Below are 59887 nucleotides of genomic sequence, written 5' to 3' on the forward strand. Positions count from 1 at the left end.
ACACATGTTTATACGATCGACCGGCCAAAGTTTTGGCTTTTAACGGCCGATCGTCGGATATTCATTACATATATGAAATCTCCATCCCCACAATTCTTACTAATCTCTCACTAGATCTCTCTCTTTCTCTCTCTCTAGAACAAGAACATCGGATTAACATTTGTAACAATATAATGAGTGATCGAGCAACGTTGGCCAAGGCTAGAAGAGAGCTCGAAGAATTGTATCTTGGTGTCCCTGATGATTCTGTAAACCTAACTTTTCAAGATTTTGCACAAGTGTCACAGAATCATGTATCCACGGCAGCCGGCGGCAAAAAGAAACAAACCCCACCTCCACCGCCACCCACCAAAAAAATGGATTCAATATCTGAAGTATCCACCCCAAAACACGATCACTTTCCGCCGCAACATCTGGCCAAACTTCCCAGTCTTGATTTCAGTAGAGCCTTAGAAGCGTCCTCCACCGCTCCGCCACATCTCCATTCGCCGGCGCTTACAGTGCCGCCGGGGAGAAATTACAGGCACCACCACCGAGTGGAGGAGGTAGTACAACATGGGTATAGCCATGGTGATCATCATGATAATTATGCTGCTGGATCACACGGGCATCATGGGATGAAGAGTCATGGACATCATGGGCATGTTATGGAGAAAAGCATGGCGTATGATGACATGAGCATGATGAGTGGGATGAGCATGACATCCATGTATCAAGAAAAGAGCGCACGACGTCGTCCTGGAATCCCTCACTCCAATATTTGCACTGTCTGCAGTGTCTATATCTATATGTTTCGTAACCGTTGCCTTGTAAGCCAATTCTCTCTATCTCTTTCTTTAGCGACGGCTTTAAATTTGTCGTCACAAAAAAGTTAAATCTAGAGGGCCAATTTCGACCAACATAATGTTAAAACAGTTAATATGGTTGTGTTTGGTTTCTAATGGATATATACAACTAATCAATATAAAATAGAAAGAAAACAGATCAAACAAATTTAAATTGGTACGAATTGTACTTAATTGTTCATAACATGATAGATAGCTTTATCCAACAAACTTGAAAGTGAACATTCATTAAACTTTTATTCTATAATTTCATAATAAAATAATTATCTTACATAGAAATTGACTTGGTAATATATAACCCTTATTCGTATTTTCAAATAGAGTTTTTAATTTGATTAAACATAGATAGATTACTAATTAACATTGAAACTATGTGACAAAAATTGATTGAAAATACGTTTATTTTCCGAACAATTTGTTAATATATTTCATAATAACTTGAAGAAAATCAACTTATTTATGTGAAGCACAACAATTTAAAATTAAAATTTATTGATAACTAGTCAATTGGGAGAATTATACGGAAAAAGAGGCTAAAAGATAAGTGCAAATTATATTACGGTGTTTACAAAGTCCTAATATTACTTTATTCAAACACATAAATCAGTAGATTAGTATTTAATGTTACGATTATGACATTATAAATAAAATAAAATAATATTTGTTGGTCAACCTGAAGCAAGCCGTTTTTAGTTTTTACATGCCTTGAAAATTTATCCGTTTTGATTCAAACATATTCTTGTTTCTTCAACCCATTAAGCAGTTATTACCGAAATTTTAGTATCCTCAAACCAATCCTAAAAGTTCATATGTTTTGACATGTTTATTTTGCAGGTTTGTGGAAGAGTATATTGTAAACAATGTTTGAATATCGGAATGGGAGAGATGACTGAAGGAAGAAAGTGTGTTGATTGTGTTGGAAGAAAATTCAGTCAACGGTAAGTATAAGTCAAAAATTGGAAAGTCAAATGGTTTAAACAAAAACAAAAACTGGGTTATTGAAAAAATACAGTGATTTAAATAATATTGTTATGTTATTTATCGTATAAGTGTATATATGTGAGATTAAATTACTGGGTTTAACTATAATAATGGCTTTTTAATATAATGTAGGTATATACATAGGGCAGGGAATGTAGGGTGCTGGTCAAGCTGTTTCAATGGGTACCCAAATAGTGTGAAAATACAAGAGCTTAAATGGGCCGAAAGAGGGCCTAGAAGATCTGGACAAAATATGTATAACAAGAGTGCAATGATGTCCACTCAAAAAAGCCCATTGGGGACCCCAAGAACCCCAAATCGGGCTCATTTTACAAGCGGCCCACCTTCTTTTGTTACTACTCCTGAGTATTCTCCTTATGGCACCCCTTCACGTCATCACCTTCCTTTCTAAAAAAGATATAAAATTACTCATAAATTTGGAATATTTTTTTGTTTTTTTGATTTGGGTTAATCGTGTAAGATAACAACTTATTTTCATATTTTTACAGTTTATGAAAACTTATTCTTTTATCAATTGTAGCAGTGTATTTTGTAATTTGACCGTTTTATCATTATGTAAACTTCGAATAATTATGTGATAATATAACGTGAGTTTTGTGTTGTTTTCATAATACCATTAATTATTCATTCCATATCTCTTGTGAAACAAAAGAAAATATATATAATCGAAATGTTCCATTCTATCTTTTGTGCCTACATAAATTCTAAGGGTAATATTCTTCGATTTGTACACATTTGATCACAGAGTTTATTTTTTGTGTATATTTACCACCTTCAACTTGTTAAACTGTACACACTCAGTCCTTATGACCGGTTATTTCAGGTTAGCCGGTAAAAATGTTCTAATAGGATAATATATTTATCATTTTATACACATTTAGTCATTAATATTTTTGTACACATTTAGTCTCTAAATTTTTTTGTTGCAAAATAAATTTTTTTTCTTTATGTCACAACATCTTATGTGGAACAATCATTAACGAGGTATTTTAGGCTTTTGATGCTTATATCAATCGTGATCTCGACTATTTGGTTACTTTGGTCATGTGTTTTGAACGTCATAACTTTTTCATACTGTCTTGGATTTTAACAATCTTTATATCTATGCATTTGTATTTTAGTCTACTACAACTTTCGTTTACATTACTCCCGTTAAAAATTAATATATTTTTTACTTACAATCTTTATATCCATACGTTTTTTACGAATGCATGTATGGATGTGTTTTTATAAAATCGTAAGTAAAAACATATTATATTTTAACAGTAGTAATCTTAACGAAAGTTATAACAGACTTAAAAAACGAACACATAAATATAAAGATCGTTAAAATCAGATATTGTATGAAGAAGTTACAACGTTCGGAATACAAAACCTAAGCCAAACCACAAGACCGTGATGGATATAAGCATCAACAGCCCCAAAAACCTCATCAATGATAGTCTCACGTTAGATGTCGTGAGAAAAAACTAAATATATCATTCATAAGTACTGAATTTGTACAAAAACAAAAAGAGACTTATTTTGAAACAAAAAAATATTAAGGACTAAATGTGTACAAAATTATTAAGGACTAAATGTTTACATAATGAGAAATATATTACCCTAATAAATCGTTTTCCCTGCTAACCTTGAGTAACCGGTCATAAGGACTGGATGTGTACAGTTTAACAAGTTGAAGGGGTAAATGTGGACGAAAAAAAAAACTCAATGACCAAATGTGTACAAATCAAAAAAAATATTACATTTTTAAGTCATTGTCCCTAAATTCTACCTACTAATATCAATACATTTGTCACTATTTTTCCATGTCATTCAATTAAACTACATATCCCAATACTATCATTATTGAGTAAATTAATAATAAAAAAAAACATCACGTACGATGATGATCTGATGAACATGTGCGACTATGGCTTCCTTCTCAATCCCGATTCCTTTTCAAACCCTTCTTCTCGTCTACTGTTGCACACCGGAAATCGTTATCCCTAGCGCCAACAACAACAGCCATCATCAGAGGTAACTATTTTAATCAAGAACTTCGTTAATAATTAGTAATTTTCTCATTACTGTTTCTGTGTAATTTTTTATTCAATTTCTAGGGAATAACGACACTGTAACCATGTTCTACCACTACAACAACAACAAAATCAGTATTAAGGTAATGAAAATTATCTATCAAGCACTAATCATAAAACAAAATCACGTGTAAAGTGTTAAGATATTCTCCAGTAACATAAATTGAAATGCTTGGTCACATTTCTTTTACAGATAACAAGAAAGAATGAGATGAAATCCATACTTTCTTAACATAATTAGTTTTCTCATTCTTATAATCAGAATAACAAAGTTCCTCACTATTGTTTATGCTTCTTATTCTTAACGTAATTAGTATGGAGGCTGCAAATTCAATTGAAGAGGCTGCAATTTCAGCTGAAGAGGCTGTAAATTCAATTGAAGGGCATATAATTCTCAATCCTGAACATCAACACATTCCTAAAGATGGAATGAAGTTTGATTTAGAAGACGACCTTTACGACTACTTTAATGCATATGCATTCTAGATTGGTTTTGGTATACGGAAAAGTAGTACAAGAACAAAAAAAATGTGTGCTAAAACATATAATTCACTTAGATGTACCAAATGAGGTGTATATGTGTCTAAGACAAACAAACCATATCAAAAGTCTTCTAAAACAAATTATAAAGAATAAATTAGTGTAATTGCATATGGTGATGGAAGATGTGGTATCTCTAGTGTTTTTCTTGAACACAACTATGTTTTAGGTCCCCGAAACTCTCGTTTCCAACGATCACATAAGAAAATGGATTCATATGCTAAGAGAAGATTTGAGTTGAATGATTATGTTGGAATTCCATTAAACAAAAGCTTTCATTTGTTAGTTGTTGAAGTGATTGAAAGGTCTAGTATGCGCAAGAATCATATTAAAGTGATATTGCTAATTATTTATGTTATGTTCTAAATTTAAAGTCTTCAATTTGCCATATTTTCTAGTTTATGAAACTAATTTTGAACTAAAACCAAACAATTAAGATCAAGAGCCACCTTGCAAGTTTGATTAGATTTTTTGATTTTTGGAAATCTTAATTTTTGCAGAATATGGATAACTTGTTTTTATATAAAAATAAGTTCATACATATTTTATATGATAACTTTATAATTGTTATTTTTTTATGTGACAAAAGCTTTCATGCAACTTGTGTCATTTTAAGTTGTCTTAGAAAAATAAAGGTTGTTTTATGTATATGTTGATTTGTATAATGTGTCTAAACTAGCCAAGGACCATTATGATTATTGTGTTGTTGTGTTTGTTGTTTTTGTTATAAAAATGGCTATAATAATTTATTTATTCATATGGTATCTAAACATTAAATAGATTAGTTTTCTTAGTTATTTTTGTAAAGTAATAGATTGGTTTTTAGAAATAATATATTTGTACAAAGATGTAACAAAAATGAAGTTAGGGGCATTTTTTAAAGACAAAAGGGCAATCCAGTAGTTCAATACCTCATAATCTTCAAGGCCCAAATATAGCCCATATATGACCCAATTTTCTAAATTAGGCCCAATCCTATCCAATGGGCCTTATCCTATAGGCCAATCCAATACTCTAGTCCTTATACTTGTTCTTAGATGGTCCATCAATAGCCTAAAACATCTAGGCCAAACAGGAGGCCCAACTCTAACCCAACAAAATTAGGGTTTTCACATGAAATGATGATTAGGTTAAGTGTTCTCACTTAACCCATTAAGAACTTAACCCGCTAAGTCCATTATTCCACTAAGCCATCATATAATGGAGCTGATAGGAGTCATAACTTCAGTCCACTGGTCCAAGCGCGGGTCCTAACAGGCCTAAACCAATAACTCATAATTAGGGTTTTATAAACCCTAATTAGGGTTTTCAAGCCTAATCACTAACTAGCCAAGTCCAACATTAAGCTTTTAGGTCCATTAGGATTCTACTAGGCCGGGTACCACCCATTGCCACCTCGGGCAGTGGTGGTCGGAGGCAGCTCATGGTGGCAGGCGATGGCAACCACCATTTCTAATGGTGGTGATGATGATTCCTCCCTAAAATACATATTCAAATTCATATCAACAAAATACACACTCCCACAAACAAAAACACACACACAACCACCTTTCACGGTGGTTGGTAGCGACAGCCACCACCTTGAAGTGGTGGTGGTGGGTTCTCTGGCAATATATCACTCCTACAACTTCAAGACCACCATAAACAATTTATATATTGGAAGCCATAAGCATCCGGCCACCTTTCAGGTGGCTGACATCGCCAGGAATGACGAGATCAGTGGCCAAGGGCCACCGGTGGCGGTTACATTGTCGATCAGGTGAGAGGAAGGAAAAAGTGGCGTGTGGAGATACCTACCGAGAACCCTCAGGTCACGCATAACCCTCTCAGTGGAGAAAACGGCGACTGCCACCGATCTCGGTGGCTCTCCGAGCTGTCCACGACGTCTCCGACCGACAACAGCATCGTGATGGCATTCCAATGGCGAGGTGGCTTTGTCTAATCGGAAAACGAACGAGGAGGAGATGGCGGCTATGAGGCTCTTGTGAGGTAGCGGTGACTACAATAGAATAGTAGATTTAAGGTTTCATGACTCCAACATATCAGGAGAGAATAGCCACTAGGTTTAAGTCCCGCATCCATTCAAACTTTAATTCAATTGTCCAATATTAGTCCCTCCCCACCACATTGTTTTCAATTTAACTCCAAAACTTACACTTTAGACCTATCCTCCATAAAGTCTTTCATAATAAGTCCATAATTTACCAAATCCCTCCTAACTTCTGAAATCCTTTTCAAAATAGACCCTTAATTTATTAAACATCCCTCAACCTCCAAAATCTTTACAAATTAATCCGGAAGTTACATTTCAACCCCCAAAAACATCACCTTGCTAATTATTCCACATTTAGGGCCATTTATTCATTTAATAACTTTATCTATTTATTTATTAAATAAAGGGGATGTTACATTTTTTGTGAATGGAGGTTCACGATTAGTTATTTCATTTCCCTCATTTGATGTCTTTATTGATCCTCGTTTGCTGCCAAGGAATCTCTGAAGCAGTATCATCGGCTCATTGTTTATAATCATTCTTCCGGTTAGATCTCATAAGATCTTTGTTGTAGGATAAAGATGTGAGGATTGATTGGATGGGTATTATGAGTGTGTCTATATATATATATATATATATATATATATATATATATATATATATATATATATATATATATATATATATATATATATGTGTGTGTGTGTGTGTGTGTGTGTGTATGTGTGTATGTGTGTTGTTAATGACAGTTGGTTTTTGCAGGTTTATATATATTAAAATAATATGGGATTGAAAACCTTATGTATCTCACCAGGGTCCCCAACCCAACTCACTCAATTTATATGAAACATAACTACTGAAGACTTGATTAGGATGTTGAGTGATTGAAGAGAATACATGAAATAGTGTTTAGGACCGTTAGGTCTTTACGTTGTAACATATGTTGTATATCAATTATGACATCCATAGAGTTTTTATATTTCAAACAATCATTTGTATTCAAAATGCTTTAATATACTGGGATTTAACGCAAATAAAGATGTTATGAATTTTTAAAGCGTAAAGAATTTTTTTCGGTTCTGGAAAAAAAGGGGATGTCACAACAACCCACACTATCCTAAAATACAAGGATTATTTTACCAACATTACGCCTAAAGTAACTTCATTGACAACCACTTCGGGCCCGTCGAACCTAGTTTCTGTCTTTGGTAAAGCCCAGTTTATGCTGTCATTTAAGGGTACTGTTTTAACCATAAATGAAGCCTTATATTGTCTAAGTTCTAGTCGAAACTTGTTGAGTTTTAAGTATATTCAATAAAATGTGTTTCACCTCGAAACTGCTCGAGAGAATGGTATTGAATACATTTACATTACCTCCACCCAATATAACCAAAAGCGTATTTTGGAGAAGTTGGTGTGTTTATCGAATGGTTTGTATGTTACCACGATCCAAAAGATTGAAAGCGATTCTTTATTCTTCAAGCCCTCATTGATGAGGGAACTTATATGTTATGGCATGACCAGCTCGGACACACAGGTCAAAATATGATGCTTTGAACAATGAATGCATTTCATTAGCATATCCTCTCGAAGGAAAGAATTTCGTGATTAATCCGAAAATCCTATATCAATCATGCTCGATTAGAAAGACACATCTCAAACCTCTTCACATAAAACCTACAAAAATGGTTTCATGTTTTCTTGAGAGAATTCAAGGGGATATTTGTGGACCTATCCGACCAACATGCAGAGCATTTAAATATTTCATGGTATTGGTTAATGCTTCAACAAAACGATCACACGTTGCTTTGTTGTGACTTGTCCACAAGGAATGCAACGTTTCCTAAACTTCTAGCCCAAATCATTAAATTGAGGGCCCATCATATGTATTATCCGATAAAGTCAATTCAACTTGATAATGTTGTGGAGTTTACGTTGAAAACGTTTAGTAGCTATTGCATGACATTGGGTGTTGATCTTGAACACCCCGTTACATATGTTCATTCCCAAAATGGTCTTGCAGAAGCATTTATTAAATGGATAAAAATAATTATGATAACTTTGGTTATGCGCACCAAACTCCCATTTCTACATGGGATTATGCAATATTGCACGCGGTTGCATTGGTTCGTCTGAGGCCCATGGCCACCCCAACCACTTTCTGAGTACCAGTTGGTAGAGGAAGTTATGATTTTTCGAAGCCACGACGCAACAGTATGCATACAAAAATTGAATTTTGGATCGTTAAATTCTTTGGCAAAATAATCTAAACGATGATTGAAGATCTCTTTGATATGATTCCATCAATATAAAGTTAGTAAAAAACAGTGCTTGTACAAAGGAGTGATAAATTTTACACGGTTATTAAAAGTTTAATCTTCTTAAACTGTTAAATTTAAGATCTTTTGAGAATTTTTCACACATTATTGTACTCGCATCAAAGGCTTTTATTTAAGACTTCCGCTAAAACTCTTTTCATGTAATAAATGTATGACAATGCTTTTGTAATAAAATGGTTGTAAGATTTATTTTTTAAAATAAAAAAAAAAATTAAAAGTTTGCTATGAAATTAGGGACGTTACATGGGTTGTAACAACAAAAGTGACTGTAAGACTATGGTCGGATCATAGCATTCACATAGGTTGAAATATACCCCTAGGACAGGACCCACTGTTATGAATGATATGTCGTATCTTTGGGAACTCACTAAACTTTGTTTTTATAGTTTTAAGTTTAAATGTTGTAGTTTTTTGGCAGTATGGGAAGAGCACGACGTGATTACATCGCATCAGTTGTTATGTGTTCAAGATGTTTCGCATTATAATATTAACACTTTGATTTATGTTTCCAAAACAATTGAACATCTACTTTTATGAATAAATGATATGATTTCCTTTGATTTTAAATGAAAATTGTGGTTTGAAATTTGGGACGTTACATCTTCTGTCTCAGCAAGATTCTCATCATCACCTGTTGTTCCAATGCTCTTTTTCGAATGGAGTTTTGAATGTTGTTAAGGTGAAAATTGATTTTGGTATTGTCCCGCACTTAATTGTGGATGTTCAAACTTCATTGAATCTTATTAAAAAGCTTTCCTTTGCTTCTCAAGTAATTCTACTAACAAGGTGATTTTAGATATCTTTGAAGATGTTAGACTTAAACTCATTGGTCTTGAAGATGGATATGTAGGATTTGATAATGAAATCAGAAGGAAATGAAGTGGAAAATATACAATGGTATGATGGATAGTAAAATCTTTTGGTTTTTGTATGTTGTTTACAACTATAGATGGATTTGGTTGGTCTTAAATTGCTGGAGTGGACCGATAAAGTTCTTATGGGCTCATATACCTTTATTTACTTGGTTTTATAGAAAGCAAACCCAATTTAAAAATAAAAGAAACATGAACTGGTGGTTATTATTAGATATAAAGACATGAAGTGCTGCAAGTTGGTATTTTGGTTTTTTTTCTTTTAATTCTTAACATTTGGTGGTGGTTATTAGGTATAGAGAAAGACCAGATTATTTTAAAATTAGAGTAATAATGAGGGCAAGAGTAAAGAAGAAAATAGTGGGCATAATGGTCGATTTCAAAAAAATGTTGGCATTCGTTTGCTTATTGATCTGTGGAGTTGTGGATGGCGTTAGTTGGTAATATTGATGTTTGCTTCTTTCCTAAGAGCATTGGGTATGGGCAACACTCATAATGCAACCAGATCACCATCTTCTCTCTATAACGATATTAGGGGATGTTGTTCCATGTTATACTGCCGTTAAGGTGATGAAAAGAAGAAGCAAAGGAAGAAAGAAGAAGAAGACGTTGCTCTAGATCGTCATTACAACAAGAAGCCCCATAACGAGCAAGGGGGCGGTGTGCTTTTCGTTATAACGGCGTTATGGGCCCTCCACGTAGACAATAACGTCGTGGAGGCGACTCATACTCACTGCTCTAAAAAGTCTGGGTATTCCTAGAATTTATTCCTTGAATTGAGTTTATTTTATTTTATTTTATTTTTTTAAGAATATTGCACCGATTCTTTATCTAGGTTGTCATTAGTTTATTTTCTATGGATATTTTCATGGGCCAAAATCCAAGATAAACAAATAGTAATTTATCCGGCCTACATCTCACATTCTCACCAAGCAACCTCAACATCCACCGAATAAAATTTTGATTTTGACAATTTGAGTTTCAACCCCGAAGCCCGGCGAAATTCAATTTGGCCATGATGGTTATTATTTTGACAGAAAAGGTATCCAAATGTTTGAATATTGTTTTAAAGATTTTGAGTTCTAGAACAAAATTAGAAATGTTACTATTTATTCTATATTTACAAAAATAGTGGTTCCCTTGAAATATTTACCCAATATAGGATTGTAATTTTTTCTTCTCGTTAAGCCGCTCTGTTTTTGGAAAACTCACCCGATAATAACACTGTATTTTCATTTTAAAACTTTACCCAAACATAACATTGTATTTTTCATTTTTCATGTTATGTTTCTACAACTACAAGTTTTTTATGCACAATCTAAATGAGCAATAGTTATAACCATAGTTGCAGAAATCGGGATTAATCGGCGATTAATCGTGGATTAATCGTTTGGCGTTCTCCAACCGTCGATGATTAGTGCATTAATCGGAAATTTAGAATTAATCGGGTTTGGCGGGATTAATCGGCCAAGAAAAGTCAAGAAAAGTAAAAAAAGTCAAAAAAGTCGAAAAAAAAAGTCAAAGAAAAGGTCAAAAAAGTTTAAAATTTTTCAAAAAACCAACTTTCTTTTTTTACTCCAAAATTTTCAAATTTTCAAATTTTCAAATTTTCAAATATTATACCAAAATGTTCATATTTTCGTATTTCCAAATTTTCAAATTACAATTTTTCTTATTTTCTAATTTTCAAGTACTTGTTGTTTCTTAAGATATATTAATACTTAATTAATTTTAATATTTTATTAACAATTTATGGTCCCCGATTAATCACCGCCAAGACCAATTAATCCCTTAACACCAGTCGACCGTCGAACTACCATCAAACAATTTTTACAACCTTGGTTATAACTAAAACTTAAAACACAAGACAAATTGCAAGGATTACCAAGGCAAAAATACCATACATAAATCTAAATCTCATGGGTAGATAGAGCATAACCATATGATGTATTTTTCATACTAACAATAAACATACTAAACTCACTCTCAACAAACTAGCATTTTGTCTCAGTAAACACCCTATGTACATTTTATTCACTAGATATATGAAGACTCTTAATAGAAAGCAACACAATGACTTGCTTCTTCCACCTTATGTCCTTCTTGTCAAGTTTTTTTTTTATCTCTTGCATATCGTGTAACCTAATGATAACCATTACGGTTGTAAACGAACTGTATGTTCGGCGAATCGTTCGTGAACTGTTCGGCGGGAAATTCGTTTATGTTCGTTTATTTAATAAATGAACGAACATGAACAAAAATTGTCGTTCGTTTAGTTAAATGAACGAACATGAACAATGGTCTCGTTCGTTCATTTATGTTCGTGAACGTTCGTTTATGATGTTTGTTTACGTTCGTTTATGTTCATTCGTTTAAGTTTATTTATATTCATCTATATTCAATTATTTTTTATTATATTGCTATATTATATGTTCGTTTATGTTCATATATGTTTAATTGTGTTTTTTTATCTTTATTCGTTTATGTTTGTTCGTTTAGCATGTTCACGAACATAAATGAACGAACATGAACAAAGTAATTTGTTAAACGAACGAACATGAACAAGAAAATCTCATTCGTTTATCCATTCGTATTCGTTTGTTGTTCGGCTAACTTAAACGAACGAACATGAACAAGAAATTGTTCGTATTCGTTTGGTTCGTTTACAGCCCTAATAACAATACCAGAGTACCTAATTGATTAGATCATCATTATCTATGGAAAACAAGGTGATTAAAATTCTTAAAAGAGTTTCCTGTCAATAAATTCACGTTACATAATCATATAAATTAAGTTGTTTTAATGTATACAAATATAAACAACACAGAAAATCTATTCATAATTCTATCTCAACTGAAAATGTCAAAACTAACCTTCTTAGTTGGCCATTCCTCTTCATTATCATCAACATATGTATCACTTTTACAAGAAGTGATCACGGAACACACGTCACAAATAGGTCAAGGAGTCAAATACACACAAAACTTCAATATATAAAAAACATATGTTAAAGAAAAGGATATCTAAGATCATAATCATCTCTAATTTGGTATCCAGTGATGCAGACAATGCCATTACTCCAAGAATGAAATATTTCGAAGTCCTTGTGAATCGTCAAGAACAAATCTTGTTGGGGCCGGCTAAGAGGGTTCAGGTGTCCAATAACATGTTGTTTGCCTTCAACACTGATTTGCAAACAAACAGCCACGTCTATTTTCTCCGTATTGTCTAGGACACAAGCCTTTGAAAGACGCATAACGTGGCCTTCATCAACCTTTACATTTAATTTTTTACAACCATTAACCTCATAATCTATATCATCACCAAATATGTCGTCTGCCAAAATATATATATATACACAACTTAGAAAATGGTAACACTAGCTCCTAAACTCGGTGGTAAAGATAACTGATATAAAAACAAAAAACCATTTTTCACATTATGTTTTTAGGATGCATATATATATATATATATATATATATATATATATATATATATATATATATATATATATATATATATATATATATTATTAAACATATTGTCTATTTCTTGAAAATTAAAAGGTACACTTATTATAACACTGTTTACAAATCTATTAAGCCTAACGAAAACGTACCTTCTCCCGCCCCTATGTGTAAACGTAGAAAACCCTAATATCATCTATAAACCATCGTTTCTCCCAAATCTCTTCTATGTCTCTACTTGCTCTCTTGAATCTTCAGCAGGCCTCCGTTACCACCACCCTCATGACGTCGTCGCTACAACCCAGAAGTATGTCACCGGCCACCCTGTTCTTCTCTCTCAACTAGATGATCAACCCCCTAGAAGTCCACCATTTCCGCCACCGCCATTCACCACCCCGTGGAAGTCCACCTTTTCTGCCACCGCCCTTCACCACTTCGATATGGTACCATCTCCCTCTATATTTTACGATATTTCACAACCATCACCATCACTCCAAAACCCTAGATCTCATATGCAGTGTCACAATCGTCACCGTCATCCACAATCAACACCATAACCGTTGTACTGTTGTCCCTACATACGCCACCAACATTGCAGGCTTCTCTTCACGAATCATAAACCCTGAATTTGAACTTCTTCACCCCTGCATACCACCAAACATATATTCAACATCTCTTTCTCCCCTCTCTCTCTCTCTCTCGGTATTGTTGTTTCTTTTTCTCGATTTTAGGTACAACATCGATGTACCTGGTATGATTTTGTTTTCATTTGTGGGGTTATTGGATCACACTTTAAAGAGTTAGTATGTCTCTTATATATATATATATATATATATATATATATATATATATATATATATATATATATATATATATATATATATATATATATATTATCCATAAAATAAACGGAAATACAATGGCAGGTCTCTCTGTACTCATACACACAAACACGAACAAATAAAGGTTGATTTCTGGTTCTTTTTGTCAATAGTTATGGAACATGGGTCTCTCCAGAAACCCTTGTTGTCGACCTGGACAAATCAATTTAACTAAAGAGGAACTAATTTTGTGTTTTTCGTTTTTTCTGCAGCGAAACCCATATCTAAAAGGTGGGTTTTTTTAAAGGTCACTTTCATCCTCTTATTTCATTTGATTTGGGTTTTATTTTGGTTTTGTAATTTTCAATAGATGAGAAATCATTCTTTTTGCTATTAATGTGCCTTTAGCTGTTTAGCAGCCACATGTTTCTTGCAGATTTTGGTATGATTTGAAGACGGTAATCACAAAAAAGGAAGATGCTTGAGGTAAGTTTTTAAGGAGTTAGTAATCTTGATTATTCTTCTCTTTGTTTATTTATTTTGGCATTTTCAAGATTTTAATGCCATCTTTGGTACTCAGATTCTTTGCCAATTGAGGTATCTTTCTATATGTATATGTGTTTAATAATAAATCCATGAAAAAGAGCTTGATGTTCAATCTGGTCGACATCTAGGTTAAGCTATTTGACTTATTTTTCTGAATTTCCATCACCCCTTCTTCACGTTTCTCACTTAACTTTCTCTCTCCCATTTAACGCATATAGATCCGCAGAGGAACTATGATGGTCCTCTATCCTTCTTTACATTCATCAACAATCCACTCATGTCTCTGCTAACCAAGCCCTACCATGGATGCAACTAGCTCCCCCCTTCCCCTATGTTTCAGGTACATTGATTTATATTTTCTGATTTAGTTTTTAAATCGATTTTTTCCATTCTTGATTTTTGATTTACATGTGGTTTTTTATTCTGATTAAAATAAATACAATTTGTGGGTCTATGTTTAATTGTATGTGTGTGTTTAACTTTGTGTTTATAGGAACAATGTCTCAGGCCATAAAATGAAGCTACTTAAAGCAAAATGGGTAGGTGCGGTTAATTTCACCAGTTATGCGATCAGAGATACACATATTTGTTATGGATTTGTTTTGAATTTTTCAGGTTTTCGGTTTTGACTAACTGTTCAACAATTGTAATATATTTTTGACAAATTTTTGGTTCTTGATTTGTAGGTTTTAACTGATTCAAGTACCACAACAATATCAAAAGAAACCATCACCAATCTTCACTAGAACCTATTCGATCCATAACAATAACATTCCATGGGTAAGTATCCTACGTGAATTTGTGTAGTGTGCTGCTAAAAAACTCAATAATTTGTCTTTTTGTTTGATATTTTTGACATTTTTGTTTGGTAAGTCCCGATAAAGTATTTATTAGCTTATTAGATGTTATTTTGTTTTTAACCTATTGGAAGCTATCTATCTTGAGCTTTTTAGCAGCTTTTTTTTTTTTTTTTTTTTTTTTTTTTTTTGTAGTAAAAGGTTAAAGTTTGTAGGCAAAGAGTTAGCAAAGCAAGTATTATGGCTGACTTTCATGGTGACATTATGCATTTATTCTAATCACATATTAGTATTTTTCAAGAAATTTTTTTTTTAATTTTGACAAAAAAAAAAATCTATGTTTTAATTTGGTGGATTTATAAAAACATGCTTATTACACTTTTGATACAATATTAAACATATTTGGTTATGTTTGTATCAATGGATTAATTATAACCAAAAAATAATTATTCTTGACAGGATCATTTAATGATGTCCGAGCTAATCCTTGCTTCCTTGGTACTTCCAAGTATGATTCAATTCCCCCATATGTTAAGGTTTAATGCAAGAAATTACAGTATAGTTTTATTTTATTAAATATAATAATGCACTTTATTTTTTTGGGATTGATTTTCAAGAATATAATGTCTTATTCAAATGGAAGTGAATTTTTTGATAAGTGGAAGTAAGTTGTTTTATCTTGCCATTAGCAATTTTTGTACTTGATGCATTGCATTTAGCCATTTTTGGATCAAATGCCAGAAATAGCTACATTTTTTTTGTCAAATATAACAATATACTTTTATTTTTGTTTCTATAGATTTTCCAAAGTAGAATGCCTGAGGTAAATGAAAGTAGATTTCTTGAGTTGTGTGTGTTGTTGTTGCTATGTGTGTATGTGTAGTATATGAGAGCGTGTTTTGTGTGTGTATGTGGCTGTGTATGATTGATGTCGTAAACAGTCAAGTATGATGCCATTTTTTGTTTGCCTTTATCATCACTCGCAACGATTAAAGACTTTACATAATGTCATTTTATAGTATGGTAATATTAGAACGTGAGCCAAACAAGCAACATCGTCATTTTGATCGAAACAAAGACAAAATTACATTTTTTTATCCATATATTTTGTTTCCTTTATTTTTTAAAGATGAATAAAAAAATAGCAATTTACAACCATTTATCTGCATATGTCAATTACATGTTCTTTGTTTATTTTAGTTTGACAGTATTGTCATTTCTATTCTTTAACATCTTACATTCATTTTTTTTAAACATATGTTTTTTTTAGGCATTGTACTTTGAAACTTAAATTATATTTAACCTTGTAACATACAAAAGAACTAGAGACAAACTGACAATGCTTCAAAATTCTATCATAGGTTACTAAAGTTACTTTTGGCGACACTACGGATGTTTCTTTGCAAAATGTTTGAAGTTGGCGTGTACCTCAAGACAATCTTTATTTGAAGTTAGTGATTTATGTACGTCAAAGTAGATATTTGGTTTCACTTTCATGTTATGACGTTTCTAATTCAGAAATACCAATATGAGTATTAATGTAATTAAATATTATTGTCTTTTTTAGAGAAATATATTTGGTTCAACAATTCTATATATTATAAATTAAAGTACTTACAACTTTATGGGTTTTGAGCTTTGGTTTGAATGTAATTAGAAAAGATTTGTTATCAAACTAAATATTACAATCATATTAACTATATCGTTCCAAAAGAATAACCAAAAACATATAACTAGAAAACATTTTGTTATCAAACTAAATATTAAGTTTTAATCGTGAGTTTTACTTTCAAATGTTTATATATTGTAAATTATTATTTAATAAGAATTTAAATATTTTTCTTTGGAATTGGCAAGTAATTATATAATACAAAAATAATTTTCATTTTGTTCATCTATATTATTATAAATTAAATCAAGTTAAATGTTTTTTGATAAGTGAAATAATTGTTTACTATTCTTAATTTAAAAGTGGATGGGAAACTGATTTATTACATTTAATTTGGAAACCATTTATCAGTAGTTCATTATTTTTGCTTTAAAGACTGAATGTTATCATTTTATATAACATAAGATATTGATATGGTTTACTTATAAAAACCTCGCACAATTTAAATTAATCGGTATTTTCTGTTTAACAACTTTTTTTTGATTTTTTTATCTCTTACTGAAAAACAATGATTTCAAGCATCTAGAAATTGTTGTCTTGGTTGCAAAACGACTAATTTAAATAATTAAAGTAATGGAACCAATACTCATATAACTTAAGATGTTTTATCTAAAAAAATGAGTGTACAACTTTTGCGTAAACCCTAACCCTCACCACCACATCTTACTCTCATTTGCGTAAAAAAACTAATCTCTTCTGGAGAAATAATGCACACCCGTCGCTTAGCGCGGGTAAACAACTAGTATATATATATATATATATATATATATATATATATATATATATATATATATATATAAACACCCGCAATAAAGCTGCATTCAAGTTAATTTCCACGACGATAGAAAATCACATATAATAAAGCTACACGGAACCACACCCTTTGAACCCTTTGAATAATAATAATCTTGTGTTAAACCTTTGAGAAATAATATTTACAAGTTGACACGGGCGGATTTAAGGGGGTCACCGGTGGCACCGGCAAGCCCTCACTTTTCCGGTCGAAGTGGAAAAAATTTTGAAATTTTATAAAATTTTTATTTTTTCTATTATTGTGCAACCCCGAACTTTCCCGTGCAACTTCTACTGTAAAATTCTGCGTCGGTCTCTTATTTTACACTAAGGTCCCTCATAAACAAAATACTTTCGAAACTCGCTATACACTTTTATAAAATCGAACAAAAACGACAAAGTAAACTTTACAGACTCAATTAAACTTCATCTAGTTCAAACAAAAGCTGCCTACATACCGGACAAGATAATTGTGAAAGAAGCCATTTATCTATACATTTAACATGAAACCAATGTTTACACTTCGGCAAATTTCTAACTTTTTCACCTTCACTGAAGTCTCCGAGGCAAATCGGACAATCGGTGGTCGGAATTTTCATCTCCGACTGATAAACCACCACTGGAATGTCACTCAACCACCCTTGTTCCCGACCGTTTGATGATGTTCGTGCAGTGGGTTGTCTAGGATGCTCGAAAACAAAAGTTTGGCTACACCTTAAGAGGCAACGTACTACCGAATTAAGGCCGAGTGCACATATTAATGCACATAGCAAGACAGCAAGTATAATCATCATATTGTTGTCAAAGCTGTCATCACCAGCTGTGTAACCACCGTCTATTGAGCTTCCATTGGCTGCCGCCGGAGGAACCTGGATGTCGGTTTGCAGTAGCCGGCGGTACGCCGTGGCCAGAACCATCGATGATCTTGGAATGTTTCTTTTGAGAGAGAGAGAGAGAGAGAGAGGCTCTCCGCTGTGGTGAATTTGAATAGAATGAAAGATTGTTTTTGAATCTGAGGTGATATATGTTGGACATGTGGCTATTTTTGATTGGTCAACTCCAATAAGATTAAAAAAATATCTTAGGTATATTCTTTAATCTGTGTGCAATTAATTATTTTATTTTAGGGATGTACCTTAAAATCTATATATATTATAAAAGTTAAAAGACGTTTTAATAACTTAAAATAAAGATTGATATTGATAACGGTGCTTTTTGTATGGTAATGAATTCTTATGTATTTATAAAATATATTTCTTTTAATTGTCCTACTAATTTTATTAATTAAAAAAAGCATAATCATTTCTGTTCATTTTCACAAACAAAATATATAAAAATTTATCAGAGTCATGATAACAAGTTAATCTTTAAAAAACAAAATAGAAGTACCAAGTACGGTAAGAATCAATAAAGAATAAGTGTACTTGACAATTTTTCTTAAAGTCCATTCATTTATATAAATTATATTTCAATTTTTGTGTTTAGTATGAATACTCACTTAATTAAAAAAAACAAAAAGAAGTATTTAATCTTTTTTAACATGTTGATTGGAAATCTCTGGGTCCCAAATGAAAATTAATGTTTGATTTGATTTGCTTATTTGAGTAAACGAAATGAAATCCTGGGGAACCGGATATTGTTTCTTGTATCTCTTGCTTGATGGATTTCGTCGTCATTTTAAATGGCATGTCTAACTTATTTAAAACTCTACCATTCTTCTATGGATGAAGATATGGATATCATTCACCCATAGTGATGCACAAAAAAACCGGTTCAAGATCCGAACCGGTAAACTGGTTTACGTTGAACCGGTTCACAGTGAACCGAACCACCGGTTTATACCCGTTCGTGATTTTAGTTATTGAAACCGGTTTAGAATCGGTTTATATGAACCTGTTTGGAACTAGTACAGAACCGATCGAACCGGTTTAGATAGGTTCGACTAATTTTTTAAGTGAACCAGTTTTGATTGGCTAGGTAGTGAACCGAACCGGTTTAAAAAATGAACCGATTTGTGCACCACTACCCATATCACATACACTAATCGATAACCAAGATCAATGTAACCCAATGTGAAACCAAACCGAAGGATTGCTGACATTTGAGCCCATTGGATATATATATATATATATATATATATATATATATATATATATATATATATATATATATATATATATATATATATATATATATATATATATATATATAAACTCAAAAGCTATTTTACTTATAAAAAACTCATGGATCCATCACCAAAAAATTTAAAAATGTAGAATATAAATGTTTAAGCTGCAAAATATAAAATAACGTGATTTAGAAGTTCATTTAATTAAACGTAAAGTAGCAAGCTTTTCACATTAAGTGGGTGGTAGGACTTTTGGCTCCACAACATGTCAGCATACCTGTTGTGAAAGGGCGTAAGATAAGGAAGGTACCAAAATGGCTCAACATATGAGACAAGACAACGTTGTCTTTCCCACACCCCGCCAATTCAATCGCAGACAAATATTTGTCAATCAACCACAAATATTGAAATCAAATATCAAAAGAAAATGTATCTTTTTAATAGCTGAAAAGATCTGTGCATATATATTAAATTTTGAACTAAAGGTAAGAATTAACAACAATGTATATTTATTTATTTATTTGAACATCATAAGATCCTATTTTTATTTTTTATTTTTCTATTACCGTATTATACTTTTAACTTCTTTGTTAATACATACACGTTGTATTTTCTTCCGGTCGAATGGATGATTGAAACGATAAAAATAATGAGAATAATATCAGACATATTACTTTTTAGAAATACGATTTGAGTTTCAGAGATTGCTTATTTGTGGTTCAAACATTCTATCGATGTGATTTGAGATAAACAAGTGGGATAAGCTAAGGTGGGACTCGAAGTGCATGATTAAAACAAGTTAAAGGGTCGTTATCGACAACACCCTACTTTTCAGGTCCTCTCTTTGATATTTTCAGACACCATGACCCGCCTTATGATTTGATGTAGCTTTCGAACATTAAAAGAAACCTTCTATAATACGGCCATATTCACAAACAACCTCCTAGAGTTTTCCTAAGGTTCATTTTAAGCCTTATAGATATAAGAGTATCATGCATAACCCCTCAAAGTTACTCCAAAATCCATTATGGCCCTTATCGTATTTCCACTTTATATATGGATTAAATGAGTGATTTTCGAAATCTAATTCATGTTAGTCTAAAGTCCATCCAACTTTCAAAATTGAGTATCACATAATCACTTTTCAAATGCGCATCCAAACACCCCCTTAACTAATTATTCCTTTCTTTTTGTGCCAATTAATGTTTATCATACTCGATAAACATAAACATATATAAAAGGGAATGTTAGCTACACTGTTTATATACACATAAGGAAGGCATCGTCATAAAACCCAAAAACAGGATACACAAAAACACATACCAATGGATGAACTTACATAGCCAGAAAATGAAGCTACAAAAATATCAACAAAAATCCCATTTAATTTGCCTTCACTTGTTTCAAAACAATTTATGTTTACCAGCGAGTCAGATTCCTCCATTTGTCCTTCAAATCAACCTGAAAACCATCAATCAATTTTCTGCACTTAATACAAATACTAAGATACATTATTAACTATTAACAAAAAATATAAAATGATGCATCCATTACCTCTGTTCTATCTTCAAAGATGTCACGGTATATATTTAAAATTACCTTCCAATTTCCTTTGCCATACCTTCACAAACAAACATAAACTTATATCAAAATTATATTTATTTATGCATATTGCAGAAAATAACAACCTACTTTACTCTTTCTTTATCCATAATACCAATGTGCTAACTACTTACACATAACATTAAATGTTCTTACATTTTTTTTATTCGTGATATGAAAAATGGTAAAACTTTAAGGTAAGAGAATGCTTAAGAATTATAACAGACTTTTGAACACCAGTCCTCAGAGTGTCCTCCTCTAATGTGGTCCATCTCTTTTTTCGTCTGTGTTTTACAAGTTTTGCCATTTTGTATACACTTAAAGGTGAGACTGCTCTCTTTTTAGGGCTTGGTAAGTGAGGTCTTGTTGGTGACCCTTCAATGGAGTCACTCCACTACACAAAGAAAAAACAAATGTAATCATATTTGCCAAAAGATAAGGATTACATAAAACAAAAAATTATAATATGGAAATGCACAAAAGCAAGAAGGTGTTACCTCAAGAGTATGAGCAGTGCTATTTCGTTCAAATAGGTTGGGCTTATGTTTATCCCTTTGATCCCTACAAACACTATCATTTTCCTTGGCTTCTAGATTTTTACCTTTTCTATCATGTGAGGGACTAGGAGCTTCAACATCCTCCACCCTACTTTCATTATTTTCCCCTGTTGTGTTGGCTTTTAAAGACTCAGCAATGCGTAATGCTTTCTCAAGAGGGTCCTTCACTATTGCATGAAGTTCAAAAGAACTGGTCTTAAGGGCTTCTCGTACTTTATTCACTTCAGGGGTAGAAAGGTGATCATACGCATTGGTCTCAATTGGATCAACAATCTTGGCGCCTCTGTGAGTTCCACCATGTCCTGGTTTTCTGAAACATCTTGGGCCACCATGCTTGTCTCTTGGTAGTACACGTGTCCGCAATGCTTCTTCATCAAGAGTAGCATCAACCATTAATCTCAAAATGCAAAATTCATCATTATGATAACCAGAGGCAAAAATTGCATGTATACTAGATCCTAAAGCAACATCAATGAAAGGATGAAAAAGACAACTGAATACAGAACACATATACATTTACAAGAAGCAACTCAACATTGAAATGGGATCGGATGCAACAAGTTAAAAAGGTCTCGTCTCAAACATGATGTTCTTTAACACCATAGATCAGATATCAATTTCAAATTTAGAAAAATTTGAAGTTTTGGCGAGTGCCTGTGATAGGGAAAACTAACTTCAAGAGAAACATAATTGGGAGAAAATAACTTAAAAACTAATACAGTTTGAGCTGGAGAGATTTCATGTAGTGAAACACTAACAGTGATTTTGAAGTTGAACGTACCATTACCCTTGCTATTGGGATCCGCATTCACATCTTGACTAACAACCGGAGCAACAGTTGGTGTATTGTCTTTAATCTGATTATTGAGTTCTGAAACTTCATTCAAACCCATGATTTTGCTCAATGCATCATCACTCAAAATTGTCTCGCATGCCAATTCAATAAAGGAAGGACCCATCTTTTCTTTTGCCTCATTTACATACCGACGAAGGACTTCCAATACATCCAATCCTTTAAACCTTGCCAAAACATTTTTAAAAACATCTAAATCCAAAACCCCAGCCTCGATATCATTCATCCAACGCAACAAGTCATCTTCAACCAATCCCACTATCTTCGCCACATCAGATATCTCAATATCACGAATCCGACCACTCCAAATCCTACTCACAGCAGTAGTATACTTCTCTTTCATATCACCAGCGCCCTCTTCTATAGATTTTGCAGTACAATACATCGCAACCGTGCAATAAGCTGCCTTCATGGCTTCTGAAACTTCAACGGATCCTTCTCTGAGCTCCAACTCTTCAATTTGTTCGAGAAACTCGATTGTACGGTCGGAGATTGTACCTTTCTCTATATCCGACTCGATTTTTCGCAGGATTAGGCTCTTTTTAAGTCTCAGATTGTTGTCAGGAATTGGGAGAACGCGGATTAGATCATTTAACGTACCATTGTCAAGTGACCTTTGACGGAGAAGGAACTCAAGAATCCATCCAGATACGTCGATGTCCATCAATTACAAATTTGCAAAGTGATTGGGATTTTGAAATTAGGGTTTGAAGTTAAAGATGGCGGAAAGACCTTTTCCGTTTGAACTTTGAAGTATTAGACATAGAGGTCGCAATGGGCGACTTTTGGTTCAGCTCATTTAAAAGCTGATTATTTAAAACTTCAAACCAACCTTGTTAACCTATTTAAAATCAATTAAATAAATATTATATCACTTCATTACAAAACGTAAATAAAACTTCATTACAAAAATACAATCCTAATTCATCTATACAAATAAATTGTTTAAATAACATTAAAAATGTTTAATTTTACAGTGATTTTAAAGAATGATCGGTATTATCGACACTAAAAAAAAGGATGAAAATTAGTATTGAATTTTATTAAACATAGATAATAATAATGCAACATTACAATTAACAAATTAATACTTCGATTAAAACATGATAATATTCAAATAATTATTAAATTATATATATATATATATATATATATATATATATATATATATATATATATATATATATATATATATATAAAGTTATATAGGTTGATGGGTTAATAAATTTTATCCAATCCAACCTATTTAATTAAATGGGTTAAACGAATTGACCCATTTAAGTTAAACGGGTTGAAAATTTCAATCCAACCCGCTAATTTTGAGTTGGATTCGGATTTGGGTTGACAGGTCGGATCGATTTTTGTCAGCTCTAATTAGACAAGATAAATTACAAATATATACTCTTTCTTTTTTTTCATTACAATCATATCATGATTTATGTTATCATAAAAATCTAACAAAATAAAATGTTAATATATAATAAACTAGGTATAAGATCCATGATTACATGAGTTAATTAAAAAAATTAAATATGAAGGTCTAAATAGCTAAGAACTTTGGATTTATAAGAAAATAATAAATTATTAAAATTGAATTTTATATCTTTTAAATTAAAATAAATAAACAAAATAAAGTAATGAAAAATAATTTGAGAATTTTGAAATAATAAGTTAAATCCATTAATGAAATTAATATGCATTTATTACTACACTAGTTTATAAGATGTGGGAACCACGGTTATAAAATTAATTAAACTTTTATGATAAAAACTCAAAATTATTCATCAATTATTTTAACTAAATTATTAATTAAGGGATATTTTTATTAGTCACGTGAAATTATAATCGTTGATTCAAATATACATGTAAAAATTAATTTTTAATATATATTAGACATTTTTTATTTGTGAATTAATGAAAACAATAATATATAATTTAAAATTTTAATTTAAAATAAAGAATAAATACATTGACAAATAGCATCACATTAATGAGAATGTATAATAAATTTAAAATGGATAACTAATAGATTAACAAGTGTCAACACATTAACTAAGAGGATTAATATGGTGACACATTGCAAAAGAACTACTTTTTTATTAGTATATGGATTTATTGTAATTATTACATTAAAGTATTATGTGGATTTTATTAAAATAGAAAAACCTATAAAATGACATGTGGAAAAGAAATTAATTCAAACTAACCACAAAATGGCATTTGGCAAATTAAATGAACAGTATGACATGTGGCAAAACAAATCATTTATTATAGTAGATTTGAACTAGTTATTAATTTATTAACAATAATTACTAACTAAATAAAATTATATTACACTTACAAAATAAATAGTATACATATATCTTTTAGAAATACTACACATACATTTGAAAAAAAAATACTACATATGTTTGCATTGGAATAAGTTTCTTATAAACAATCAACTAACGGATTTCATATATCAGATCGAAAAAAATCAAAACCGACCCTGGACAAAACCGAAGGTACCTATAACCTTGTCGGTTCCTGTTGTGACATGTTCACAGGTGGTTTAGGTATTGAAGGATAAATCTGACCTGAGTGCTTCCTTGAGAACACAAATACAAAAGAATCGTTAAAGGACGACCGGATGTTCTCCTGGGACGTCGCTCCGACGATCAAGTTAGTTTTGTTAGAGAGAGAGAGAGATTTTAGGGTGATCTTCATAAGAGAGAATATAGATCCCTTCCTTGAGACGGAAGAGTTCCTTTTCTACCTGTTACTAACGAATTGTGGGGACCCTGCCTCGTGTGCGTGAAACGTGGCTTCCTCTTACTATGAGAGTTATTCATACTAACTAACCGCCAGGTGATGTCAATTATGGGCGTCACTTGGGCTATTCGTTGCTTTCTCATTAGTTGTGAGTGAATGAGGAGATCACATGAAATGTTCTTCCCTTATGATGAGAAATGAGTTGCCGCTCCGACTTTGGCTATCTTAGAACAAGATCGGGTCTTAGCCAAGGCAGTAACATCTCTGTTACATTTAACATGGCCGTTAGGTAACGTTAACAAGTCCCTTAAACCAGTAGGCCTTTGCGTTCGTGATGTAGCAGAGTTGTTCTGGTCTACTCACAGATACGTAACGAGTTGCAATTGATAGCCTATGATGATGCCAGAGTGAAATCCCCGTTGTTCGGTTGTTTCATCATGTGTAACATCCACAAAAATTCAATCCAATTTAAAAAATTTTAAATCATTTAAAACCATTAACTTATTACAGTTTGTTTTCAAAATAGTTTAAGCATCAGAGTATCCCCATAATCAAATCATGAAAAATATAAGGAGGTGCACGATCACACATTCGCCTTCCCACGATCATCAGAAGTACCTAAAACATATACAACAATTGTTAAGCCCAAAGCTTAGTGAGTTCTCCTAATTCGTCAAAAGTCCAACTAGTCCAAATGCGGCCCAATCCCGAAGCCCAATTCGTCAAAAGCCCAACAGAGGGCGTACGTGGGGCGTACTTCTGTTTTCCGTTGACCACCATCGGGGTGGTTGACTCGGTACACTGGGCGTATAGAAATTACGTGGGAAGTACGCGAGTTTCACCAAAACTCTAATAAGTGCTTAATGACTTAAGCACTTAAGCCTAAATTTCAGATCCATCGACCAAATGTGTCTTTGAACCATCATGTCTCGAACTTTAAGACTTTGGACATCCGGAAAGTTCTTAATACATGGTCTTAACCCATTAAGACCTTCCTACTATATGGATGGGACATTTTAAGCCATTTGGGACATCATTTTTATCACTTACGACCTTTTCTAGGGTCTGAAAGGATAACTTATTGTGGCCCACATAGGCGTGGGTCCTTGAAATGCAGGACGGGGGTTCAGGTTTGGGTTTTGAGCAGCTGGAGGTAGGTTGTTGACTTTAGGCTCCGAGTCAGAACTATCAGAAAAGCCCTCAACATGGTGATCATCCAAAGGGATTAGGTGATCATCTTCTGGTTCTTCTTCTAGCCATCCAGCGTTGCCTTGGTTTGGGAAGTACGGGTCGTCGTTGTGAAATCTCGCCATGATAACTACGCGAGAAAAGGGATATAAGAAATAACTAACTAGAGGAACTAACTAAGATAATTACAGTAAGATCAAATACCCCTTATGATATTTCTTTGTGGTTGTGTTGGTAAGTTTTTAGACTTGTTGCCACATCACAACCATTATTGGGCATATGTTAATCACTCCTTGGACCAACATAGTTGATCAGGCTATGTCACTCCCAAGACTGACCATATATCCCCAGGCTTACTTGTGATATTCAACAATCCTAATACTTTTGTTCTTGTCGTTGTGACACCGATTTTAGTATGAATGCAGGCACGTATACTTACTTGAATATTTTATTATTTAAAAGTATAAACTCTTAGTCAGAGTGTTTTAATCCCAATGTATTTATAGTTAGTATATCTTTTATGGGTTGATATACTATATTCACTATAAACAATGCTTTGATACCAATCTGTCACACCCCAAAACCAAGAACGGTGGAAACGTTCAGGGGTGGAGGACGTCATGTACAGTATCATAACAAATTAACAATGCAAAGTAGTAAACAAGCAACAACATCATCCATTGCATTAAAAGTGAATATTTAATACATGTGTGTTCTTTAATAGTAATAAGACACCAAGATATGAAATCAAAATAAAAGACGAGTCTTGTCTGTGCTCCGTCTTCTCAAAACCTGACCATCGTACTTGTCTACTGGTGACCTAAGAATACAAGTTATTTTGAAAGCGAGTATCAGCATAAAGCTGGTGAATTCATAAGTATTTAAGTGTCATTGTCTTGTTTTGGAAAGTTATTATGAATGCCATGTAAATCTTTGAATGAACAATTGATATAAGTATGAATACCCTATAAAATCTCATATTTCCTATTAGTATAAGAGTAGTCTTCTACCAAGACCTGTATGTTTGAAAGTAGTCTTCTACCAAGACCTGTATACTAGAAAGTAGTCTTCTACCAAGACCTGTATGTTTTAAAGTAACAAAGATGGTTTTCCCCTTTATGACTATTATTAACAATATATAGTCTACCTCCTTGTTTATGTGAATGTATCACAAAATAAAAGTAATAGGGAAAATATAACCATAAAGGTATTATCCTTTTGCATTAGGATAAACACGACATCCCGACTACCGAAATGTATAACCTTGAACATCCGTAGATTGTTCATTTTCCTCTTTAGCTAGCAACAGGTTTAAGGAATGGTTAGTCCCATAAAGGTACTCCTAATATAAGTATTAATCGTAGGCATCTGTAGATGTTCATTACCTCTGTTGCTAACAGGTGGGTTCCGGAATGGTTAGTCCCGTCAAGTTATCCTTGTAAACTAGGATAGGCAGAACAATTTACACGTATAATATGTACTAGTAACTCATCATATTGAATCTAGGTACAAGTATCCATGTAACTGTATATAAATAAATGTATATATGTAAATGTATTCATTTAAGCGTATCGATGTAGACGTATTCATGTAACATGTAATGTATAGTATAGACTCATGAGTGAACCGACTCTGGTGTAATTCCTTGTAATAGGAATAATGTTATGTATCTCCTAACTATCCCTATAATAGTTAACTGGAAGGTAATTGATTTTCGAAGTAGGTATATACACTCTTGCTACACAAGAGTGTGAGAAATTGAATGAAGGATGAAAGCTATCATATCAATACATATATAAGAACATAAGTGTGTGTGTGTGTGTGTATATATATATATATATATATATATTTGTTCAAGAAGATGAAAATGGTTTTGTAAGACATTTAAGAGTTTTGAACAATAATTAACAATGACTTGATGCCATTTTAATTAAACATTTCAAAAGTAATACATTTGATAACAAAGTATTTTTAAGATAGAAAACCATTTCATACATCACATTTTGAAGCATGTGAAATCGGTTGGATGAAAACACAGTTATAAATCACATGTGATTGATTCTATAGCATGATGTTTTCTACTTGTATCCCCCCCCCCCCCCCCCCAACCATTTAAAGCATTTAAAATCATTTAAAACATTGATTAATGGGTATGAACTCACCTGTAGATGGTGGTTTGAATGAACTGAACGGTGTAGGATTGCTAAGTGTCAAGTGAATACTTGTACACACCCAAAGATCCTAGTTAACATATAATCACACATATATATATATATATATATATATATATATATATATATATATATATATATATATATATATGCACCCAATTAGTATTAAACTACTAATTGAAAATATTAAGACATCCTAGAGCATGATAAACACTTTGTATAAGTGTTATAAACCCTAAGGAATGCATCTAAGTTGTTGTAGGACAAGGCTAGTGGGTTTATGGTTCCAAAGGACCCCATTCTTCAGTTTACTCTCCAATACCATAACACTAATGAGTTTATGGTCGTAAACCCTTGAGTTTACGGCTGTAAGCTCCTAAGCCTTAGTTTATTTGGTGTTTTGAAGTCTTACATGTCCTTTAGAAGCATTGTTACTTGATGGTTTAGTCCTTGGAAGAGATTAGGGCACCTTTCAACTCCTCTGAGGAGTTTACGGCCCTGGGACCAATTGCCTTAGATGTTACGGCCATAATCTCTCATGGGTATGGTGTTTTTGGTGATTTCAAGTCCCTAACTCAACTAGGAATGAATCTAGGCTAGTTTCCAAGGCTTATGAAGAGTTTAAGGCACACTTTGGCCCTTTTGTTTGGGGTTCATGGTCCAAGAACTTCTTGGGCCGTGAACACCTTAATCTTGGTGTTCTTGGGGTGTTTCTAGTCCTACATACATTAGGATACGAGTCTAGGCCAGTTTCATTGCAAAAGGAAGGGACTAGGGCACTCATTTGTCCCTTAAAGAAGGGTTTATGGTCCAAGATGTTCTTGGGCCGTAAACTCTTTGATCTTTTGGTTTTGATACGATTTCTAGTTTATTAGACACATATCAAGCCCTAGTACTCACAATTTGGGAAGAAATGTCGAAGATCTGTGAGAGAGAATTTGGCTTTTCTCTAGTTGGAAATGGAACAAATGAATAAATATGGCTAAGGACCATATATATACCCCTAGGGTTTTGGACCGCAAACTCCATGTTCGGGTCGTCTAATTCCAATTTCTTGGAGTATGAAATATCATTGTTACACAATAACCCTAATCACATCCCCTCTCCTGGCATCTCCTAAAGTGTAAATCATAAAATGTTCAAACTTATCCCAAATCATTTGAAAGTTACCAGTAACTGCCCTGACTTCTATTGACTTGATATGTAGTACATAATGGAAATTTCGGGTTGTCACACTATTGAACAAACCAATGTCTTCTTGAACTCATAATCTATTGTTTCTAATTCAGTTACTTCTAACCAACCTGTTGTTGGTAATTACAGGCCGCCAAAACAAGCAAATCAGAGTGCCTGTTGCAAGTGTGCTTGTGGGAACAACCATAAACGAGGCAAGGGTACGCCACCAGGGGCAGGAAGAAATGACTTCCTAGTGAAGAAAAAGACATGTTTTCACTGTGGAACACCTGAACACATTGCCATAAATTATCCAAATCGTGCATATGTTCCCTACTATGCACAAGGGTGGCAGAACGCGCCAAGAGGGAGATTTTCCGATGGAAAGTCCTCAAGGTCACGTTTAGGGGTGTTAATTTATGACACGACACGGCAAAAATACACGAAACGAAACGAAATCGGGACGAAATCAAAATTTGAATTTGTGTTCGTATCGTGTTCGTGTCAAGATAAAAAACACGATGTCGTGCCGTGTGGTGTTCGTGTTCATAAATCGACATGAAATTGACACGATTAAGCATGTGGTTGTTGGGTTTTCGTGTTTGTCATTTTTATCGTGTTATATATCTTTAAGTATGAATGAAATACACTAATGGTTATGTAATATTATCTTTGTCGTGTCGTGTCGTGTTGTCGTGTTTTAATTGGTTCGTTTTCGTGTTAATGAAAAAAACACGACATCGTGTCGTGTCGTGTTCGTGTTATATAAAACCTTGTCGTGTCATGTTGTGTCAGACAAAAACATGACACAACTGTCCGATTTGACAGCCCTAGTCACGTTCATACAATGGCAACTGGAATGCTACGAAGGGCAAGAGTTCAACTCCCAAGGCCAAGAAATCAACTCCCAAGGGCAAGAAGGGAATGTCGGCCCAAAAGTCAAGTTCAAGAGATGCTCCTGTGAAGCCAAGAACGGCTAGGTCAAAGTCATCTCAACGGCCGACATCAAGCTCAAAATCAAGTGTCGAGGCACCCATCGGATCGAACAAGAAATAGGTTAAACCCGACTATAGATGGGTACCAAATGTTTAATTTCCCAAACCACCTAATGACTATAATATTTCTTCATATTCTGTTTGTGATAAGACAGGATATGTCATAGGACAGAGTATCGTGCAAGGATGACAAAGGTCAACCCAGTTTCAAAATGGATTGGGTTCCAAAGATCAACTGATCCCACTCCGTGTAGAATTAGCTATGGAGGCATATCATCAGACTTCGTTTATTGATAGTGGTTGTTCCAGGCACATGATAGGGGACATCTCTCAACTGTGCAACACTCAGAACTTTAAGTAAGAGTATGTGTCCTTTACGGGAAATGAAGAAAAGAAGGGATCACGCATGGGGTTAGTGCTTAATGTCATGAAGAATTTTCAGATATGTTCTGAGACTATGTATGCTGTTCTCAAACCTTCTGGATGCAAATTTAATCGGTGACTTACGGTTTGAGTTTTCTTTTCTATAATCCTGAGTTTATTTTACAATGATTCGTTTTGAAGACAAATTTTTTCCTTATATTTCTTTATTTAGTAGGTATGTTTGGGAAGTAATATCAAGAAAGTGATAATAGACAGTCTAAAACATGTGTAAGGGATTGAATCTGAATTGTCTGAACTCTGTGTTCAATGTGCTGGTAGGCACGAAGGATTTGACAGTGTGGATTTAGATAGGATTGTTTGGACTGACCATATGATGCTCGGGTAGATTGAGCAACGAGATAAACACGGGAACCCTTAGGATACACTAAATTAATACGCATCCAGAACAGTGGTTCAACTTTTCCTTGATGTACGGACTTATGTCCTTAATTCTGGTTCTGATAGGGCGACTGGGGGATTCTGATAAAGTAGGTTGGTAGAAAATTATTTTCTTGCTTTCCATTTGTCAGTCATATGTTGCTTCCTCTGTGTGATTGGAAGAGATCCGACCTGGATTGCAACATATGCAACTCTAATTCTACGCACCTTCTTATCTATGAAATTCTTTCTATCTGTTAGCCATATGTTGTCCCTTCTACGTGATCGGAAGATCCGACCTGGGACGCATCATATGCAACATTCTACCTCTCAATCCCTCTATCTCTGTTAGTCATATGTTATCCCCTCTGCGTGATTGAAAGAGATCTGACCTAGGACACAACATATGCATCTATCTCTAAATATGTCATCCTCCTTAATAATTGTTTACTCACCTAAAGTAAGGAGCTCTTTGGAAGTTCTTGATAATCAGAGTATATCGGGAAGTGGGGAACATGTTCTAATGTAACTAAAATTGAACCATTTAGAGGTTGTCTATAGATCTCGTTGCTTAATTTAAGTGGAGAACAATACACATGGTCGTCGTTAGCTAAATGGTTTATTTAGAAAAGTTTGTCAATATTCTTTGTGTTTAAGTGTACCACAATATTGGCAATTAACCAAATCTATTCATGAATCTGAAGGTACTGATAAACAAAGTTAAGGCTGTCTCACAACTTTGATCCCATATATATATATATATATATATATATATATATATATATATATATATATATATATATATATATATATTTATATTGTCAAATTTGTTCATAGTTTTCCTCTATGCACAAGTTTAGGGGAGAATTAAAAATATAAAAAAAAATCAGAAAAATAAAAAATTAAACAAAAATTAGAAAATTAAAAATCTAAAAATATGCTTGTTTCTGTTTTATTTTTCAGAAAATTTGAAAATCCAAAAATATTTTTGTTTATGTTTTATTTGTCCAGAAAATATGAAAAATCCAAAAATATTGTGTGTTAAGTTCTCTTTTAGTTTTGTTTTGTCTTGAAAAGTGAACTCAGGTGTAGATGAGACTCATGAAGACTGTATCAAGAATTTCTAAGCCAAGGCTTCATCCGTGATCATCGATGAATTCTCATTCTAAGGAGCAAGAAATGAAGATTATTCTTTCAATATTCAATCTGTCAACTCTAGAAGCAAGGTGAAGCTGTTCTCGAATATTATGTGACGGATTGTACTGAAGCCTCCTCAATCAGTTTGCTGCTATCTATGAACCTGCTGAAGTGATCCAGAAGATCGTTTTTTATGAAGATTCTCAATTCGAATGCACTATCTTTCAAGAATCGGTACAATAAGCCTCCTCACTCAGTGTGTGTTCGATGTCAAATTCTGAAGAAAATCCTATGTGACATCCCCAAAATCACGGCCAGAAAAGACCGGTTTTTGTTTATACTTTATTTCAAAATCAGAGTAACCTTTTAATAAAAGAGTTGCGGAATTTGTCCCAAAACAATAATACAATAAAGAGTTATCAAAAGCATTTCCTTAGAAATGTGTTTCATTAAAAGACTCGGGATGTCATGTTCGATACAATACATAAGTATAAACAATACAATATAAGCATTACTACATTATTTCATATCTACATGCTTATATTTGTAATCTCTCATCCCAACACATCACAACTATGCTCGAGCGCCACTATCTATAATACATAAAACTAAGTGGGTCAGGCTTGCAAGCCTGGTGAGCACATAGGGTTTTCAACCCACAATAAATAAGTTTATTAATTTCATCGACCAACAATAGTCCGATTACCCGTTCCCGTTATCCTCACATTACGTCCCTAAACACCTATCATAAGGGACCTATCCTAAGGATCATCATTGGGATGGACACTACTGCAAAGGGGGTTCCTCAACAATAAATGTCCTAAAGGCAACCATGAGGGGGATGGAGTACACCGGTGAACACATCGTTCACAAACACCTACAGGTTGTGAGCCTGCCAGCGTTTGTCACACCCCAAAACCAAGAACGGCGGAAACGTTTCGGGGTGGATGACGTCATGTGAAGTATCATAACAATGTAAAGTAGTAAACAAGCAACAACATCATCCATTTCATTAAAAGCAAAGTTTTAATACATGTGTGTTCTTTCATAATGTACAACAATAAAATGAATAATCAAAACAAGGCGAGTCTTGTCTGAGCTCCATCTTCTCAAAAACCTAGCCATCGCACCTGTCTAACTGATGACCTGAGAATACAAGTTATTTTGAAAGCGAGTATCAACTTTAAAGCTGGTGAATTCATAAGTATTTAGGTGTTATTGTCCTGTTTTGGAATGCTGTTAAGAATGGCGTATGAATCTTTAAATAGAATAGTTGATATAAGTATGAAATGTGGTATTCTACTAAGACCCGAATGCTCTGTAAGTAAAATTGTAGTTTTTCCTTTCTAATGCCTAGTACTAAAAGTACGTAGTCTAACTCATCGTTTATGTGAATATATCACAAAATAAAGTAAAATAGGAAAATAATATGATAGTCTTCTACCAATACCTAATTGTTCTGTAAGTAAAATGATAGTTTTTCCTTTCTATTGACTAGTACTAAAAGTATGTAGTCTACTCCTCGTTTATGTGAATATATCACAAAATAAAGTAAAATAGGAAAATAATATGATAGTCTTCTACCAAGACCTAAATGTTATGTAAGTAAAATGATAGTTTTTCCTTTCTATTGAGTAGTACTAAAGTACTTAGTCTAACTCATCGTTTATGTGAAAGTATCACAAAATAAAGTAAACAGGAAAAGCACTTTCTAAGTCACATAGTGAGTTCTTTTAGAACACCTATGAAACAGACTATGACAAGTCCCTTAATGATCTTATCTATTTTCTAAGATCAACTTCCTGAAACTTTATGGACATTGACAATGGTGACACTAGAAATACAGAAAAAGCATTCTCTTCCCAATGGAAAGGGATCGGCCATAGTCAACTCGGTTGACCAAATGGTAAAGAGAAAAACTAAGTCTGTGATAGTCCCGTGTACCATTATCAAAGAGACCATATGTTTATATTGCCAAAGGAAGGGTCATTAGTTGCGAAGCTGCCAAATTTACCTAAGTATGTTAAAGTCAATAAGGTTGACTCTACTTCAGGTAAAGTCCACCAATCTAACTCTGTTAAGTTTCTATTATGAGATTCCTGATACATGATGTGACTGGGTCACATGGTAATGTTTTAAGAATCAAAGAAAAGTGAAGGAACTTAAAGAAAGAATATGCTGAATCTGATCGCATAGATGGATTTCTATCGCGTAGTTTGAAGATCGGATTCTTGAGCTACTTCTTAGGAGTTATGAGATGTTGCTTAGGAATAGATAACAACAAGTTTTTCATATGGATTGTAAGGATAAGTTTTTTCCGCATAGTTTTAAAATAAATGAAAATTTTGATTTTATTTATTTTAAAATACCCTTACAATGGTATTTGAAGAAAAATTGTTGCTTATATGATTCCATTAATAGCAAGAGTGGAAATATGAAATTGATTCCTTCATTTGTGGTAATGTCTAAATTTACCAATTGGACCGGAACTTGGACCGGAACTTGGAATCATGCAAGTTGTATAGCATGATGAATGAGAACTTTCAAGTATTGGAAAATTAAGACTGATTACTTGTTCACATGAATGTGTGAGTCAAGTAATGGAATAAGGGATCGAGTACATAGTCATGTGCACTGATTAAGTCCACCACAAAAGATTGATAAGACTATTCGTCATAGTTTACTAAAGCTCAGTAAATATGATTATACTTACAAGCTTAAGTGTAACTCTGAGACATTGGAAAAGGTTCCAGCGTATGGCAGAGCGAATAAGAAGAATCAACTTAGGCAAAAAGATAAAAGTTTCTCAAATCTGAAAAGATGGGAGAGTACTTTAGTATCAGTTTTGTGATCATCTTAATGATTAAGAAACCATATCAAAATTAGTTCTCTAAGGAAATAAGAGGAACTTGAATTGTTGAAGTGGTTAAATCAAGAAGATGAGTCATACTTCGTTCCAATACAAGTCTTAGAGTTATATTCCAAGATTGTAATTTGAGTGACATGTCTTAGAGAAGGTTTAAAAAACACCAGTCAAATGTAAGAGTAAAAGTTATCTACTCTTGTACATTTGAAATTGGTAAGTTGTGATGTTTTGGATAAAACAAAGACCAACTTAGGCCAATTGTGTGAAGTGTTTGTCTTGGTTAGAATCCACACTATCTCTTGGATGTTTGACAAGGGAGTCTTATAGGTCAAGAGGACAGTGTGAGTCTTAAAGGTCTTGAAAGTCTTAAGAACTAATCAAGAATAAAACCTGAAGTTCTTCACTAGCACACGACTTGAGGTTTATAACCTATCGTGTTGACATATTCTGTGCCCATTCCAATTAAAGTTGGCTTTGCATATGAGTTCTTAGAGTTCTCAATTGGTTGCACAACAACTTGGAAGCAATGGCAGGCCCTTGGGCTGCTAGGTGGCAAGAAGTTAAGATTGAGTTCAGTCCATATGAGTTTGGATTTGTCATTATCCTTGTCTTGTGACTATGGTTTTGACAATTCACGTGGATAAAAACACATACACTATTAAATCTAAGTGTCATAAGGTTTCTCTCCGATTCATGAAAATGATGGTGAGGAAACACTTTCACTAAGTAGATTTTAGCTAGATAGCAATTATGATATTTGCATTCTCAAAGTCGTTAGTGGAGCGTGTGTGGTTTACCGGCACACTAACCTGGACTTGTGAGAAGTGGCAAAAAGGTCTAACCATTATGATTACGGCATCCCTCTTCCTAATTGTTTAAACATACAAGTGTGCTATCTAAGGGAAGGTGTATGATTTTGATAAAGTCTTATCAAAACAATCTAGTATCAGAAATCTGAAATTTGGTAAGAAAGTCAACTGATTTCTGAGAACATGTCAAAGCTAGTGGGAGCATAAGTGTTATGCTAATAATCATCATGTTAGTAGGAGCATGATAATTATGATAAGTATTGCAAGCTAGCAATGTTAATTATAGAAAATAAAAGTTTCAATTGGGAAAGAGTTGTTTTCTTATAATTAAGGGAGAGGAAATTATACTTCATCTCAAATCTATAAGCTTAGATCGTGAGGCTTTAATCATTTAGTCAAGGAAATATATATGAATTTCATGTTGGAGTGGCTCAACATAAGGAAATTCTGTATATGGGTCCATTATTTGCGTTCTAAAATTCGATTATGATTACGGCATCCCTTTTCATAATCTGAATTATGAGAACTTGGCAAATAGAAATGGAAGTGTTATAGCAAAAGACTGGTTTAGTCTTTATGTGAGACATCATGAATCGTGTCCCATATGCTTCGAATATAGGATCGATTACATGTGCTATATTCATCCGTTCTAAAATTTTCAAAATTCTTGGGGCATTAAGAAGGGAAAAGGTTTAGAACTGGATATGACTAAAAGGATTAAACAATTGTCGAGGACAATCTAAGGCTTACCAAAGATTGGTTGCTCAAGGACAGTTGGAAGTATAGTGATAATTCTGGAAGGACCATATTGACATAATCTGTAAGGAGGCAACTCTTGTTCAGAAGTGATAGTCAAAATGAATCTGGAAATGTTTCAAAGTTAGAGATTTCAATCTGTGTAAGATTAAGGAAACTTAATGCAAGGAGGATGTTTCCAAGGTGTTGATCTCCTTTGGAATGGTCTGTAATGGTTGTTGTCAAGTCCTTATGACTTTGTGCATAATCATTAAAAGAGGACCAATGCATATAAGTTTAGAATCTAACAAATTTCAGTAAATGGCATGAATTTGGAATTCTTTCATTTGCAGTAAGGATTTAGGAGTGTGAAAAGAGAATCATTGAAGTTATGTTCAATTGATCTAGTTCACAAAGTAAAGATCATAGACAAACATAGTATGCATACTTGGTGTATGGCATGACTAGTGTTTAGAAAACATAGTGTACATGCTTGGAGCATGGGACAACTATTGTTTTAAATTCAAGAATAAAGTTGATAGCTGAAACAGTATACAATGAATAATGTGTAATCATATGGTGATAAATAAAAGGTGTTTTATTTATGTTCATAGGTTTTGATACCATATTGGATTCAATTATTATTGTGTTTCATTTTGCATGTTTTGACTTCCCGAATAAACTAGGTTATTCTTCCGGAATGACTAAGTTATTCAAACCATCCACAGTCGGTCATATGTTGGAAGTAGATATGAATTAAGACTGTCATGGGTTGCCTTGTAGAGGTCTAAGGTGTTGGACAAAGGGCTACAACACTCATGAGTGCTCATAAGTTCTGAGTATTGGATTCAACCCGCGCTCATTGGAATCACTTCATGGATTTTATCACGAGTGATCATGAGATGATAATATCTTATATTCTTCAAACCTAGAGATATGAGTTGTTACTATGAGTTGATAGTACATTGATTGCACGAAAATGCATTGGTAACTCGATGTTATAAAACGTGTCTTTGTGTATGATTCAACAAGTAGTAGAACAAGCCATATGAGTCGAAGTTTATCCATTCCTTTTACCTTCGGGATAAAAGCGATATCTGTGGGCCCCTCGATGATTTGATGATGACAAATGGAAGTGCTCGGCCGGGCCAGGACTGATTTGATTTGTTCAATTAGTCAGTCGTCATAAATCGGAAATCGGGAAACAACAAATGGACAGAGAGAATGATTATAATCCATGTCTCAGTCCATATGATATCTAGAATGGAGGAATATATGATCCCTTATCTAATGGACAAGTCATTGACAAAGGTCAGAGTTCATCTACAAGGTCAAAGTTCGACAGAAGCTTTTGAAAGCTACGATTTCCAGTTGGTTCCTGAAGTCATACGCAATAATAGTTTTAGACTTATCCAAGTGGGAGACTGTTGGATTAATGTCTAAGTCTATAATTATAATTGGTAACACTTGACCCGACCCGACATGGTCCATTTGGGTTGCATGGCATCATGCACTTGGATAGACTATAATGAGAGAAATAAGACACTTATGGTTATTAATATATTATAAGTTCTAGTATATTAATAATAAGAATAATGAGATTATTTAATTAGTATTGATCAAGAATTAGTCTAGGATTAATTAAGTGATCAAAAGAAGACTAATTAAATATATGGGTTGATTGTGTAAATCATCCATACTTGTATAGTGGGCTAATGCTCCATGGATAATCAAGTTGGGCTAAAACCCATAGGATGGTCCATGGATGCTCCATGGTGTATTTGAACCCATGGATCCAAGGAAATGGAAAGTCATGACAATTAGGGTTTACCCTAATTGCAACACTATATAAAGATCTTATTCTTGACAAAATCGGCACTAGTATCATACTAGAGAGGGCTAGCCGATTTCATGAAGTGTAGAATTCTCTCAAGTTATTCCAAGTGTATTTGGTGTTGTGTGAACCATTTGAGGTGTCACACTTGGGGCACTAGGCACTCAAGCTTCATGAAGACAAGCATTAACAAAAGGTATGTTATTCTAACTTGTGTTATTCAAAGTTTAGTATGCTAGAATAGAACAATACCTTGGAAAGTTGATATTTGCATGTATAATAGAGAAAAACATAGATCCAAGGTATTTAGGGTTGTATGTACACTTAGGAGTGTTAGAATGCTCATAACCCAACACATAGCAGGTTGGATAATCTCAGAGGGAAGGGTTTTACCCTGCTGTGCAGCTCTCATCTAAGTCTAACCGTTGCATGGATGAATCTTTTACTCGAAGGATTATCCGAACCATTCGTTGGGAGGGGTGATTAACACTAAGTTATAGCAGTGAAAAGTGTCCGGTGGAGATTGGCGGTAACGACCCGTACTGGAATAAGCGGGAGTAATGGATTTGGTGAAGGATAGGACCTTCACAGTGATAAGGAAAGTAGTTGGTTATGGAAAGTTGCCTTGGGGAGGCCAGAAAACGCACAAGGAAAAAGAGGCGAACCCCCTAGGGTGTCCAACATAAGTACTTGGGGAGTACCATAAGGTTTGTCAGTCGAGTAAGTTATGTTTCTAGGATGGTCAGGGTTAGGGTTAACCCGAGAATATTATCCGCAAGGATTAATGTTAGTCAGAATGATTGGGCGGAAGGCCAAAGAAGGTAGTCAACGGGTGTTGGGTTTCCTAAACAGAGTGTTGGAGGCAGGTCAGAGGTCAGTTGGCCATAGCGAACTTCGAGGATGAAGTTTAGTTTAAGTGGGGGAGAGTTGTAACAATCAAAATCAAAAAGGCCACGAAAGGAAAGAAAACCCTAAGTCAAAGGGTCAACTCGTCGAGTCCAGGAAGGAACTCGACGAGTCGGAGCGGCATTCATGGGATCGATTAAGTAACCGACTTGGCGAGTCGGCAAAGAGGACTCGGCGAGTCCGGTCTGAAGAGGGAAACCCTAAATCTGGGACTTTGTGCACTATTTAAGCATCTCATTCTCTCCTTTAGGGTTCCTTATAGCCTCTATTATCCAAAATACGAAACCCTAAGCCTTCATTGTTGCACATTCAAGCTTTCTTGCCATTTTGGGTGATTTGAAGGAAGAAGGTAGAAGGGAACCATTGGGAATTCAAGGAGTGGTAGTAGATCCAGAGTTTGTGGGATTTTTCAGAGCATTTGAAGGTAATAAGTCGCTACTTTCACTCTTTTGCATATAGATAAACCTTTAACATGAGATTTGGGGCTTTAAGGGCAAGTTTAAGAACCATTTCGAGTTAGAAGCCCAAATATGAAGTTGCTACTTCAGATCTAAGTGTATCTTGGCCTAGAGAATCATAAAGCATCAGTCTATAGTGTTTTGAGCCTAGATCTCCTTAGCTACACGTAAAGTTTGCCACTTTACGCGAGGAATAGGCTTTAGAAGAGTGGATCTGCAGTTTGGAGTCCATGCATGACTCAAAAGCCTCTAAATGTTTGAAGGACTGAATAGACTCCGCAAGTCCTTTGAATGGACTCGGCGAGTAGTATGAAAATGGAGATGAACTCGACGAGATGGATGAACAACTCGGCGAGTCTATTGAGGATTGCCTTAGACTCGTCGAGTCTGTTCTTGGACTCGGCGAGTCAAGTCGCGAAACCACAAACCCTTTGAGTTGAGACTCAGATCAGTGAGTTGAGTGGGGACTCGATGAGTTGGACAGGTCAGGACTCGGAAATCGGTAGACTCGGCGAGTCAGGGGCTGACTCGGCGAGTCAAGTCGCGAATGAAAGGATTCTGAGCGTATGAAATCGGCGAGTCAGTAGGCAGAATCAGCGAATAGGGTTGACCCGGAAGGTTGACTTTGACCATAGTGGACTTAGTTGGCTTCAGAGAACAGTTAGACTAAGTGCTATATTGATATTGGTAGCTCGGGGAGCCAGTGGAGCAGCGGTTCAGAGAGATTTATCAGACAGCAGCCCAAGGGATTACCAGCAAGTTCAGCAGTACCAGGTGAGTTTCCCTTTGTGTGAATGGGTCTAAGGCCACATTGTCGACCCATATAGGTATGAGTAGGAAGACCCAGGGGTTAGACCTAGGCACTGTATGTCAGTATGATATTTAGGACCAAGGTCCATTGATAGCGGGCGGGTGCCCAATGAATGGTTTGCATGATAGAGTATACTTGTTGTCTGTGTGATACTTGTATGTGCCTGGTAGGGAGGTGAGTGTGGGCGAGGTCCCGTATCTCACCAATAGCAGAGTGTGGATGGTGTTCCACATCTCATTAGTAGTAGAACAGGGGCGAGGCCCAAGTTAGGGAAATAGTGAGTGTGGGCTGGGCCCGTATCTCACTATCAGTAGGAGTGTCGACGGGGTTCCATGACTCATCAGTAGCAGGTCAAGGGCGAGGCCCAAGATAGGCGAGGCCTTAGGGCAGGATCCATTAGTATATGTTTAACTTATGTGTTGTGATATGTTTATGTGCTATTATATGTTAGCGGGCGAGGCCTAGTGACAGGCGAGGCCTAAGTGAAACAGATCTGTACCTGAGCGGGGCTCGAAGCCAGGTGGGGCCTGGAGCGGTGAGGTCGTTGTAGCGGGCGAGGCCCGAAATAGCAGGCGTGACCCAGTATGTGCTGTATGTGTTTTTGCAGGGTATGTGGTAGGTTGGGGAACTCACTAAGCTTCATGCTTACGATTTTCAGTTTTGGTTTCAGGTACTTCCGGTAGCGGAGGGAAGAGCTCGGGGTGATCGCATGACACACACCATTGATTAGTCAGCCTGGGATGTTTTACTCTGATAATGAAAATATGTTTTTGGAAATGATACTCTGAATTCATGTCATGACTTATGTTTTATGAATATGGCTTTGGTAATGATTCAAAGAAAATTTTTTGGTGCAAATTTTTGGGACGTTACATCTTCTCTTATTTTTCAATCCAAGAAAGCTCCAGAAGGGTCAAGAATCAAGCAATGGATGAAGACTAGGGTTTTTTATGAGGTGAGAGGGGCTTGGATGTTCATAATGAACCCTAAAATAAGTTTAAAGGGGGTTTAAATATGAAGAGAACCCTAAAAGAGTCATGGGCTTGGGCCCGATCAGTTGCCACGTCGTGGTCCTCCTTGGCCACATCGTGGTGGTTCCAAAAATAACGCGACCAATTAAACCGTTGCCATATCGTGGCCCTCCTTGGCCATGTCGTGGCACAAAGTTTTCTTCAAGATTTCCCATCTTAGGTCCTTAATACAAGCATATTAGCCAAACTGGAACACGAGTGTTACAAATACATAACAGGATATTAAAAATATTAAATATTACATTTAATTTGTAACATCTTGTGTCTTGTCATTTTTTATTTCAGTATCGTGGCCCGGAAGTCTATTGTGTAACGACTTTGGGCCTTAATGGGGGTAATGTTTGGACATTTTGGAAGGAGACAATTATGGTTATGAGATCTAAACATTTGAATTGTGTTTTGAGCCAAAGGGTAAAACGGGAAAAGTCATAGGTCAAGTTCTTACATTAAATATGGATTTTTATTCAATAATTTTTTAGTCCAATATATTTAGATAATACTATAGAGCTCTCAAATACCTTTTCGTGGATATAAAGAGTATCAAAAACGGAGTTGGAACGAATAAGTTATGACCGTTTGAAGGTGGGACGATTTTTGGGTCATCCTCGTACGTTGGGCGTACGAGGAGTACGCTGACCGTTTGAAGGTTGGTTTTGTAACTCAAACATGTTTGATTTGATTATCAAGGTTCATGTAATTGGTATGAACCAATAAGGTTTTATTGTCATTTGATTTTGTAGCTGAAGTGGATCTATTTATAAGTATTAAATTGGAAGTAACAATAGATCCTTTTTTTAGATGGAAAATTTGATTTCTCCATTGTATGTGAATTGTGTGCCTTTGAAAACATTTTTTGATGGTAATTAAAAGGGTTTAATTTTTAGAGATGACAATGTACTAAACCAAAACTAAAGAAAGTATGTTGCTAAAGTACATTGTTGCTCAAGAAACCGTTTCCTATGATAAAGGGTTTGATGTAAGCGACAAATTAAAGTAAGATGTTTCTAGCAGGTAGCAATAAGTAACTATGTAATTTTAGTACATTGCTATTCTTTGCAATATATGTTATGTTTTGGCGGTTTACCAAAAAAACCAATTAAAGTAAGTTGTTTTCTTTTGGCAATTAACCTCAAAAAGTAAATGATTGTACGGTATTATAATTGGATAATATTTTCAATGTTATAATTATTATACAATTCTATAAGTGAGTTTGAAAAAGATTCAAGGCTTCAATATATTTCTATGCTACAAAAAGAATTTATCAATACTTAAAAACTATCACTTATTTCTACATGTCTTTTTATCTACTTATCTTTTAGTTTGATTTTGTATTTTTGATGTGCTCATTGTTTTTGTTATGACCTATTTTTCTATCACATTTTTTTTAATATTTTGGTTATCAAAGATTTGATAGTATATATATTTATTTAAATAATTTTAATGCATTATCTATGTAGTATACAAGTTTTAATGATTGATAAATATAAATATTTACATAAATTCGATTGCTATATTTTCTTAAATGATTCGAAAAAATATATATAAGATTAAATAATATTGTATATCTTAAAAGAGTTTTTTTTTGTAAATACCCCTCCTCATTTTCTAATCTCACCCCCTTATGTGATTTTTTGTCTTTTGTTGTTTTTTGTTTGTTTTCTCCCTATTTTTTTGGTTGTCTTTAATTGTTTTATTATTATTATTATTATTATTATTATTATTATTATTATTATTATTTTCGATAACCATAAAAAATTCGAACATCATTTTAAAATTCAGATTATATTTTAAAATTTGGACGACATTATAAATTTAGGCGACATAATAAAATTCAAACGACTATATAAAACGGAACAAAAATAAAGTTTATCTTTATTTATTATAAATATATAAATTTGGACGGCATAATAAAATTCAAACGACTATTCAAACGACATTATAAATTTGGACGACATTACTTTTGTTCCATTTTATATAGTCGTTCGAATTTGATAATGTCGTCCGAATTTATAATGTTGTAGGAATTTTAAAATGTTGTCCAAATTTATATGGTTATTTAATAATAATAATAATAATAATAATAATAATAATAATAATAATAAAAGAAAAAACAACAAATAAGAAAAAGGAAAAAAAAAGAAAAAGAAAAAGAATAATGTCAAACCAAAAGTAAAAATGTTGATTTGATTAATGTTAGAGGAAGTAAAATTGGATAAAAGGGTACTTATAGCCATAGGCGGATCGAAGGGGTATCCCGGGATACCCCTCAAAAAAATTTCGGTAATGTAATTTTTTTAGAAAATTTTCGTTTTTTTAGTGTATATATATGCATCACTTCACTTATAAACACAAACATATAGCTAGTCTATTGGGTAAGGTGTTGGGTTATTGAAACAAAGGTCTTAAGATCAATTCTTGTTCCCTACAAATCCTTTGTTTATATTTCTTTTATTTTTCCAGCTATTCTATTCTCTTTTAATTTCTAAGCTATTCTATCCCACATCGCAAAACACATGTAAACTCAGTTGTTTTCATCTATTATAAAATCTTATCATCATGATTCATTTTATATCAACTTTGAGTCTCACATTGATTCAAGTATCAAAAAATTTGTTTTCATCTATTATAAAATCTTATCATCATGATTCATTTTATATCAACTTTGAGTCTCACATTGATTCAAGTATCAAAAAATACTTCAACTTTATGTTTATATAACAAGACTTAAAGTTAGCTAACGATTCTATTAAGGTTTGAGTTTAATACCAAAACCAAACGAGGAAACTCATGTACAAACTGAAAACCATAACATCAAATTGATGGGTTTGAGTTTTGTTTGGTTTTAAAAGTTTCAAAACCGTCGCTATCAGATTTGGGTTTGATTTTAGGTCAAAACTGATCCGACCCGCCCCATGCTCAGCCGTTGCGGTGATACCTGGAAAAAAAAATTAGGATACCCCTTTGCTTTGAGTCTGGCTCCGCCACTGCTTATAGCACAACCCATCTTAAAATTATTATGTTGTATTTACTTAACTATACTTTAAAATATCATTTTAATTTTAAAATGTCATTTTATATAAAATGTCATTAAACATGTTGTTCATTATAAATTTAAATTTTATTAAATATTTTAAAGAATAAACCTTTAACTATATATCAAAAGAATGTCCTAAACTGTTCACTAGTTTTTTATAGGTTCAAACAATATTACGGAGTGTATTAACGCTCGAGAGAGGAGAAAAATTAAAAAATTATATTTGGATAATAGAAAATCCAAAATAATTTGTAACACATCAACCCCGTAAAATTCATGTATCACACATGTTTATAAAATGCCGAAGGTATTTATATTAATATTGATATTTATAGATTAATAAATATTTTTTTCTTATCATTAGTGAATCATTATCTTATGATTTATGTGTATTTTTTTTCTTTCTCTTTTTTATGGTTTATAACTTAACATAAAATATAAAAATAAGGACATTTCACAAACCTTATTGACGTATTATGTCAAAAATTATATAAAAAATTCAAAAGTTATATCAAAAACCATATTGACGAATTATATCAAAAATTCAAAAGTCACATCTCACAAACCATATTGCAATATTAAAAACCATATTGACGAATTATATAAAAAATTCAAAAGTTAATCTAAAAGGACATATTGGTACAAACTACAAACCACATGGACCGAAATTTAAATTTACTCTGTAATAAAATAAATAAAAGGACCGAATCTGTAAATCTAGTAGGGCACGTTAGAGGCGTTTCCGCCACTTGCAAGCTACGAACATCGAACCAAATTTGCTTTGTTTACTTCCGGTTCAGGCCGACGCCCTAGAGATAGACCCGATTCCAAAGCACACAGTAAACGGCTGCAGTCTGTACTATTGTACATCGATCAATGGCGGTTGGCGGTAGTACTTATTCGTCGGACGATATCGTAGTGAAGTCGCCGAACGATAGGCGGTTATACAGATACATACAGCTGCCGAACGGTCTCTGTGCTTTGCTTGTGCATGATCCTGATATTTATATGGACGGGCCACCGGAAAGTGCCAGGCCTGATGAAATCATCGATGATGATGCCGATGAAGAAGATGACGAAGACGTTGAGGATGAAAGCGGAGAAGAAGAAGATGAAGGAGAAGACGAAGACGAAGACGAAGACGATGATGAAGGCAATGAAGGAAAAAAATCAGCTAAGAGCAATACCCCTCAGACTAAAAAGGTTTAGTTATCAATCTTCAGCTATTGGATCGAAAATTGAGGGATACTTCCACATTCATATGGCATAATGGAAACATCAACATGTTTAAATCGATGAGCGTCGTAAAATTGGTTTGAGCATTTTAAAAATGGAACTACTTCGTTTTGATGATTCTACGATGTTATAATTTCTATGGCAGCTTCTCATGTGGAATTCTAGTTTTGAATTATCTGCTTGCTGTTCTTTCACGGTGGACTATGTTTTTGGAACTGAGTCAGACTCTATGGTTTTTATTGGAGTGAAGATTTATTTTGTTACTCTGCTGTGCCTTTGGTTTTACTAAGTTGTAACTTTTTCTTTCTTAATTTCGTATTTAGGTTTTATCATTTTACTTATAAATTTTTAAGATCATTTAGTATATAATGAGGAAAGTTAAAGGTTAACTAAGGACTTTGGAGCTATTTACGTTTGAATCTGATTAGATTTATAGACTGAAATTGTTATTATTTTTCAGGCTGCAGCAGCAATGTGTGTAGGGATGGGTAGCTTTTGTGATCCTTTAGAGGCACAGGGTCTTGCACATTTTCTTGGTTTGTTTCTCTTCTCTTATGACTGTATCTCATTTAATACCCCATCTTCTGTAAATTTGTAAAGACATGCATCTTTATAGACTCAGATAAACATATGATTGTAATTACCAAACATCTATTGCTTTCTTAATCATATATTTTTGGGTTCATGATATCTAAGCAGTTGATATTTGGTGGTGGAAGCTTCATTATGAAGCACTAAACAAGGGTTTACCAGAACTTCTGTTTAATGCATATAATCATATCCATTGACAAAGTTGCAAGAAATGAGAATGATACTTAGTGACATTTTCTGTTTAATGGTTTAATGCTGCTTATTACTTGATTTATTGCAGAACACATGCTTTTCATGGGGAGTGCAGAATTTCCAGATGAAAATGAGGTTTTCTTTTTCCTGCTATTTACTATTTCATTGGTACTTTTACTTAGGAAGAAACTTATTCAAAATTTGTAAATCAGTTTTAAAGAGTACCCAAAAATTATTAGTGGATCTTGTGTTCTATTTTTGTACCTGTTTGACTTTTCTGTGTGCTAGTATGACAGTTACTTGTCCAAGCATGGGGGCTCCTCAAATGCATACACAGAAGTGGAGCATACTTGTTACCATTTTGAAGTTAAACCAGAATTTCTCCAGGGTGCTTTGAGAAGGTAACCCTACAATCTTTTCAAGTATATTGCATGGATATATCTTTCATGCTATTAGATTGAAACATACTTATCCATATCCTTTCAATTTCTCAGATTTTCCCAGTTTTTTATTTCGCCACTTGTGAAGAACGAAGCAATGGATCGAGAAGTACAGGCTGTAGATTCAGGTATGTTTACATCACTTCATCTTTTTGTTGATTCCATGCTTTAAAGATAATCAAGAGAGTGGAAAGGATAAATGAATCACATACTGATTAGTCTCGATATTTCGTTGACTCAAAAAATGACAGAATTTAATCAGGCTCTGCAAAGTGATTCTTGTCGACTTCAACAATTACAATGCCACACAGCAGCACCTGGTCATGCTTTCAACCAATTTTTTTGGGGTAAAATTGACTAAAGCCTAGTTTCTTTTTCCCTTTAATGTTCATTCAACATGCAAATTATTCATGTTTTTCTTCTTTTTCTTGTATTAAAGGGAACAAGAAAAGTTTAGTTGATGCAATGGAGAAAGGAATCAACCTAAGGGATCGAATCTTGAAATGTTACAATGACTTTTACCATGGTGGATCAATGAAGTTAGTTATCATTGGGGGAGGTAAGTTCCCTGTTGTTACAAATTCAAAAAAGAACCATTCTGAATAAATCTTTTTATTCCACTGAACTATATAAAATCGTCATGTGTATTTTGCTTAGAATGTTGTAAAGTTAACTGAATTATGTTATGGTTCATGGAAAAGTTGTGGGTAAGAATCATGAAGTCATTTTTTTGTGGTGCAGAAACTCTTGATGTTCTTGAAAGTTGGGTTCTTGAGCTATTTAGCAAAGTCAAAAGCAGCAATGCTTTAAAGTCAGAAGTCAAATCAGGACTCCCCATTTGGAGTCCAGGAAAAATTTATCATTTAGAAGCTGTTAAAGATGTCCATATTCTTGATCTATCATGGACATTGCCATGTCTTAGAAAAGACTACACAAAGAAAGCAGAAGACTATTTGGCACATCTCATCGGGCATGGTAAACCACTATATTATTATTTCCTTAGGATAATAATTTTACTTTTAGTTAATAAAAATGTGAATCTAGTCATCTACTAACAGCAAATTTGTATTTACAGAGGGCAGAGGAAGCTTGCTTTTCTTTTTAAAAGCAAAAGGGTGGGCAACTTCTATATCTGCTGGTGTTGCTGATGATGGAATGCATCGATCTTCAATAGCATATGTTTTTGGCATGTCTATTTACCTCACTGACTCTGGTCTTGAAAAGGTAACAATTAAAATCACAGTCTTTTCTAATCATGTAATTAATCGTCATCTCTTTTTGATTTATTAAAAATCTTGTTTGAAAAAATTGCAGATCAATGAGATCATTGGTTTTGTATATCAATACCTAAAGTTACTGCAACAAAACTCTCCCCAAGAATGGATATATAAAGAACTTCAAGACATTGCAAATATGGATTTTACATTTGCTGAAGAACAACCCCAAGATGAATACGCTGCAGAGCTTTCAGGTATCTCTTTCTGTTATCTTTTTTTTATATATACATCCTCGTTTTGTTATCTCAGATAATATATTTAATAAACTGTTATTGGTATTTCAGAAAATCTGCTTATTTATCCACCAGAGCATATTATATTCGGGGATTATGCATACAAAGTGTGGGATCCAGAACTGATCAAACATGTTTTGAGTTTCTTCACACCAGACAACATGAGGATTGACATAGTATCAAAGTCCTTCAATAAGTCACAAGGTAAAAAAAAAAAGATCTCAAGAAACTATGACTCTAAAAGTAAGTTGCCATGATAGATTTATGAAACATGTTTCATTTGTTGTTTCAGATGTCCAAAGTGAACCATGGTTTAATTCACAGTATAAAGAGGAAAGTATTCCTCTATCCATGATGGAATCATGGAAGAATCCTCCAGAAATAGATGTTGCATTACATCTACCTGCAAAGAACGAATTCATTCCAAAAGACTTCTCCATTCGTGCAAATGGTGTAATGTGTGATTCCGGAGATGCATCTCCTCCGGAATGCATAATTGATGAGCCATTGATGAAGTTCTGGTACAAGCTTGATACGTCATTCCGATTCCCACGTGCTAATACTTATTTCCGTGTTACACTTAATGGTGCTTATTCTGGCTTAAAGAATGTCCTCTTGACTGAGCTTTTTCTTAACCTTCTAAAGGACAAATTAAATGACATTGTATATCAGGCAAGTAGTTTTTTTTTTTTTTTTTTTTCTTTTTTATTTTTACATTTTATATATTTGAAACCTAAGGATTTTTTTTTGGTAATAATTAACCAAGTTCCTTTTCTTTCAGGCAAGTGTGGCTAAGCTGGAAACATCTATATCACTTTTTAGTGACAAATTAGAGCTAAAGGTCTATGGCTTTAATGACAAGCTTCCAGTTCTTCTTTCCAAAGTTCTGGAAACTGCCAAAACGTTTTTGCCTACTGAAGATCGCTTTGTGGTATGTACAAATTGAAGGGCTAATTTATTTATTTTCTCAGAGTAATTTACAAATTTGATATTTGATTTTGGCCTTTTTTTTTTGGTTTTGGTTTGCAATTTTTGTACTTATTTTGATGGTTCATAATGATTTTGGTCCTTGAATCAATAACCATTTTTGCCTTAGACAAAGACTGAATAACTAGAACATGGGGACCAAATTCGTAATTTTCTTTTAATGATATTATGAAACTAATTTCTAAACCATAGCATATTTATTTATTTAACACGTTGATTATACATGAGAAGATGACAATGTTAATTTTTTTACCAAATTTTTTACTGTTTTATTTCGATTTATCACCACAAATAAAGTTTATAGTTGTGTTTGCTCATTCTTGTTGTTGATTTTGCAGGTAATCAAGGAAGATATGGAGAGAACTTTAAGGAATGCCAACATGAAGCCGCTAAATCATTCCTCTTATTTGAGACTACAAGTTCTTTGTCAAAGTTTCTGGGATGTTGATGAGAAACTTGGATTGCTAAATAATCTCTCATTATCTGATTTAAAAGAATTTATCCCTGAGTTATTCTCCCAGGTGCAGTTTTAAACTTTTTAATCTTATTACTTAGTGTGGTACTGGTTATCTTCCTCACAAATCTTTATGGTGCAGTTATATATCGAGGGCCTTTGCCATGGGAATTTACTTGAAGAAGAAGCCAAAACCCTATCTAATATATTTAAAAAATATTTTGCTGTACAACCTCTTCCATTTGAGATGAGACACAAAGACAGCATTTTATGTTTTCCTCCCAGTGCAGACCTAGTTCGAGACGTTCCAGTCAAAAACAAGCTTGACACAAATTCTGTCGTTGAGGTAAAAAAAATATATTAATTATTTTTGCTAAAAAATTAATGGTTCTGACTTATGAATTTTTTTTGTGTTGTAGCTTTATTATCAGATTGAACCAGAAGATGCTTCGAACCTGCCCAAATCAAAAGCACTGGTTGATCTCTTGGATGAAATTGTTGAAGAACCACTTTTCAATCAACTGAGGTAAAACCAAATTAAATGGATATTTAACAATTTACACCAACCATGATTAAATTATTTATTCAATATTAGGACAAAGGAGCAGCTTGGCTATGTAGTTGACTGTAGCCCTCGGGTAACATACCGCATATTAGGATTCTGTTTCCGTGTCCAATCTTCTGAATATACTCCTATATATCTTCAAGGGAGAATCGATAATTTCATCAACCAACTCGAAGATTTATTGGTAAACTAACTATATTTACAAATCCAAAATTCCTCATATATAATTAATATTTCCATTTTCCACAGAGTGCACTTGATGACGAATCTTTTCAGAATTTCAAAAGCGGCTTAATTGCAAAGCTTCTAGAGAAAGACCCTTCTCTCTCTTACGAAACAAATAGATATTGGGGTCAAATCACAGACCAGAGGTAACATGTCCTATGTGACATATGAGATTTAAAGGGTATTTTGGTCAGATCTATTTTTCATAATATTATGTTATTGGCATCCACTAGGTATATGTTTGATTTGTCTGCAAAAGAAGCGGAAGCTGTAAAGTGTCTTGAAAAGAGGGATGTTAAAGAGTGGTACAATACTTATTTGAGGAAATCATCTCCAAAGTGTAGAAGGCTTGCTGTTCGGGTGTGGGGCTGCAACACCGATATAAAAGAGGCCAATCAGGTATCGACATCTGTCAAGGTAATAAACGATCCTGTTGCTTTCAAGGCGTCATCGATGTTTTACAATGCATTTTGTTAACACATTTGGAAGGAGGTTGTTTTCGACTTATACGAATAAAACCACTTTGAGGACCATGGTTTTATTCAGGAAATGTAAGTTTCGATTTTTTTAGATGAATAATTGTATGTGTAACTAGAAGGGAAGTACTTGTGACTGATTTTATTGTTTATGCATACACCTTGCATATATGATTTTTAATCGAACAATAAAGAATCTAGTTTATTTTTCATTGTTGGTCTATCTATTTCCATAGCTTCTAATATGAGATGCATATCTACTCGATTCGTTAAGTTTTGATAACAAAGTAAAATCTTCTGATTTTGTAGTGTAAAATGTAAATGACTCGTTAATCCTGAAAGGAACATTGAATATAAAAAAATATGTTCAAAATCTTATTAAATTTATTAAAAATGGAAACGGATATGAAGTAATATGGTGTTTGCCTGTATGAGATTGTTTATTTAAGGTGCTTGTGTTTTTTTTGGTGATGTTAAGGACTATTTTTTTTACCAATTGAACGAAATAAAATAAAAAGTGCTTATGACAATATGCATTTTCGATAAGTTTTTTCTAACTGATTTGAATATGTTTATTATACATGGGAATCCATTTTAGTATTTTACAACTGTTTTAACCAGAAAAAATTATATGCGTCATATGCGTTTTTTTTTTTCATGAACAATTTGCCTTAATCTAATCCATATCTTTTTTGGTCATGTAAATAAACGTAATTCGTTAACTACTAAAATATAACATATCACAGTGATTTAAATTGTTTTGGTTGATCATGAGTTAATCAAAAACATTTTTGAAATTTAATTTAATATCATAGAAACTAATAAGTACTTTTATAGAAAAAAACATATGTTTTGATTTAAATAAGCAATCCCAAACAACCCCATGAAAGACATAGGTTTTGTCTTAGAATAACACGTGTTTATTCGTTACCTGGGTCCTGGGATATGCTGCAAATTTGCCATTCCAATATTATAATTTTATACAGATTTAATTTAGAGCAATAATAGAAATATTAACTTGTATTTTAAAAAACAAAGTCATGCATTCTGGGACCAACCATATGCAATGTAACATGGTAGGACCACCTTCAATACTTTCATATGCGGTTAAGATATTCCTTAATCTTGTTATTATATGGCTGTAAATCCATAATTTATAATAGAGTTAGTAAAATCAAGTTGAAGTGATGGTTAACAATGTAAATTTTTTCTAAGTTTCGACCAATTAGGTTGGATATGAATGACTGATCCAACTTTTTTATGTTTTTTAATTAAGGTAGTTTACAAACAAATTATGATATTTTTATTGGCATTTTCCAAGCTAGCCTAGGAGTCGGATCTTTATTTGCCTTTAATCAAGATTTTCATTACAAGTACAACCTTCTTGCAAGTTGGTTAAAACTTTGGGGAAACAATGTGTCCCCTATCCAATATGCATTCCAAAAAGAGGCTTCATTTCATCTTTCGAATTTCATTGTAAAGAAAACATTCACCAGAATGTTTTTATCTTGAAGACTTTGTAAGCGAACCCACAAAATTTTTAAACAAATCTCTAGCACCATGTATCACCTTAGTAACCTTCACATGTAAGTTATTTGGCTTAATTAAGAACATCCATCTCCATTTCAAAAGTAATTCCCTATGGAGAACGAATAAAATTTCAACTCCTAAGCGCTCTTCTTCTTTAGAAGCCAACACCTTCCTCCATTTAACCTAAAAAATATTGTTTCCGTACTTCTTTAGAAGAACTTTTCTCTTAGTGATTCAAGAAAATTGAGAACATAGATCTTGCAACATAGAAAGAAAATAAATGCTTAGACTGCCGATGATCGACTTCAAAGAGTCAAACGACCTCCAATAGAAAAGATCTTCACCTTCCACGAAAAGAATTTATTAATAAATCTGTCAATTACAATTAAAGCCACTTTCACCAATTAAAGCCAAAAATATATACCCTGCATCTCATCCAAGTAATCCTAAAGTAAAGAGTCAGGCTTTTTCAATGTCAATCTTGAAGACCACTGACTTTCCACGTACTCTTTTATACCAATAAAACTATCTCATTAACAATCAATGTCCTTTCAATGATTTGTCGATCTTTTATAAAAGTCAACTGTTGAACACCAACAATCTCACCAATTACCTTTCCCAAACGATTTGCCAAAATGTTGATTATAATCTTGTAAATGCAACTGGTGAAACTAATCCAAAATCATTCTTAATGAAAATATGATATGGAACTTTCCCAATCAAAACAACAAACTATGAATTACAACTCAGAAATGTGGCTGAAATTTGGAATTCTTTAACGAATCCAAAGATATCCGGTTCGTATAATTCCCAAAACTGCTTAATAAAGACAAATATACACATGTTTCGACCTGACGGTTTATCCTCACTATAACTCAAAAGTGCTTTCTTAACCTTTACTCATAAATAAGGCGTCAAAACTTTCTTATTTGCTCAAAAAGCCGATTAAAGCGCTTAAGTTTGAGGTTGACATTGTAAAAACTTAACTATGAAATTTTTCTACAAAAGAATTTAAATTCAGTCAACTTCAATTGGATTTGTAATCCAATTGCCCATAATCATCACACCTCTAAATAGCCATTACCTTCTTTTCCGGTTATCATAACATGAAAAAGCCCACGAGTTTTCATCATCTTCTAATGCCTAAAGGACTTTTGGTTTTTTTTTAGCTAAGTCCAATTTTTCTAGCCAATTTAACTTCATCGTTATTTTCTTTTAAAACAACGAGCAATTTCATCAGAAAAAAAAAAAAAACCTTAGGCTATGTTTGGTTTACTAGTTGAAAAGCTAGCTACTAAATAAAAACTAGTTAGTAACAAAAAAAATTTAACTGATAAAAAATAATGTTTAGTAAAATAGCTGGAAAACTTAATGAACGATATAAAATGACATATAATGATATTAATTTTATTTACAATTAATTAAGTGGTATATTTGAAATTTTTTTAAAAAACTTCTAAAAAATAGTCTAAATAGTTTTTTAAAAAGCTAACTTATAAACTACTTTTTAACTGATAAAAAATAAGAACTTACAAAAGTTCGAAAAATAAACTATCAAATCACTTGTTTCAAATCCATGTTAGTTTTAATCTCCATAATATTAGCAATTTCTTCGTTAATTTGATCATCAATTGCTTCAATTTTGACAAAATAATTGCTTCATCGTATTTCTGGATTTACAATGGAGCCATAGAGGATAGGAAAAGTCATTTTAATTTGGTTGGCTGACTTGAAAATGCTGATTATTTTTCTAACATCTTGTTATTATTTATAAAATCTCTTGCCTTAAAAACAATTTTATATAAATTCCCGTTACAAAATTAACCAAAAACGTTGTAAACAAGTTTTCGATTTATTAAATCGTAATATATTATAACAAATTAGCAAATAATTAATGCGTTATTATTAGTTTAATACAAAGATCGCACCGACATAAAAGGGTGCTAAATGTTATCCATCGAGATAAACTAAACTTTAACCCATCATTCTCATCTAAATTAATTAATTAATCTAAAGTAACTTAGGTACGTAGTGTCCAAATTAAATGTATTCCAAAGTTGTAGACGTGTCGATTTTTCAAACATTGTAGTTATTAATTAACCTAATTTGTTGTTTATTCTGAAAGTAGTTAATATCACATAAAATATTTATTAGGAAAATAAACCTTTCCACAGTTTAATCTTTGTACTTTGTTCCTTGTCTGCTTCTAGCTCCTTGCTAGTCGGTAGGGCCGTAAACAATCAATCGATTCAACAACTAGTTCGTGAACCTTATGGTGAAATTTCGTTCATTTAATAAATTAACAAGCATGCACACAAATTCATGTCCTTTTAGTTAAATGAATAAACATGAACAATAGTCTTGTTCGTTTAACTATGTTCGTGAACGTTTGTTTATTTTGTTCGTTCATTCAAGTTATTTGTATGTTCATATATGTTTAATCATGTTAGATTACATTACTATATTATATTTTGTTTATGTTAAATTGTATTTGTTTATCTCCATTCGTTTAGTATGTTCATAAACAACCATCGTTTTTGTTCGTTTATAACCCTAATAGTCGGTTAAAAAAAATTAAAAATTTTATTTTACTACCTGATATCCATCTATTGCATTAATTTCCTAATGATCAAATTATCTTGTTTCCTTGGCTTATTACAAACTAGATGTATTTGAATACGTTGCCCGGAAATAAATTTATATAATAAAATATTGATGGAAAATAATTTGTCGAAAACAAACTAAGGATTACAATGTAATTTTTTCAAAAATTTATTTATTTTGGATTTTTGTAGTATATTTAGAGTATTTGAAATGTTATAGAGCACAAACACAATCAATCAAATACAAAATGGAATACATTTGATAATTTGGTTAACCCAATATAATTGAGTCGAATAAAGCTAATATGAAAATCTCCAGAAAAATCATAACATTTTGGATTTTTTTAATAAAGTCTTAAATTTATTTATTGTAACTCAAAAGTCTTGATTATTTAACTTTTTGAATATAAAAACCTAAGAAATCGGCTAATTTATTTATTTTAACCATTGTTGACCTATTCAGCAAGTCATAAGACTAAATTGTTAATTTTTTCAAAATAATGAGATTTTTCTGCGGATTTCGTTAGAATTTGTATATAATGTATAAACATATATTTTTTTTTACGTATTTATATCTACTTTGTAACACCCTGACTCCCATGTACAAGTTTAAAAGCATTATATACATATTAATGGACCTACTCGACGAGTTGGTTGCCCCAACTCGTTGTGTAGAGGTGGATTAACTCGCGTGAAGCCGTGAATCATTGGATCTACTTGACAGGTAGGAGCTGGGAGATGAAACCCTGATTTTTAGGGTTTTCATCCTATTTAAAGGACCTTAAGTCCCTTCCTCCAGTCCTTTACCACCCCCTTAACGGCTGAGAGAAACCCTAATCGCTATTAAACTTGTTCTTGAGTGTTTATGAGGCTTAATTAAAGAGTGATTTTGGTGCTTTGTGTGAAGAAGGTGTGAAGTATAAGAAGTTTGGAGCAAAAAGGAGCTTGTGGATCTGACTCTACTTCGTCTTGGCATCATTTTGAAGGTAACAAGTCGTTACCTTGGTTTATCTCTAGCTAAATCTCTTTATGTTTGGGTTTAGGGCCACCTTTAGCACATTTGGGGAGTCATTTCGAGTATTGGGATAAGATCTGAAGTTGTAACTTCAGATATGGACTTCGCTTGGTCCCTATAACTATAAAGTTATAAGATTTGGAAAGCATGGACCTTTCCCATTGAGTTAACCTTTCCCTTAGTCTAGATTTGGCATTTAGGACCATGCATGCACGTAAAGTTTCAACTTTACGTGGAAACCATGTCCTAAGAGGATGGATCTGCAATACGGAGCTTCGAGGTGGCTTAAAGCATCTGTACAAGTGATGAACTGCATGAACTCGACGAGTTGCTTAGCCGACTCAGCGAGTCGGATGAGGGTTTACCGTATTTGATTCTGCATGAACTCAACGAGTCACTAAGAGGACTCGACGAGTCAGTTAGGGTTTTCCCTGACATATGGACACACATGGACTCGACGTGTTGGTTGGAAACTCTACGAGTCAATTAGGGTTTTGGGTGACTTCTGAGTTCTTAAGGAACTCGACGAGTTGCTAGCTGCACTCAACTAGTTGAGTCAACATGGACGGTTGACTTTTACCTTTGACCAAAGGTTGACCAGTTGACTTCTGGGGTATTTTGGTAATTTTGGAGCTTATGGAATTGGGTCATTAATAGGGGTGTCAATTTGTGACACGACACGACAAAAATACACAACACGAAACGAAATCGGGACGAAATTAAAATTCGAATTCATTTTCGTGTCGTGTTCGTGTCAAGTATAAAAAGCACGATGTCGTGTCGTGTCGTGTTCGTGTTTACAAACCCACACGAAATTGACACGATTGAGCATGTGTTTGTCGTTTTTATCATGTTATATATGATTAAATATGAATTAAATAAAATAATAGTTATATAATATTATCTTTGTCACGTTGTGTCGTGTTGTTGTTTTTTAATTGGTTCGTTTTTGTGTTAGTGAAAAAAAACACGACATTGTGTCGTGTCATTTTCGTGTTACAAAAAAATTTGTCGTGTCGTGTTGTGTCAGACAAAAACACGACACGATAGCCCAATTTGACAGGCCTAGTCATTAGTGGATATAGGCGTTGGTGTTGGAGCTATATTTGGAGGAGGCTGATACTATCATTCTGAGCTACTTGAGAGGCGAGTTGTCCTCACTATAGTAATAGAGTCGAAGGCACCAATACCGACTCTTTACGAATTTGTATTTGGGTTATTGCATGTTATGCTTATTGATCTGCATCCTGGTAGTTAGGATGATGATATGCTTAGTGACCTGGTTAGGTCGGTATCCTGCTATATAGGATGATGCTATGTTAGTGACCAGTTAGGTCGATATCCTAGTATATAGGATGATGCTATGTTAGTGACCGGTTAGGTCTGTATCTTAGTTATAGGATGTTGCTATGATTAGTGATCTGTTAGATCGGTTTGACTGTTATATATGCTAACATATGATGTTTATGTGCACAAGTTTGTTTGAATGAGGGTTGGGTTGAGGCGGTCCTACTTTGTGTTGAAGGCCAACATAACTAGGGCGGTCCAGATAGACTGAAGGCCTGCGAGGCGGTCCAGTCAGGCTGAAGGCTCATTATGCATGCTGTTTTCTTATATATTATTGATATGTTTTATAGCGTTGGTATTTTGGGGTAACTCACTAAGCCTTTGAGCTTACATTTATCGATTATTGTTTCAGATACTTCTAATGATCGCAGGAAGGCGAAGGCATGATCGTACAACTCCTCATATTTCAGGATTTTTATGATTTGATTTTGGTATACTCTGACATTATACTATTTTGAAAACAAGTTTTGTAATAATCGTTGGCTTTGGAAATGTTTTAAAAAGTTTAAATTTGACATGATTTTTATGAATGTTACATACTTTTACGTATTTATGTATTTTTTAAGTTTTTATATGTATATGTTTTCGTATTTTTATGTATTTTTAATGTATAAACGTATTTTTATGTATTTATATATATTTTAAGTATTTTACATATGCTTTATGTATTTTTATGTGTTATTTTTTGTATTATGTATTTATATGCATTTTTACGTATTTATGTATTTTTTTAAAGCTTTTTGTATAGAAAGTAATGTATTTTTATGTATTTTTATGTATTTTAAACGTAGAAATATATTTTTTTACATAGTTATATGTATTTTAAGTATTTTACATATTTTTTTTATGTATTACGTATTTATGTATTTTTTTAAAGTTTTTTTTTATTATTTTTATTATTTTTATTTTTTATTTATTTATAGATGCTTATGTATTTTAAATATATAACCATATTATTTTTACGTATTTATGTATTTTTTTATTTCAAGCCGTCTTCTGCATTTCCGATATACCTACAACTTCTTCAAGTATGTTTATATGATTTTTCTATATACCAAATATTTTAAGGTTTTCCCATTCGCTTATCTTGAAAATTAAACATCAAATTAAAAAAC

At 33.4% G+C, this 59887-nt stretch overlaps 4 protein-coding genes across 6 annotated transcripts in view; 2 read left to right on the top strand and 2 right to left on the bottom strand.

Moving 5' to 3' along the window:
* The window catches only part of LOC145014313 (uncharacterized), a 2474-nt gene extending 117 nt beyond the window's left edge, over positions 1 to 2357 (top strand). The window contains exons 1-3 of the mRNA XM_078972694.1: positions 1 to 809; positions 1680 to 1783; positions 1959 to 2357. The exon at positions 1 to 809 is cut by the window's left edge and continues 117 nt beyond it. Of these exons, the coding sequence (XP_078828820.1) occupies positions 174 to 809; positions 1680 to 1783; positions 1959 to 2238 (1020 nt within the window). The 5' untranslated portion in view covers positions 1 to 173 and the 3' untranslated portion in view covers positions 2239 to 2357. The remainder of the gene's footprint in view (positions 810 to 1679; positions 1784 to 1958) is intronic.
* Positions 2358 to 12676: 10319 nt separating this feature from the next.
* On the bottom strand, positions 12677 to 18678 carry LOC145016003 (uncharacterized). The gene is made up of 2 exons (XM_078974450.1): positions 18309 to 18678; positions 12677 to 13005 (listed from the first exon to the last, which is right to left on the bottom strand). The coding sequence occupies exons 1-2, from the start codon at positions 18676 to 18678 to the stop codon at positions 12677 to 12679; spliced, it is 699 nt and encodes a 232-aa protein (XP_078830576.1).
* A 2426-nt stretch (positions 18679 to 21104) lies between these two features.
* LOC145017630 (uncharacterized) lies at positions 21105 to 23694 on the bottom strand. 3 transcript variants are annotated; one of them, XR_013666600.1, is made up of 5 exons: positions 22830 to 23694; positions 21989 to 22416; positions 21648 to 21885; positions 21444 to 21510; positions 21105 to 21350 (listed from the first exon to the last, which is right to left on the bottom strand). XR_013666600.1 is itself a non-coding variant. In XM_078975623.1 (5 exons), exons 1-5 carry the CDS (start codon positions 23563 to 23565, stop codon positions 21309 to 21311), a joined length of 1437 nt encoding a protein of 478 aa, XP_078831749.1. In that variant the 5' UTR covers positions 23566 to 23694; the 3' UTR covers positions 21105 to 21308. The 3 variants fall into 3 exon arrangements, 2 of the variants coding, with proteins under 2 accessions (XP_078831749.1, XP_078831748.1); XM_078975623.1 differs by having other exon boundaries at positions 21719 to 21885; positions 21989 to 22413; XM_078975622.1 differs by having other exon boundaries at positions 21719 to 21885.
* Positions 23695 to 46332: 22638 nt separating this feature from the next.
* LOC145014903 (Insulinase (Peptidase family M16) family protein) lies at positions 46333 to 52489 on the top strand. The gene is made up of 19 exons (XM_078973340.1): positions 46333 to 46804; positions 47298 to 47373; positions 47709 to 47755; positions 47909 to 48021; positions 48115 to 48188; positions 48312 to 48407; positions 48500 to 48619; positions 48802 to 49035; positions 49136 to 49284; positions 49375 to 49531; positions 49622 to 49774; positions 49863 to 50242; positions 50352 to 50501; positions 50896 to 51078; positions 51154 to 51357; positions 51431 to 51537; positions 51607 to 51760; positions 51826 to 51947; positions 52035 to 52489. The coding sequence occupies exons 1-19, from the start codon at positions 46478 to 46480 to the stop codon at positions 52276 to 52278; spliced, it is 3090 nt and encodes a 1029-aa protein (XP_078829466.1). The 5' UTR covers positions 46333 to 46477; the 3' UTR covers positions 52279 to 52489.
* Positions 52490 to 59887: the final 7398 nt, after the last annotated feature.

Source organism: Lactuca saligna, chromosome 9 (genome assembly GCF_052625555.1).
Source record: "Lactuca saligna cultivar CGN05327 chromosome 9, ASM5262555v1, whole genome shotgun sequence".
Taxonomy (NCBI): Eukaryota; Viridiplantae; Streptophyta; class Magnoliopsida; order Asterales; family Asteraceae; genus Lactuca; species Lactuca saligna.

Bases quoted from the DNA above. Each gene is read 5' to 3' on its own strand.
- LOC145016003 (XM_078974450.1), bottom strand. From the start codon at position 18,678: ATGGTTCTGGCCACGGCGTACCGCCGGCTACTGCAAACCGACATCCAG. The intron at 13,006-18,308 runs GTGAAAAAGTTA...ATATTTTGGCAG, and splicing joins CCTCGGAGACTTCAGTGAAG to ACGACATATTTGGTGATGAT.
- LOC145017630 (XM_078975622.1), bottom strand. From the start codon at position 23,565: ATGGACATCGACGTATCTGGATGGATTCTTGAGTTCCTTCTCCGTCAA. The intron at 22,417-22,829 runs GTACGTTCAACT...CTCTTGATGAAG, and splicing joins TCCCAATAGCAAGGGTAATG to AAGCATTGCGGACACGTGTA. The intron at 21,351-21,443 runs GTAATGGATGCA...GATGGTTTTCAG, and splicing joins TCTTTGAAGATAGAACAGAG to GTTGATTTGAAGGACAAATG.
- LOC145014903 (XM_078973340.1), top strand. From the start codon at position 46,478: ATGGCGGTTGGCGGTAGTACTTATTCGTCGGACGATATCGTAGTGAAG. The intron at 49,775-49,862 runs GTAAAAAAAAAA...TTGTTGTTTCAG, and splicing joins GTCCTTCAATAAGTCACAAG to ATGTCCAAAGTGAACCATGG. The intron at 51,358-51,430 runs GTAAAAAAAATA...TTTGTGTTGTAG, and splicing joins ACACAAATTCTGTCGTTGAG to CTTTATTATCAGATTGAACC.